Source organism: Brachyistius frenatus, unplaced genomic scaffold (genome assembly GCF_029030835.1).
Source record: "Brachyistius frenatus isolate BFR_SWC_R1_liver_20210118 unplaced genomic scaffold, ASM2903083v1 Contig_39, whole genome shotgun sequence".
Classification (NCBI taxonomy): Eukaryota; Metazoa; Chordata; class Actinopteri; family Embiotocidae; genus Brachyistius; species Brachyistius frenatus.
In genome coordinates, this window is record NW_027210638.1 from 72,803 (window position 1) to 144,891 (window position 72,089).

The window sequence follows — 72,089 nt, forward strand, 5'->3', positions numbered from 1 at the left end:
CAATCCTCCATGTTATTTTAAGGTAACAAAAACAGATACGCAGCGCCGCGCAACCTTTCATAACCTCATTTGGGCGTTCTCACCTTCACCGAGTTGCAGATGAGGGGCTGTTCAGTGTTGGCCTATTGAAGGACATGGCTCAGCTGTTTTGATGTGGAGAGACCCAGTTTGATAATTAGAAAAGAAGAAAAAAACGACAGACTGGAAAACCCATAACATCACCACTTCAAAAGGGAGAAAAGGAGAAAGAGGACACACCTCTGAGAAAGAACCGAGTGGAGGCAAATAGGAAGAAGAGGAGGAGGATGGAAAAGTGACAGTAAAAAGTCATAATTTGTGACTGATTAGCAACCGTTTCCAATTAGAACAGCAGAGGACAGGAAAACCAGAGGGAGGGAGGGACGGGGTCGGTGGGGTTCATTTCCATCCGGCAAGCCTCAAACACACACGCACACACACAAACAAGTCCTCGCATGGAGCAGAGTTTTCCAGCAGAAGCCCAATTTGTGTTTGGGCTCACTTACACTATTATATTGGTCCAGTATGATCTCAGCTCAGACTGAGGCTAAATGTCTGTGTCTGCCTGTTTGTAGGTGGGATTTTGTGCGTGTATGTATGTATGCGTGCATGTTTGTGTGTAATTCTGTGTACTTGCCCCTACGTGCACGTGCGTGCACGCAAAGTGTGCATGTGCAATATCCACGTTCGCATGTGCGCCAGTGGCCGTACATATACGCGAGCTTGTGTGTGTGTGTTTGTGTGTGAGTGCGTGGGGTTGCCAGTATGTCTGACAGGAGAGCAGAGGTCATGCTAAGGTTGGGATGAAGTCAGAATGTAATTATGCTTCAATGAACCAAAGGGGAAGTAATAAAGACCAGCTGCATGTTGTGTGACTCTTAAAGTTCCACTTAAAGCAAGCTGCACATTCTCACTACTCTCCCGCGCTGCAGTGAGAAGGGGAATACGTGGTATGTATGGGATACAAGGAGAGTTTAGAAAAACACACACACGCGTGCGCGCGCACGCACGCACACACACGCACGCACGCACACACACACACACACACACACACACACGTTATTAAAAAGCACAGCGTCAGCAGCAAATAAAGACATAATAAAAATGGGCAAAATATTTCCTCTCGCATTCTAATGGGGCGGAGTTGCCAAGGTGACCTGGCGTGCAGCCAGGGATGAAGATGGTCACTGAGTGCATCTATGGGAGGAAAGAAAGGGAGGGCAACACACCAGGTGGTTTCACTCGGGTGATCCAGTCTCGACTGCCTGTGTCAAAAAAAAGAAGGAAGGCAAAGAAAAAACATCAACTGGCCCGTCAAAAACAAGAGGGAAAAAAGGGAGAACTTTATCTTCCCCTGAATGAGCCTCCCTCTTTTCTCTCTCCCTCTTGTGATTTTCCCCTCTCTTTTCTCTCCTTCTCTGTTTCACTAAAATCTCCTAAATCTTTCTCATTCCTGTCTGCTTTTTTATTTCTCTCCCTCTCATCATCCTCTCCCCATCTGTCTCACTCAGACATGTTTTGTAAGGCCTGCCATCCATAGATACCGTATCCACCAACAGTAGCCCGCCAGTGCCTAGCGGCAAGCCCCAGGGGAAGGTGGAGAGCTGAGGGAAGGCCTGCCGGGTACGGGGTGATACAGCTGATACAGTCGGAGGGGAGGTCATAAGCGCTCCTACCCGATAACCACAGCGGCTCTATCTGGAGACGCATGGAAGGAGAAACGCGCTGGTCAACGTCCAGCACAAATACAAGTTAAACTGAAACAATTAGAATGGCAGGAATAACAATAATAAAATAGGTTTATATTGCAGTTTTCTTTTTATTCAAATATGTATGTTTTACAGCATAATAACATAATTTATTAAAACTACAGGTAAATGGTGTCTATATAGTTAGACTTTAAGAAGGCGTAAGGTAGCTTCTATTGCCTGAAAGCATACTGTATATTTGTATATATTGTGAAATGACTGTATTTACAGTTTTTTCTGGTTTTAAGTTTAATTGTTTTTTGTCTCTAAAAATAAGATTGAGGCTGCAGGATATGAGAGTTTTGATGAAATCATAAAACAGAAATTGCTGCACGGGTTGTTCCTGTTCATATATAAAGTATTGTGTATGAAATGACATGACATGACAACAGTTTTATGAAGCCACAATGTGTGCTAATTTCTTTTTCTCCTTTCTTTATTCACGTCATAGTAAACATTAAAAAAAAAAAAAAAAAAAAAATACTATAAAGCAGGGCTTTATCAGGAAAAGTATATAAGTCACTGGGTTCTGATGTGGAACTGGAACTGGATGCTGCTGTCAGAAGGGAGCTACGTTAACAGATACTCAGCAGTCACCAGTCATCCCCAAAACATGTGGTTCCTGTAAAAACAACCCACCAATTTCCCCCTCCCCCCCCTCATGAACCCCTGCTACTATGCACTCACACTGTCCAATCGACGGGGAAAGAGGGATGTATTTTTTCCTGAGGGTGTCCCCCTTGGGTATGCTGCATGCATGAGCGTGGGTGTGTGTTTGTGTGCGGCGCGCATGTGTAAGACAGGGGGCCGCTCATTATTTTGGTGTCAAGGTCAACACCACATCGCTGCAACTGGCACTGATTTAGGTGAGACTTAGTCAGTGAGTGGTGCGCTTTCTCAGACAAGGGATTGCGCCAGCCTTGTCAAATTTAGAAGTTAATTGGAAAAGTCTAAACATTTACATTATGGTTTTGATTTTTACAGGCATTTTCCTTTTGTTCTAGATCCTTTATGGATAGACAGGGTTGACTGGAAATGGGGGAGGAGCATGCAGGGAAGGTCCTTTTAGGGACTCCCAGCCAACAGACCCACCAGTGTGATCATTCAATAAACATGTTCATCTTTGTATTTTAGCTAATGTTCTAATAAAACAGGGGTATAACTTTGGCCTTCTCTCTCAAAGTACTGCAAACAGCAAAACCCCAATGGTGTGCCTCCCATGTATTGCCATTAAATTCAAGTTACAGGCTAAGCATCCAGTTTTCCGAAAGAAAAAATAAAACCTGACACTCTTTGAAAAACCCAGGGGGTAATTTAACAACATTTATTGCTGTTCAGAAAGGTATTGCCAGACTCCTTGAAAAATCCTCTAATCATCTGGATACAATTTTGTTTTAATCTGATGCTTGAAAAAAAAAAAAAAAAAATATATATATATATATATATATATATATATATATATATATATATATATATATATATATATATATATCTGTAAACAGCTTCCCAAACTGTGACTGTTTTCTATCTAGCCGCTAGATTCTAGCCGGTCATCTTCTTGATTGCTTTGTGTGGCATACTTTTTTTTTTTTTAAAGCATTATTTTATGTGACAATATCTGTGCTACAAATTAACATAAATACAGTCAAATGTAACTGTCCTAAGTTCACTTTCACTCAAAAATATGTTTAACTTTTTGTTCCTTCAGTTGAATGTTTCAGCATCGCTCTGCAGAATGACAATTTGACACTTTAGGGCTGTTTTCATATTTATTTCCTGAAAGTTCAAAGTTTCCCTGTGCCCATTAAAAATCTGATTCTAAAAGGCTGGTCTACAAGCAGGACTTGTGACATCACAAACAGTTTGGATGCCGACCTTGGTCCAATATTCAACTTTGACAAATGTGATGTGAAAACTTGAAGCCCAGTGGTTGTAAACTGATAAAGAATTTTACAGTGAAGTATGAGTCATCTTATACCAGTTAAATTGATTCAATTACAGAATATAATGTATTTGCACATTAAGAGATTATGGAATTTCCCTTGAGGAACAAGAACACTTAAATGCTATTTTAATAAGTTAATTGAGCTTTTTTTGTGGAAAAAAAATATCAGACTCACATTTTTGCTCCAAGAAAAGTGTTTTCATAAGTTTTAATATATGTCTGGAGGGATAGATTTTTGCCTAAACTCAATAATCCAACAGAGAAACATTTCAATGCTTTGTTTGATTTTGTGAAGTTTGTGTTTTTCAAGCTTTCCATTGCGCCTCAGTTAATGGTTTTCACATTAGTATATCACGCTTTGCTCTGCCTCTTGTCAGTCAAAAAACAATTAACCCTGAGAAGCATATTGGCAAATCCTTTTTATCACATGTATGTTTTCTCAATACTTTAACTGTCAATTTTTCCTTAATTTTAATCTGATGATTTCATGGACAAACTTTAAAATGACTAGAGGAAATGTAACACGTAGGCAGAACTGTGACTCTGTAGTCCTGAAAACCTTTTGAAGGTCGGTCCAAGTGTTGGAGACTCAGGAAGGAGAATCTGTCAAGGCCGGGGGAATGTGACCAGGTCGTTGTAAGGAAGTGGACACCCGGGTGCTTAATATTAGCGTCATGAACTCAGCAATTTTTACGTCCTTGATTTTCCATTCAACCTCTGACACTGCTCCGAGGAAGATGCACAGTGGCATGACATAAAGTCACAAAAATTAATTTTATACTTGATTTCACAGGTTTCCCTCAGTACGTGACAATCCAGAGCCTTGAATCAGTAAACACATCCTTTTGGAAACCTTAGAACCTCTCCTCACAATAGATCTGTGTTAGAAAAAAAGACAATCTTGGAAAGCCAAACAAGCTGCTGAGAAAACTTCTGAAAAACATATTCAGGCTAAAAACAAAAGCACTGGACAAAAACACATCCTGCCCAATACCTAAACCTCACTGACCCAGCCGCTTACAAAAGTATGTCCCGAATAACAGGCAGGTTTGTGTCAGTGCTGGCATCCTGAAGAGCATGCCCAGGGAGGGAGCGGGAGGGAGCGGGGGGGGGAGCGGACGCAGCTGGGTTCAAGGTGGGCCTCTAACCCCTGAGCCACCCTATACCAAAGAGATGTCTGCAGAGCGGAAATCCTCTTTAATAGTCTGCATGCGAGAAGAACTCTTTTAGACTGATAATGGTAAAAAAAAAAGCTAAAAAGAAAAAAAGCTCAGGTTTCCAATGAAACCACTATATTCGTGTAGCTGACATGCTCCAGCAAAGGCAAAAACACACAGAAGCAAGGAAGCTCATCCTGTTTGCCTTTCTGACCACGGTGCAGCCGTGCAGCGTAACATCATCGAGGAACGTCTTGAATCAGTGAACCGTGAACCAAACACAAACCAGATAGTCTCCAGACTCATATGTTGTGAAGACTTTGAAGGAATTTAATAAAAGGTATTAGGTGTATTTTTAGGGATATGTGAATCAAATTGATTTGACATGATTTTGTTAAGCTTTGTTGTTTTTGTTCTGCTGCGTGTCTACTGTATTGGTCTGTAAATTCATTGAGAGAAACAAAAAACAGAGTCAAACTGTCTGCATGTGTTCACAGGCTCTGCCGATAAAGTTGATTCTGATGGAAGACAAAGTTGTTGCCATGACAGTAGACAATGCTTTAGATATGGATGTTGCTGCGAAGAAGGTGAATGCTTAACACACATTAGGACAGATACAGGAGATCATTCCTGCCCACTGCCATAAGACTTTACTATAACTCACCTCTGGCAAAATCCATCACAGTACAATAACACTGTTGACTGTGTTTCTTGGTTTCTTGCTTGTATATTATATGTATATTATATATATAGATATATACTGTACCGTATGTATATATATATATATATATATATATATATATATATATATATATATATATATATATATATATATATATATTGTACTGTATATATACTGTATGTACTGTGCATTTTATATTTTATATTTATATTTTTTATTTTATTGCTTTTCTATTATATTATTCTATTCTATTATTATTTTATTCTATTGTTTCTATTATTGCTCCTGTATGTATGCTGTTGTGGCGAAAAAATTTCCCCTCGGGGATTAATAAAGTATATACCTACCTACCTACCTACCATCTTCAACCTGACAGCACAGAAGATCTACACAATCACCACAGAGTCAACGTGGACACCCAGGATTAGTGTCACCAATTCAGTAATTGACCAAGGGTGAAATATGGTCACAATCTCTCCTTCAATTCCTGAGTTTGGTGTCATATAATGGACACAAAAGTGTTTTTGCAGAACATTGTGATCACAGTGTATCTGACCTTTAACCTTTTGGATATAAAATGACATACCTTCATCCATTTATCCTATAAGACATTTGTGTGCAATGTTGTCATAATTAGTGTATGACTTGTATGGTTATGGCCACAAACGTGTTTTGTGAAGTCACAGACCTTTGACCTTTGACAACCACACTCTAATCAGCACATCCTTCAGTACAAGTGGAGGTTTGTTGCAGATGTAATGAAACTCCCTCCAGGCATCCATTGACTCAATGAGTTTCTCTTTGATAAGGTCCGAGGTCTGACAAGTGATGAGCTGTAACCAAAAAGCAGGCAGGTGGTTTATATTTACCCTCTGAGGTGAGACACACCGACACAAAGGAGAGATACAGAGAGAGGAGAGAGAGTGCAGTGACGAAAGCCCCGCCCCTCACCTGGTGGAGTACCGTCATGATAGATTTAGAGCCTACACTGTGTTTCTACTATGATTATACACTACAAATGTGATAACAGATCGTTTCCCTGTATATTTTAGCCGGGACGCCAAAATAAAGCGACGCCACGCAACAACATGTAACGCACACACCAGGCACCCAGTGTGTTCCAGGCCTTCTATATCGAGGTTACATGAATGAGACGGACATTAAGTTACAGTGTCCTCTGACCTCCAAAATCACATAAGTCCAACTGAATGTTTGTGGCAAAATTGTCGAAATTCCATTCAGACGTTCCTGAGATATTGCATTCATGAGAATGGGATGGACAGCTGGCACAGAGGGAGAACAAATTGCAAAGACACGTCAAGAGAGGAATGAAGGAAAATCAAACTGCCAAATAAATACAGTCATTAAATATACTAAAACACACCGCTGACACAGGATGCACAGAGCAAATCTCAAGCATTCATACTAAGTGAAAATCCTCCTGAACTTTTACCCAGATGCTGGGATGCAGTATAAAGTTTCCACACAACTGATACACTATCCATTTGCTTTATATCACTCAAACACATTCACTGTTATATTAAACTAGAACAAAACATACACAAAAGATTATAAAACATGCCACCATAAAAAAAAAAAAAAATCAGGACTTGGCAACTTGTTTATTAAATGAAGCATGTACCAAATCTTTTCATCAACCTCTTAATTTAATGCAACCATGCAAATGAAATGTGCTTCACATTGTTTAACTTGTTAGTATTTTACTTTATGAATGGAAGCCAATGCAGTCGAGTTAAGATGAGAAAACAGTAACGAAGGCTTAAAAACCAAACACTAAAACCCCTGACAGTCCCCCAACTCCACTATAAAACTTGTGTGTATGTGTTTGTGTGTATGCATATGTGCGTGTCCCACCCCACATTCTGCCAAACACAGATCCATGTAAGGTCATTAGCCCACCTCCAACGTCTCTGCTTTGTGTCTTAATGGCAACTCCCCAAACACTCTGCTCCTCTCTGCCAGGGCTTCCCACAACTCACACAAACATACTCTGTCTCATGTAGACACACACAAACATACACACACACACACACACACACACACACACACACACACACACACACACACACACACACACACACACACACACACACACACACACACACACACACACACAAACAGAATACAACCTGGCTGCCATAGAGTGGGCGGCCTGGACGAGCCCAGACATCAGTCTATAAATAGTGGTTGGTCTGATTGTGCGGTGCCCAGGGTGAGCAGAAGTTATTTCAAAAGACTTTATCTAGTTGTTGTCATCATTTTCTCCACTGTGGCCAATTGTTTATTATTCATTTGTTTAAATTCATCTTGTTATTCAATTCAGCAATCCCTTCGTAGCCGGTTTGTTTAACATCACTAACGAATCACATTGATATGTGTCATTTTTTAACCCTTTTAAACTCATTCATTTGTTGTTTAAGGCCTCAAGAAGTGTCAACAAACCCCCAACCAGATTTGGATGTAGGTCTGATCGCGGTTGACCTTCTTATGTGTGGGTTCCTTGTTTCCATCTAAGAATCTGATGCAAAGTACGCAAGAACCACTATAACTGTTACTACAAATTTTAGGCCTATAATTTAACTGAATGTCAATTAATTGGTTCACTCAAAAAGGAAAGAAAGTGCAAAAGATAGGAAGCGGTTTTTCAAGAAAATTGTAATTACTTTTATTTGATTTTATCATATACTAGTCACAGCAGATTAAAGTCACGGCCTAAGATTAACCTGTGTCCTCTATGAATGAGTCCAATGCAGCAGAAAAACTGTTCAGAGGATTTGTGTTGTCGTTATCTTTGCTTTCAAGCTTGTTTTACAAATAAGGCCCTACAAACCCGAGGCTTAGGATCAAGTTTAGGACAGTGTCAGAAAGAAATATGGCTTGTTGAGGCTTTCAGAAGTGCAATAAATAGCAAATCTATTGGCACTACAGGTGAGCACTGGACAAGACAAACCCTTTTGCCTTTAATGCATTCTGCCTTTTTGGTCTTCAGATCTATTTTTCGTGAATGAACATGGTCAGGGAATACATGAGATGTGTGACACTGAACTTACTGATGCAGGGCAACCAGCTTGTTCCTCTCACCAGTCACCAAAACAGCCATGAATACTCAGGAGTCCTTGAAAAACAAAAAAGAAGAAGTAGAAACAGGACAAGTGTTTAGACAGTTTTTGTGTGTGGCTTAAGGTTTCTGTGTGTGTCCTTGCAGTAATAGTGTTCTGTCTCATTCACTATTGTACCGCTCTTCTTGTAATGTAGTAGGAGCTGGCCACATCACTGTCAATGAGACTATCCTGTCTAAATAAGAGAGGCAGACAGAGATGATATCACTTTCGAAGGGGACTGTGGGAAGGTTGTGTGTTTAGACAACGTGAGCCTTGCCCGCTCCTGAAACTCCTTAATGTTCACACCTCTGTCCCACCATGGAGCTATTTTGTCCACTTCACAGACACAACTGACACCAGATATGCACGTACTAAATCATCATTGTATGTACAGACTGTTTTTGTTTAAGATGATTAAGGTCTGAACCAGACAAGTTCCCTCAGTGAGCGATTTATCCTTGATATAGAAAATCAAGCGGTTAATCCAAAAGTCTTAACAACATACCTATGCAATGAAACCAAATGGCCAAGTTGTTTTTGAGTGTTGTTGTTTTAGAGCGCAGTTCTGCACTCATCACCTGCAGTGAATTTATTAGATCCCTCCAAGGATGAGGTCAGCGTGTTTAAGGCAAGGGATATGCTGGGTATTTTAGTAACTGAAATACACACACACACACACACACACACACACACACACACACACACACACACACACACACACACACACACACACACACACACACACACACACACACACACACACACACACACACACACACACACACTTCTATCTTTGTGAAGACTCTTGTTGACATTATGCATTGCTTCAACACTTACCCTAAAATGCCTTACCCCAAAGCCTTACCCTAAATCCAAGTATTAACCTCCAACAGTCCTGTGAAGATCTGCAAAATGTCCGCACTTTACACATAAATAAAAAAATTCAAATTGGTCCTCACAAAGATATAGACGCACAAGCACACACACATACACACACAGGATGACTCATGCCAGCCAAATGTGTTTGCTGCCTGCTCAGCTCTCATCTGGAAGCTTCAGACATGAGATAACGTGGATCCAATGATGACTGTCTGTCTGACCAAAGGAAAACGACCCCCTGGGCCGTGAGTCCTGTTACCTACTCCACTGCGCACACACACACACACACACACACACACACACACACACACACACGCACGCACACACGCACACACACACACACACACACACACACACACACACACACACACACACGCACACGCACACACACACACACACAACTGACACAAAAACAGATGTACGCAAACAACCCCCAGCCAGCTCCATGGCACAGTCCATCTAATCCCAAACAATTACATGAGGCGGCGTGCGGGTGATCCGTTGCATATGGTGGACAGGAAATTTACACACGCCATCCATTCATTTACTTAGCTGTTTATCTATGATTAATCAGAGTACTACATCCTGTCACCCGCCTGCAAAACAAGTCATATATCTGCAGGCTAATGGTCCAAGCTCAGTATCGTGTAATATTTAATGTCGGCTCCAATGGATTTACTGTACATATGTATAGATGGAGTGTTTTTAAAATGGGAAAGGAGTATGAGGAGCACTGAAATCTCGGACTACCTAGAGGAGCATGTTAGACCAAGAGAAAAACACAAAGTGTACGGCACTTTTCAAGAGGCTATATGTATAGTTAATGCAGCAAATGACTTGCATGTTGAGATGTTTTGGGATGCTTTGCTGTTCAATGACTTGCCACAGTACAAATTCACTGGTGGGATCTTAAAAGTAGATTCAATGTCACCTCTGAAAGATCTTCCGAGCCATCACATGCACACACACGTATAGATACAATGAGTACTTTTGGTAGCATTGCAAGTTATAGCTTTCGTATATAATGTAAGCCTGCACACAAGCACATGTGTTCCTAAATCAAACACACTTACTGTATAAACCCTACGTACGTATGCAAGTATCCCATTACCGATATGTTCATGTTATTTTACCCCTTTGCCATTTTCCTCCCCGGCCAAACGCAACACAGTTTGGAAACTCCACATGGATCAGTTCCCATCATTGCCATAGTTGCCATTTTCATAGCGTTAGATTTTTCCAGAGTGGAGAACTTCTATTTGTTTTTATTGCTACTGTCACACACTCAGCTCCACTGCAACCTGATTCATACAGCCGAACCTGACAGAGCTCCTTTGTATCATAAACTGGCACACAAACTGTTCATTGCACATGCTTCACACACACACACACACATACATATACACACACACACACACACACACACACACACACACACACACACACACACACACACACACACACACACACACACACACACACACACACACACACACACACACACACACACACACACACACACACACACACGTAAATACAGTTTTACCTGCACTTATGGAAATGTACATTGTATTAATGACAACAAACACATCTACTTAAAAGCACACATACACAACTAAGGAGCACACACTCCTGACAGTAAATAGGTAAGCTAGTTCCTTTACATCAGAGTTTCCTCCAGCCCGCCTTGTTGGGAAATAATAAGTAGCATTTAACAGGCACAAAAGGAAACAGAGAGAAAGAGGGAGCGAGTCAGAGGGAGAGAGAGAGAGAGAGAGAGCAGCCACTGTGTCCACTCACACAAAGAGTGTGTTTGAGTGCCAGCGTTGCAGATGGAGCAAGTGAGTGCGCAATAACAACGCTGATGACTGATATTTCTTTAACACTGGAGCCTATTCCTCCACATGGAAAAGAGTCAGAGAGGAGGAGGAGGGGTGCAAAAAAACACTGCATTCACCTGATGCCAGACCATAACATTATGACCCAATCCCTGTTATATTTACTGGTGGGGAACACTCGGTGGTTCAGGAAGCAGCTATAACATTGTTTTTCCCTCCTGTTAAAAAGCCTGTGTTCTAGTAAAACTTTGGGGGGTTCAAACCCACAGCTCCCCTCATTCTGCTTCCAGGAGGAAAGCTGAGTCACCTAAGCCCCCCATTTGCCCTTTAACGCTCTCCATCTATCTTTTCATCTTTCATTTTTCCTTCTTTCTTTCCATCTCTTTTCTCTGTTTTTGGAGGTAACCACAGAGTAGGGAAAAGGCAAGTCCCAAAAAAATGAATGCAAATGTACTAACTGTAATGGATCCATAATGTAACCCAGAGGAGAATCTGCTTTCACACACTGCGCTGCCATTAAGTCGGCCAGAGATGTATATAGTCAGAATATATGTTGAAACACAAGCCAGGGTCTATTGTAATTTTGGCTATTTTTGTGCCCTTATGTAAGACGGTTTGAGGACTCGAAGCCTGACAGAGAGTGAGGTCCAAAAAAAATATCTAATAGAGTCCCTTCTTTTCTGAGTCATTTAGTGGGTCATGGAATGCCTTCTCAAGATGTCATCAACACAACAGAGGGAATTTGGCACACACACACAAACAAATATTATGTTACAGGAACAACAACTGAGAACAGAAGGGGAAAGACGAAGAGAAAAAAAAAAAACAGGCCACGATCATAACAAGATGGATCTGTTGTTGTTTGGGCGAGGACATCGCAGAGCAAACTTTTTAATTACAAATAGATTAGACCACTGTGATGTTGTTGTGTGGTCTCTGTGTAAACTCCCCACTATTTTGTTTTGAGACTTGTGTGGATTCCTTCCTCTTTTGTTTGTCTTCAGGAGACCCAGGAATCTCTGTGTGTACAGGACAGACAGAAGGGGTGAGGTGGACTCGCACGACGGCCCGAGTGCGCACGTATCCTAAACTGGTGCACTTTGGAGTGGTGAGACTTGCCAGGATGTTTCACCAACTGCACGCTTGCAGGCGCCAACAGCAGTTCCAGTCACTTCAGAACCACAGATGAAGTGTTGGACTGGAACAACGGTGCACAGCGTTAACAGGGCATCCACCCTCCCCCGGCCCGCCTCTGACTTGGTTCCAGCTACCAGGGTTGTGCGCTGATGTTGTTATTGTTGTTTTTCGTGCTGAGAACAGGAGTCCTGGCCAAAACATACTCCTGTTACAATAACAAGACCTGGAGGGCCCCAGCTCGGCTCTACACCGAGCTTTATTGGTACAGGGGAGCACCAACAACAATGTCTGTGGACAATCAACAACCAATTTGCTAAGGGGTGGGATGGGACATCAGCCAGAGACTGTTCTTTTTCTTTGTCTTTCCTCGGGAGTCTCTGTCACAGTGAGACAACCATCTCTGCTCAATTCCTCTAGTGTGTAATCGACTACCACAAGTGGCCATCTGGAGATGTTTGAGACTATCTCACATGTACAGAAGAACACTGTGGCCTAGCTCAGTTCTCAAAGTCTGTATGTGTGTATGTAACACATAAAACAGACAAAAGAGACAACACACACACACACACACACACACACACACACACACACACACACACACACACACACACACACACACACACACACACACACACACACACACACACACACGCTGTATGCATACATGTTGTACATCAACACGCCCTAGAGGTCTAATAAAGTGCAAAATTCACAGTTGGATGCATATCATGATTTTTGGATCGTAAATTTTGAATCATAAACACCAATAATTCATGGGCTATAGTTCTTGCTGGAAATATAAGGGTGAATATTTTCCTATGCATAACAACTGATCTGAAGAGAAGTACAGCTGCAACTTAAAGTATGTGCACATAAAGGAGCATAGAAACAAACCTGTTATGAATACGTATTAAAGGACAAGTGTGCAAGATTTAGGGGCATACGTTGTCAGAAATGGAATATAATGATTGGGACAGGTCGGCAATCCGTCACGGGACCCATTTTCGACTCTCCCATATGATAATAGAACCTCCAAATGGACAAAGATCCGGATATCCAAACTAAAATATAGCGACTGCTTCTTTTGGCTGATGGCACATGTAGTACTTACCTAAAACGTGAACTGAGTCGCATCAAAATAATTCATGTTGGCCACCCTTGCACCAAACACTTTGACAGACACGCACGCACCTCCACACAGAAGCCCTGCAATCAAGAGGCTCCTGAAGACAGTCGCAGTCTGTCAAGCAGGTAGGTCCTTCGATGGCCATTGATGGTCATATACAGTGACATACTATTCACGTAAATACATAGCCGTGAGGAAAGCTCCAACTGATAACTGATAACATGTTTGACAAAGGGGTTACTGAGGCAGAGGGTGGGCACTCGGATGGCAGTGGAACCCCTCAGACCTCGCTGCGTCCCCACATACTGGGGAAAGCCCATTCCATCAAAACTATTTACATAATTCCACGGAGAAAGTTGGCCCCTAGCAGGTCGCTTTTCCATGCGCACCACACAGTAGAAACGCTGTTACGATAATTGTCTTCTTACACGAGCGGAGTGCATAAACGGTACAGTATTTACAGTAAGAAAATAAAGACAGGAGGGATGGCGAGAGGGAGAGAGGAAAAAGGGAGAGAGAGGGAAGAGAGGGAAGAGAGAAAGAAAAAACTGCTGATCAGGAAAGAGAGCGGGGTTCCACGGATATTCCCCCAACACAAACACATCCAGCGTTGATTTTTGTCATTTTCTTGGCTCTGTGAAGTACAGTAGTTGGCAGAACAGTAAGCTCTCTGATGGTTTGTATGACTGGCTGTTATGGCCTTAGAGGCGGCTTCCTGCTGCCACAGTGGATGCCCCTTCCCTCCCTCTGTGGTGACCCCTGCGTCTCTTCTACCTACTCGCTCCCCTGTGCTTTCCCTCATTTTCACTTGTCTTCTCTTTCTCGCTCCTCCAAGCCGGTTGAAAAATAATCAACCTGGGTTCATTCGTGCTGCTTGCTACACCTACTGCCCAGCTGGCATCCATTGTTTGCAATTAGTTCCAAGGCATGTGTTTGACAGCATGCGTACTTGTATACGTGCAAAGTTGCTTGTACATTTCTGCAGGCGTGCACATGTTTGTCAGGGTGCAACTGTGTCCACACATCTGAAAATATACAAATTCATTTTTTGCATTGTACGATCAGCAGAAAATCAGGCAGCCTGGGAAAACTGTGGAAGGACATAGGCCTGAGCAGGTCCAATTATTAAGAACAATCCATCAATATGCAGGCTAAGTCCTGGAGCAGGCTCAGCAGAAAAACATGGCATAAAAAAAAGGGAAAGCAGAAAAAATGTGGTCCGTACGAGGAGGGAGAGAAAAATCTGTCTTTACAATCCCCCTGTTTCGGCTTGCCAACTTTCTGCTGGCTGTTGGTAGTGCGGAAATGAGAGCGTGCTAGATTCTCCCCTCCCGAGAATAACACAAACCCCTCAAAGCTCAAATCAAACACACAATCCACGTCACAGGAAACCATTTTGAAGCGTAAAACCTCCCAATGGGAGCTCCATTTGAATGCTGCGGGTATTCGCTGCCTTGCTCGCCCCCTGCGCCTCCCACTCTCTCCCCTCCCGCTCTCTCAAGGCTTCAACCACAACCTAACCCGAACCACACCACCTCTCAGACGACAAGACTCCCTTTCTCTCACTCCCTGTCCATTTCCCCCTTTATTCCTTCCTTTTTTTCTTCTTTTGTTGTTCTCCTTTGCCTCTCTCTCACTGCATTATCAATTGTTATGTCATCATCAACAATTACCATAAATAGACAGATATGGATCATATTTAGGTGTGTTTGCTGTGCACATGTACACATGGGGACATAGTTTAATCAGGTTAGGGTCTTGAGTCGTTTCTATTGAAGTACTCAAGTGACCTCTCCTGCCACCATCCACCATCCACCCACCACACCTCCCCTTCCCATCTCGAACCTCAACCACAACCTCTCATACCCCCAGCCCGCTCTCCTCGCCTCTCTAAATCACCGCTTCCCCGCTCCCCTCACCCTTTTTCCTCCTTTTTTGCCTGGCAATAGAAACTCTGAGGTCAGGAGGGCATATGGGAGGCAATCACAGTAGTTTGTTTTGGCTCCCTCGCCCCCACACCAAGTCCTCGGCTGTGTAGGAGCAATGCCGCCACCTTGCCTGCTTGCTGCCTGGGAAACAAACACATCCTCAATCACCCAGAGGCCCTGTATCCGCCAAGGCCACACCAGTTGAGCCCTGTCTGACAAGCTCAGGCCACAAAAGCTGATGAACTCAGGCCGTACAAGTCAAGCTCTGTCTACTGAACCCAGGCCACATTAGCGGCAGCCAGACAGTCAAATCCAGGTCGCACTAGTTGAGTACCCTTTGTTGAAACAGTGCCAGCGAGGACATACTCTTCAAACTCAGTGTCTACTCAGCCCAGGCAACTCTAATCAACCCCTGATGCATCAAACCTAGGCCAGGGGAGTCAAACCCTGTCGAGTGAATCCAGGCTGCAAACGTCTACCCCGTGCTGATTGAAATGAAGCCAGAAAAGGCTGATCTTTCTTTGGCTGGGTGAACAGTTCTGTCATTATGTTGGCTAACTGTTGGCTAACAGTGGCATTCTCTGACGTAAGTGCTGCGCAGCTAAGGGCTGGAAGTGAAACGAGATGTAAGACAGAGGAGAAGACGTTTTAAATACGAGTCAGCAGCCAACAGCCATTCAGACCAGAGATGACTTAGATGAATTGCCTTACGCCATCCATCCCTTCTAATCCCCAAAACCAAGACCAATAGCTCCTAAATAATGACTCTATTTTTTCTCTCTGTCACTCTGTCTCTCACCAGTTCACCTTCTCAGATATTTTCCTAACCGCTCGCTGCTTTAGCGCACTGTCACCCTCCCTTGTACATGAACAATGTGAGTGACCAGAATCAACAAAATGAACATATTCAAGTCTGAGAATGTGTTTGTCCCACTCTGTCAGTGGCATAATGTCAATGGGAGCCAAGGCGGGGCCTCGAATCTGTGTTATAGTGTAAACCACAACATTCTCAGACCCTAAAGAATCTCCGTTTCGAGATACATCTTATTAGCATGGACTGTGTTAACCCCACACACTTATACACCCACCACACCCACCACATTACGCTTTGTCTGTTTCAGGATGTTGAACAATTAACCTCAAGGCTCCGCTCCTTGGGTGATATAAAGAGATTAGTGACCCCAGTGTGATTGTGCGTGATATGACGAGACTTCTGTTAAAGTCCATAAAATCTCGTTGCTCCGAGGAAATGAGTTCACCCAATCTCCGAGGCTCATTGTTCCCATGGTCTCTGGTTCGTGTTTCAAGTCGGAGGGACCTGCGGGCAGGCACAGAGGGGTGATAGACTCGCTGATCTCCACTCAGCCCACTGTGCAGCCAGGCGGCAGCTGGAGCACTGAGCGCATACATGAAGCGCTGAGACCAGTCAGGACTTCCAGGAAGTTCAGCATCAGGGATCAAGTCTGTGTTATTGACTTGGCAAAGACTCCAGCCGGTATGATTCCACCACTCGGGGTTCACTGACAAGTGCACATATGTGTATGTGTGCAGACGAAGGCTCAGGCCTCTGTAGTCCAGATGGGTGGTCAGGCCCTAGATTACTTCTGTTGAACTGAACCCATTTGAACCATTCTCTTTCTCTCATTCTTTCTCTCCGTCTGAAAGACACATACACTGCATGCATCAAATTGACTGCGCTCTCTTATTTTGTCCTTCTTAAGCATGTATCACTGTTATTAGGTTGTTTCAAATCCAACTATAGGTGTTGAACAAGTAACATGGACATGGACCACCCAGTCTGAAGAGAAGATGAGCTTAAATGGAGTAACAGGAGACAGAATACTGAGAATAAACCTCAGAAATACTATACCACAGAAAACAATGTCTGATCGCTCCTTACTGTCTCGGTCAAAACAAACAAATCTGCAACAGTCTGTTTTGTGAAAAAAGGTCCTCTTCTATTGTCAGGATTTCAAATTTATCCTAAATAATGTCGTGATAGAGAAGCAGGGTAGGATCTCTGGAGGCATTCAGCTTTTATCAAGCACCAGCAGTGCTGAGGAAACCACTATATGCCAGTACAGTGCTGGTTTTACTGATTGATCCTTTGCGTTCCTCTGAAAGCTGCTGGACGAACACAGAAGCAATAAGATGCTTCACAGAAACCAGACCAGGTCAAGATGTGGACATTTTCAAACAGTGGTGGGTGAACTATTCAGAACTCTAACTATATGATCAGAAACAACCTAAATAAAAAGTGTTATTAGCCAAATATATCCATTGTGCAAAATGTTATTTGATTGTACTGTGTAAAGAATTACTAATATCTTATGTTTAACAAGCATTTTAATGTTACACTGGATGTAATTGTATCTACTTTATATCCTGTTGGAATATCAAATTTCAAATGTTTTGGATATTTATTTTTTTGTATCCGCAAAGCAGCTTAGTAGTTGTGAAATAAATATCCAAGCGTAAAGAGTACAATATTTCCATCTAAAATGGGGAGGGGTAAATAGTAAAAACTGTCAAAACTCAACCAGTGGTAAAGTAGAGGTCTTGAGGTCTTTTTAAATCATTTTTAACTAATTTATTTATGTTTTATTCTACTATTATATGTAAACTACACTTAATATTATACTTTTTACATCACAAGATTTATCTGACAGCTGTAATTATATCGGATAATTTATTGACTTATAAAATAGGATGCATCGTCAGTGGTTTGGCAACTAAGTGGCATATTAAGTAGTTAAAATTGGGTCTCTTTTGAGATGTCAAAGTCTCAATAGTGATAACCAAAATCCTAAAATTTAGCGCCTTTATACTTTAAGGATTTCCTTGTAGTACTTGAGGTACATTTTGATGAGAACATCTATGCAATTTTACAGAAGTAACATTTTGAATGCAGGACTTCTATTTTTGACTTAGTATTTTTAGTGTGGTATTCCTGCTTTTAGTAAAGAATCTGAATGCTGCCAACACAGTACTCAAGTAAAGTATTTAAATACAGTCGATCGGTCATAAATGAGATGACATTGACGTTGTCACTGGCTACAAAACTTGTCAACGAAGATCATTTTAAAGAACAAAACTGGACAAAAAAAAAGAAGAAAAAAATGCACCGTTATCAAAGTAATTCTCTTTCTTTTAAAGCCGGAGTGTAGTTCTATGTCAACATGATTAACTGCAGTGCAAACATTGGATTTGATTTGCATCAGTTCTACCTTCTTAATATTAGAAAACCCTTGTTTAATGGTAATGTATGGTGATTTCTTGTAATCTAAGCAACAACAAACGGCCGCTCCGCATGTTTTCTCAGTGCACTCCTTCAGTTGTTGCTCCTGGCTCGAAGCCAACAAGTGTATAGATGCGAGTACAGTATACAGTATATACACCAAGGGGCCATATCGGGGTACATTTTCTGCATGTGTGAGTCGTTCTCACGGAGCCATGAACACAGGCATCGAGTGTGTGCGTGCCTTGGAAAAAGAGGGGATGTTAAAGTTTTTTACGTCAGGGTGCCTATGGTACATGGACACACACTGAAACAGACACATGCATGCACATATATGCACACACTTATGGGGTGACAGAGTGCGCTGGCTGAGCTCAGATGAACCAATGGCAACCTGGGGTAGGAGGAATGTGTATGGCGCTAGTCCAAGAGAGGCCGTCAGAATCCTCAGCAGGCAACCCCGGTTGTCTTAGTGAACACAAGTGTGAGTGTGTGGGAGTCTGTGCGTCTGCACAAGAGGCTGGTAGGGGCAGTAATTGTATAACTACGAGTCTGTGTAATTTTACAGACAGTTGGCTGATGAATTGCGTAAATGTATGTGACAAAGCTTTCAATTTAAACCTTTTGTTATTTGTCAAGGCAAATTAGTCTATATGAAGCTCACTCTCTCGTTCCTCCTTGCATACAGTCATGCACAGCCTTCCCCTCACTGCACAGCCTCAATGGCCACACAATGATGAGATAAATTTACCTTATCAGCAACATTACTGTGAGATGCCTGATCTAAATTCTTTAACAGCTACAGGATGCAGTGCAGCATCTGCAGGTGGAACATTCCTGTTGCAAATCTGCAGTTACTACAGCCAGCAGGGAGGAGATCTGCCCCTTAGGGATGCTGTAGAGAGGCAGGGACGACACTCACTACACCGCCACTGATCTCAAAAATACAGCATGATGTCATGCAGATTCCAAATGTGGACTGCAGTAGCAGAAACAGGGTCATGTGTGCACTTGACTAATGCATAACCGAACAAGACAAAAAAAAAAAAAAAAGGAGGAGAGAGAGGAGTAAGGAGAGGAAGAAGGAGAGTGAAGAGCTGTTTAAAATATTCAACCCCCCTTCCATTAACTAACCATGTAGGGATGGGAACACGACCTGCACTGTACATCTCAGGAGAGAGAGAGAGAGAGAGAGAGAGAGAGAAGAGGGGGAGAGATGGTGCACTGTGGCATCAGACCTCTTTCATCCAGTAGCCCTTAAATCCAGCTCAGCATTTTCTTAGTGATGTCATCTTTTTCACTCTCACTTCACTGTCTTCACTTTATCCCTCACCTCCATCTGCTGCTCGCTCGCTGGCTCTCTCTCTTTCTCTCTCCCTCTCTCCTTCCTGCACGCACATGTTCGCCCTCCCTCCCTCTGCAATTACGTGTTGTGCATTACAATATACGACGCATCTTGTTCTGCACACATAGAGCCATGCAGAGCTGGACCTGCTACAGTCACCCTGAGTTCAGCTGGGAAGTGTGAGGCTTGTTCCACCACATACCTTCTTGACACTCCAACCACACTGCCTCATCTCAGAGACAAGAAGAACACTGTATAAACAAAGAGGGAAATGGCTGCCAGCTGCATGGACATGGCTGTACAGGGGAGGGAGATGCATTGTGCTTGCAGCTTTTTATTGGGTTTGAAGAGAAGAGAGAGGCAGTGGGAGAACATGGAAGAGGGGAGGGTGAGGTGGGCGGCGGTGCGGGGGGGGGGGGGGGATAGCTCAGGCACTGAAAAGGCCTTTGAAGCTATTCAGCACTAATTTTTTTTTTTTTTTTACAGCAGAGAGGTTGCTGCAGTATATTTACAGTGCAGACAGACTTGGTCACACTGGATTAAAAAAAAAAGTATTTCAATGAGGGAAACATTTTTCCCTCCGAGTGCGGAGTGTGCACTTAGCTTTGTGACTTACTTTAGGTCCTCTGCAGGAGAATGAACTCTGGCGAAGTCTGATCTGCTCTCACAGGGGCTCCAAACACCCGCTTACATGACCTGTACCTCTTTCTTTAACAAATGCATTGCATCATTGACATTAATCACCTACTTCTTATTAATTAAATACAGTAATTCATCAGACTATAAATTCCTTCAAAAAGCTTTTTCTAGTGGGTTAGGGTTTGATGATTTTAAGATACAGACCATGCCATCGTGATGAATCCATAGAAAATAGAGTCCCTCCCATCCCAGGATCAACTGAGTCTGGTTCAGCACTTACTGTGTATCTAACCTGGAGGACAATCACGTGAATTGAAGAATCGAGGTAGACAATCAATTCAAATTAATTGTTAGATGTTGGAACATTGTTATCTGACTAAGATAATTATTGGGCAGTCATATATGGTGTACCACAAAATACTTAGATCCTGTTTCACAGAAGAGCTCGAAGTCAAAGTGCTGCAACATGAGGACTCGCCTGATAATCCTCAAGTTTGTCAGGATGATGCGCCATTATCTGTCTACCACGTGTGGGAGTGTCAGGGAGGAAAAATTATTCAAAGCTATATAAAAGGCATATATCCTGTTTCAGAAGGTTCTAAAGTTTTAACATGAACATTGCATTTTTAGCCCGTGTTCTTTTCTGGAAGGAAAATTTGTTCTACTCGCATCCAAACACAATTCAAATTTGGCAGATCTTCCACAGCTGTTACCTCCTCAAAATGAAAGTCTATCCCCTCTTTAACATTTTACTGATTTCAGAATTTCGAGTTATAATGTGATCAACATTATCATCATGAATAAATACATTAACTACCCTGAAACTTGTAATTATTCTGAAACCAGTTTGTTTGTCTCACTCCATTGACTTCAGCTCTCCATGTCTTCATCTACTGTTTCAATCATTCTGCACTCAATTATTTTTCTGCTATTTATTAGTTAATTAATTAGTTGTTTACTTGTACTTTTTAAAGGGCTGCAATGACTCAGAGACATTTAGCTGTGTGAGCAGGAGATGAGCTCATTAACAAACTCAATGTGCTTCATGCACAATAAAATTAATCCAATATACTACATATCCACCAATGACAGCAGGCTTTATGCAGAAATCTAATATCCAGAGAAATGATGAGAAATGTTTGCGTTAGGGATGTTCAAATATGTTTATCCGACTTTACGAGGAACAGGGTATCCCCGTGACAAAGAACAAGATGACAACAGGAACAGATTATCGCTTGGCAAACAACAGAGTTTGATTTCCCAACTTTCATGTGGGGTCTGTTCAGACCAGTAGAGAAAAAGCGAGATTGGTCTCCCTGTCAGCTGGTTAAGCAGCTGTTTCTCTAGAGGTCCAGACTGGGCAACAGAAGGAGCAGAGAAAGAGGAAAGTCAAAAGTGAGAACTAGGCTGGGAGAAAAGAAACGGAGAGGCTGTGTAACTGGATGGATTGCTTTATAGCAACGCAGGGGGCGAGTTGTTCCAGGCAGCAGACAATGGACCCACAGGATCAATATTGACATTCTCCTTAGTGATAGATGAGTTGGCTGGGTGAGGTCAGGGACTGGACCTTTGTATTAGCCAGCCAGCATTAGTGGTCACGGCTGGGGGACACTTACAGTAACCTTGGCCTTTCTTCATAATGGAGGGTCTGAGCGAGGCCCAGGAGAGGTCCCTCCCCTTTATGGGCTTTATTACCGTAAGAGAGCTCAGTCCTCCACTGGCCCGATTCAAGCACAGATCATTACTTTGTCAAAACAGCTACCAGACCACGTTGGCACTCACACAGGCCAACTTGTGTGGCGAGCAGCATCTGAAAGTGCCAGCTTTTCAGCGCAGCAGTCGTGGGAGATGAGGCAAAGCGAACGCAAGAATAAGAAAACAGAGTACTTTTGGACAAGTGAGCGTTTATTAGTTGTTATTATAACAGCACTTTCAATTAGACAGATTCACTGGCAAGTCCTGCGTGTTAGGCAAAGACGCAGCCACAAACACTGGGTACAAGCTTTTCTCAGAGCTGCTGCAAGAGGTGCTACCACAAAATACTGTAATGTAACACTCCTGCAAATTCCATGTACTTGCTTAGCTGAAACAACATCTCAATTGTTGTTTACCCAAAGTGGTCAATTAATCCAAGGCAAACTCATAAAAGAGGAAAGGATGTGGGCTGTCCAGGTAGTCAGATCCAACTGGCTGAGAGTCAGGGCTACTAGGGATACCACACTCTACCACTCCCTAGTGTGGCAGAAGAAAAATATAGTAGGAGAGGGACATGGAGATGAGGGACAACTGAGGAGACAGACAAGAAGAAAACTCCTGAGGAAGGAGGAGACACAAAGAGAGAGAGAGGTGCTGAAGAGGAGGGGTAAGAGGAGAAGGAGGTGGAAGAGAAGAGTGGGAGGAGGACGGAGACGAGGTCATCCGAGGTGATGGAGATTCTGGTTTCATCAAACATGGAGCCGGGCCACACTCCTCCTTCTTCTCTGATTCTGTTCTGGCACAGGTTACTGGACTGAAGCCACGCAAACACACACACACACACGCGCACACACACACACACACACACACACACACACACACACGCACACGCACACACACACACACACACGCACACACGCACACACACACACACACACACACGCACACACGCACACGCACGCACACATCTGCAGTCTCACACACAAATGCTCATTCTTCTTTACAACACACTTGTGAGTGTTTCTTACAGAAATAGAAGTGACATCACAACAGTCGCATTGTAAATCAATGCAAGTTGCTCCCAATGAAACACCCACACACACATACGCGTACAGTTCCCGGTCAGCGGGCCGTCTCAGAGTCCAAACCACTCGGTGACCCCTCCTCTCCTGGGGTCGAGTCTCTGCCTCTGCTTCTCATCCTCCATGAACTTCTCCTGCATCTCCTCCATCGAGCCCTCCGCTGGCACCCGCTCCTTTTCTGGGAAGATGTCGGGGAAGGTGAACGTCTGTCCTTGTGCCTAATTGGAGAGGCAAGGAGAGGAAAAAGGAGAAACAATGAGATGTTTAGTTTCAATTTGACATCATTTTAAAGACCAACTGTATGAACACCAAACTGCATTCTTTGATCTTTTTTTTTTTTAACCTTACAAAAATAAAGCGAAGAGAGACACTGATTTGGAATTCAGGACACTGTTTCTCACTCTATATTCCTCTTCCAGGTCCACAAACGTGCTCTTTCTCTCTGGCATTCAATTTCTCCAACTCTCTCCCACATTTTATCTCTCATCTCTCCATTTCTCTGGTCTTGATTTATTCAGAGGGAGAGGATGGTATCCATTATTTATTCCATACCAACCCGTCTCTAGCCATGGCTAATGCATCAGTGGCCCAACTGTAGTCTGTGTCAGGACGCTGTGGAGTACAGTACACACACACACACACACACACACACACACACACACACACACACACACACACACACACACGCGCACACATACACACACTTACTTGCTTGCTTGCTTACTTACTTACACACACACACACACACACACACACACACACACACACACACACACACACACACACACACACACACACAATAACAGGTCAGCGGGTTTAGACATGCACATATCTATAGCCTATCCCTCTCAGCCTCTCCCATGGACACCTGGCAACAAGAATTCACTGTTGTCAGTCTCCACTGGAGTCAAAACTTTGCCATCCTTAAATGACTCTACTTCATATTATAACGTATGATGATGAAACTGTGCTTCCATGTGTCATTTTTTTTAAGCTCCGCTGCGTGTTTGGATTATAAGAGAACTGCTAATGCTCATGAATGCTCACAAAGTGATTAAGCTTCACTAACATTGTAGTTTACACAAACAGCTTCCATTTCATAATGACAAACACTCAAATGTCATTATGCAAGTCATAAACATCTAAATTATTTTTGTAAAGAGGCCTATGAAATAAATTGCCTCAATGAACACAATTGTCAATCAACTATTCTGTTTAAATATGTGAAATATTTTGTTTGGGGTCAGTGTGTAGGCGTTAAGGAATGGTCTGGCTCTGATGTGAATGTTACTTTGTCTGTCTCCAACCCCCAAAATACCAAGAGAAACATGCATATAATTACCACATAGCATGGTTTAATTCTCAAAGGGAGAGACAACATGAAGCTCACTCAGCCAAAGATGCAGAATGGAGCTGACTTTGTCAACTGTAAAGCGTGCTCGGAGTGGGACGGCACACAGCTGGAGTCCAGGGACTTATTATTGTGCAGGTTGGCATGTGTTCTGTCATTTGCTGGGCGGGTTACGAGCAGGTAAGAACCTTAAAAACATCAACAATAGAGAACAGAGCAGGACAAGGTAAATGAGCTCAGGATGTTTGGTGGATTTCACCTCGTAAAAACTGGCTGGATACACACTAGTTAGAGCTCTCTCTCTCTTTCTCACACTCGCACACACACTCGCACACACTTGAAATGCTCTCCACTTAAAATACAACCAATAAGCACTAAAGCAAGCCCACTGAGGAAACTCACAAAATGTGCCTTCGGTAAAGCTCATCGATTATGGTTAACCAAGGTTCACAGACAAATAACATTTTTAAAAGCAGCAGGGTGATTTTACACCAGATTTCTGTTTTATGCCCCTATGCAACCAAAATGTGTGGCACTTGCTGCTTCCAGAGGGCATTGTCAATCACAGTCAACAGGAAATGGTCTTATAACGTGCTTATAACAGGCTTCTCATGAGAGAAAGTGAATAGAAAAATTGGGATGAAAAGCAAGCAGGACGAGCTCAAACCATAGTATATGGAACTCTAAACAGCTTTAATTTGAAAGAAGGGCTTTTAACTTGAAAAAGACACAGGAAGTCTCAGGCTTTGGCCAACAGAGGTTTAACAGGATACTGCAGTCCAGCCAAAAAGCTGTTAATCATATTCTAGCATTCCTCAAAATAAATATTATAGTATTAAAAGTTTCAGTTTATTATCTAAAAATAATCATAATAATGTTTCTTTTGTTCAAGCAAATATTGTGTTTCTTTATACGTGAAGAGAAACCAGTATTTCTTAGTTACTATTTTCCGTGAAAGAGACACTGTGTTAGGAGATGCTGGTTTAGTTTATAGCCTATAAATTATTTGATTAATCTATTAATCACAGCTGAGTCTTAATGCATATGAACTACAATCAAGATCAACATGATCAATCTGACAACAATTGCATGACCAGTCATCTAGCGACATTCCACCATCCAAAACACAACTGTTATAGAAACTACTATTTTGGTATGATACTTTACACAGGCTTAAATTCATGTTACTCTCCAACACCCAGCTATTTGAGTCTAAGCTCTCTGATACCAGCTTTGAGGAGCAGCTAGAGCAAAACATGCACAACCTTCAATCAAAAGAAAAGCCACCCTGTTCTTGCGTTTCTGTCTTGCGGCAACGCCTGTATTTCAAACTACAGGAGGTTTTCTAGCGAGTGCGGTAATGCAGAAAGCGAGACAACAGTGCAGACCCCAGTAAGGAGGAGAAGGCTTATTCAGGCGCAGGCAGAGAGCTGCCAAACACCAGAGAAGCACCTGGAAACCGACGGCACAGCCAAGGCCCTCTGTGTCTCTCTCTGCACTTATACACACTGCCATCGAGGAATGCAAAAATCCAGAACACAAACACTCGGGCCAGGGGAAGTTTGCAGCAGGAGTAAGAGGAGGAGTCGGGAGACAGAGGCAGCAGGGAGAAGGATGGGGGCTGAGGTTGTGAGGAAGTGCCTGGGAGAGGAGGAAGAGGAAAGATGAGGTGATGACGGAAGGGGGCTACCCGAGTGCTATAAACACCAGACCTGGCAACGAGGTGAACAATGGAGCAGTGAACCAAACAAGATTTTACCTAAATTGAACCAAACGTTGTCGCATGACAATTCCCAGTTACACAGCGCAGCCCTGGACACTTTATCTATACACAGAGGGAAGATTAATACCGGACTCAGAGAGCGCGATTCACAAAAACAACAAAGCCCTGAGACTAAAATCAACAAAGCGCTGAGACTTGTTAAACAAGTCTTATTGTTGGCAACAGGCCGCACCCTGAGTGTGTGTGTGTGTGAGTGTGAGTGTGTGTGTGTGTGTGTGTGTGTGTGTGTGTGTGTGTGTGTGTGTGTGTGTGTGTGTGTGTGTGTCAAATGTCTGCTGGACACATTTCCGCAGCGAGAAAAAGTGCTGGAGACCATTCATATTTTTGTTTGAAATGTATACATCGCACCACAGCAGAGGAAAAGCCCATGTCCCCTCCATCTCCATTTGCTCCGTGCTAAAACGATCCTTCCTGTGTGTCTGTCTGCCTCTCTCTGTGTATTTGTGCATATTGAGTGCATATTGAGTGATTTCTGGAGAAGACTTGGCCAAAACGGACAAAAGTGGAGAAAGACAGCACCTCTGAGGGTTTTCCTTTCTGTTACCTACTACGCTTCCAAAACGACAAATTAGAGGAAGTGCATATTTTCCCTCCCTCTGCCATCATCGTCACCACGCTCCCAAGTTGAATCGAGCTGCCATCCAGGAATATTGAGACGAGGCACCACACTGCTAGAAATGTAAACATACGCCTCTTACGCACATGAACATCCATTACACCCACAGTTTCCCTCTCAATGGGAACAGAAGGATAACGACTTTGAGGCGGGGAGGAGGAGGGGGCATTTAGCCCTGTGTCACGTTTTGGGACCACTGTCTGACTTTTAACCAGCTAATTGAGGACAGCTGTCAAATTAGGGAGGGAAAACAACTGGTGTCTCAGTATTGTTTTCTTGGCAGTTAAAATTCGGCACACAGTGAACTGCTTGCATGTAGTTAGTGTAACCCTCCCGGGCACTTCAGTAAGAGCCCCCCCCCCCAAAAAAAAAAATCAAACATGGGTTTGTGTATGCATGTCTGTGAATGCACATGTGGATACAACAGAGTTGTACACATGACCCAAGTAATCCTGTTTGCAGCCCCCGAGGGAAGGAAGGAAAGAGGAGAGCGAAAGGGGAGAAGAGCAGGTGAGAGATGGAAAGAAACACACAAAGGATAACTGTTTTCAATCAGATTGACCTTTCCCTCTGATCTGTGACAAACTGAGCACACATTCGAGACTCAAAAACAGCTATAAGAAGAAGTCCTGCCGTGTGCGTTTGTATGTGTAATAATTTTCCCTTAAGAAAAGGAAAACAGAAAAATGTTGAATGAGTGGACACAACTAAACTTCGGAAAACATGTGAAATCAATACAGGAAAAATGTGAAGGGGTGACTCTTTTATTATTCACAAGCTCAGACTCAAGTATGAAATAAGAAAGCCGTAGTTGTTCTGGCTCGATGCGTTAAAATGTCTTTGATGAAAACAGGAAGGTGGCCCTGCACTGTGCTTTTCCAACATGGAGCTGAATAGAACATTATGGCACAGTCACCCAGGGAGGACACAAAGGCTGATTCAACCTGCGCCTCTGAAAGTGAAAACATACAGAAGGTGAACGGACTGGACTGGAACGGGACTAGACATCACAATGTGACACGAGATACACATCAGTATCTGTAAGTCTCTGACCGGGCTGCACGGTGAGCACAGAAGAAGAACTGTGCTACAAATATGAAGAATAAACAAACAAAACAAAGATGATTACTCAGCCCCATTGTAGTAGGTTTGACTTCATTTTCCAATATCCCTAATCCACAGAATAGCCTTCATAGTATCAGATTTTATGTCCTCTGAAATGAAAGAAGCTTGGAGCAACATTTTATGACTTTGAAGCCTGTTCAACAGCTGTAAAACTACTCTTCTGGTCAAATGGTGACTGTCATTCAGATAATCTGAATAAACTTCAAAATCAAATCCATCAGAAAATCCATTGTAACCACTCTTTTACGACCCGAGATCAGCCTTTCGTTTGTGCTTTCTCAAAACCTTGAGCACCAAGAGTTATTACGGACTAATATAAGATGTGACTGAAGGGTGGGGGGTGGGGGAGTGTGCGTGTGTGTGGGGGGGGCAAGTACACTGACTTCTTGGCTGACCACACTTGACCGAATTAAAGACCAGATGAGCTCTCAATGTGGTCAGAGAGCCTGAAAAGCCTTTAAATGGTCTGAAAAAGTGAAGCTGAACATTTCACACCGACCCCAACAGACTTTCAAGCAGACTACATATGTTTACATTTATTAGATGAGGGACGATGCAGAACGCAACAGAAGATATAGCCAGTCAAGTAGTAGCTACGAGTCGGTGGATGTCATCAGTGCTCGAAGTGGGCCCGTTCCCCTTCTCACTTGCCTGCCTGATTCTCAAAAACAAAAAGGCTGAAGTCACCATTCGTTGGCTAAATACTGAGACTTCCTGTATCCGTTACAAATTAAAAGCCCTCTAGTGTTTCATACAGGGTTAGGCCAGTTTACGCAGTTTTGACCTCGTCTTGAAGAAATTGCAGAAATTGAGGATAAAACACCAAGCCGATACCGACATGTAAATAAGTGGAGCGCTGGCACTAATTTTTGTTCCACTTCAAGCACTGGATGTCATTAAAGTTGAGACAAATGTCGGCCGCATATAAAGACGGAGAGGTGTTGACGACACGGCGAGAAATCTCATGAGGCTGTGGCTCGTGCGGCTGCGGTGGCAATGTGGTGGTGTGGTGGGGTGGTGGTGGGGTAAACCGTAGCAAAGCACGGAGACATCCTGAGCACTGGTGCTGCGTCTGCGTGTGCGGTAGTGAGGCACACACAGTGAGGTGTTCACACTGCGGCAGAATCCATTTTGACCACATGGTAGGAGAGCCTGGCAGCCTACAGGGGGAGAGACCGCAGTAGTGAGGTTACCAGGATTAGAGGTGAGGGCAGCCCCCTGCTGAGCGTGTGGGATATAGATCTGTGAGTCTGCGTGTGCGCACAAACCCAATTTATCTGTGTTGACTGAGCATGCATCATGCTCCTTTTCAGCAACTCGTGCAGTTAAACACATTGACACCTGAAGCTCCGAGAGGCAGATTAAAAAAGACGTCATGGTCTCACATTCTCCACTTGACCAGTTAATGGAGGTCGGGTGTCTTGTTCATGGAAAACTCAGGCTTCGGGGAGATGTTTTGTGATTTTAGAAGTTGTGATTACACCTTTGTGACTTTGGTCTCAACCAGAGATAAAAATGTTGTTCCATTTTTCTTTTCGGATCAGTTAAGTTCCCACTGCCATGTTACAAGTACACTGGGGCTTGTAAACAAAAGTCAGATGGACTCACAAGTGGCTTGTTTATTGGACCGAGTTTTGGCAACTTGTCATCCTGCTAGATCACACATTTTGGCAGCCGAGGAGTAACAGGGGGTTAAAAACACATTTGCTTCCAGATCCTTTAACTTGACCTCAGTATTGAGAACTTAGCTGCACTTTTTGGTATAATTGAGCTTTTCTGCTATTCATACCGGCTCGGAAGGAAATAGCTGACTACAGTGATCAGTTCAGGTTGCCGTTTTCTCTGAGTTCATTTTGCTATGCACAGCTTTCCAAGTACGAGTAGCTTCTGGCTATCCAATGTCAACATCCATCCCTATTTACCCAGAAAATCATATGAAAAAATAACCAAGCAATAGACACCATGGTCATGAGAATGTTTTTCAAGTTAGTACAGATTACATTTCCTGTTTAAACAAACTGTACCTCAGTTTGTTTGGACCTTCCAGATTTGCTTTAAATTATACTGTTGTTACCTGTGCCAAACCAACAGAACAGAAAGGTGGAGGCCTTTTTTCACACTTGCGGAAGAGGTATTCCCTAAACCGAGGGGAACCGTGTATCAGAATTGAATAACGTGGTCTTGTGTCCACTTCAAAGGGGTCTAGGTTTTGCCTCCTGGGAGTTCTGGTATGGTGCAAAGTTAGAACCAAAACAAAAAAAAAAACCGACCTGAAGTTTTTCATGATTATAAGATTGGTACATTTCACACAAGACCGGGCAATAATTCAATATTATTGTTATTATTATATTATGATCTTGATTTCAAGCAAGACACAATAGAGCACTGAAGCCTAACAGTAAGAAAGTTCAAACCTCTGCTGGTAACCTGGCTTGCGATTTGTTTTAATGATGAGAGGAGAGGTAGAAGAGCCTCTTCGACTGTAAATGAGTTGTTTTTGTTGATGAAGCAATTTTGTTTGGAAAGGTTTTCTTTGTGCCATAAAAACTTCATCAGAGCATCTACTGACCTTTCTTGTGGAGATATTGTGGGAATTTAGCAAAATCGCAAGTTGAATTTGCACCAATTATTGTGATCGCAAGATGCATGTCCATACATTTGACACTTATAGTTTATTTGCTTATAATTGCACTACCTGGAAGTGCATTTTGATCTGCAATTACAGAGAAGAAATAGTCAAAGAAAATTAAGAGAGGCAGGAAAGGCGATGGACGAGGGTAGGAGAGGAAAAGTGATGTAGCCTGATAATTGTAAATAGCTTCTGCTGCCAGACCCCTGGGTGGGCCACACATGCACTCTTACTTTATCTCATTGACGCACGCACTCACGCACGCACGCACGCACGCACGCACGACTTGCCCCATTGTGCCTCTGTCCAAACCTCCTGGTAAAAAAAAAACATTCCAGGAACAGAAGAGTGAGAGACAGAGACGGGAGACGGAGTGAGGTGGAGGGAGGGTGGAGGGGGGGAGACAGTCAGTACCAATACACAGACAAAACTGGACTGTTGTTGTCGTTTCAGGAAAGCCGGTGAGATGAGAGTGATTCAGCAAAGCCTATTTATGATGGATTTTGTATTTGTTCTGACAGCTAAAACAAAGTTAAAATGTTAAGAGAGTAAGTCAAACTGTTGATATGAAATGAGAGCCTGAGAGGCATTTAGCAAAATAACTGCTAAGCATGAGAGAAAGAGCAAAGTGAAATCATCTCTCTCTGGAAAAGAAAGATAAGTGGCAGTGAGAGTAGGCCACTAACCAAAGAGCATCCTGCTGTGGGTTCATTCAGGGTCATGACCCCGGCCCTCCCTCCAATTACAATGACATCTCCTCCACAGCCCGGCAACGGTCGAATAACTTGGTCAGCTTTGGCTAGCAGCACTGTATGCTTGTGTGTGCCTCCATGTCATTCATATTAATGGCTGTTTACAATCGTGACCTATGGTCCACACAACGATTACATGACAGTGTTTTGGACTTTTGCAGACAATGTTTAGTGTGCATATATGTATATGTGCACACTGGTTAATTATTGAGTGATAGAGCTTCTTAATTCAGCACTGATGTACAAAATGTTTACACTTATTTTACAACCATTAGATGAAAATAAGCTGGAATGGATACAATAATGATGCTGCGTGAACTCATGTCCACTTTTAACCGAGGTGATGTATTGTTGCAGCACTACATGTTCCCCACACTAAGGGATCATTTCTAAATCTTTTTAATATTTTATACAGCACTGCACCAATAATTACCCAGCAATGGCTTAATACCAGATTTGGTATTTGCAGCAAGTGAAGATTGGTTGGTGCATCAGTGCATGCTTTATTGGAATAAAAATAAATTCATGAGACTTTCTATATTTTCGAGGTAACAGTTAACACTTCTATTATTGCAGTAATACTGTGGAAAAACGCATTTAACTTGAAATGCATCCAGCTGTATGGATTCAAATCTAATTGTGAGGTACAAAGGGATCCCTAGGTCGAGTGCGTGTAAGTGCTTTGTGGGACAAAGAATGGGAGGCAGACAGGTGGATGGATGGATGAACACCGCCTCTGGTGTTCATCTGAATACACTTAAAAGATGTCTGCCATACTAGTGCAGGGCGTCCAGTGGTACATAGGCCACTATGCTGGGTACATCTGCCCAGATACAAATGGAGACTGTGTGTGAGAAAGTGTGTGTGTGTGTGTGTGTGTGTGTGTGTGTGTGTGTGTGTGTGTGTGTGTGTGTGTGTGTGTGTGTGCGTGCGTGCGTGCGTGCGCATGGTAGTTTTCATGTCTGGGCATGTCTGCTCCGAGCCTGCTCCTGGAGACATTGGACCCTGGTAACAGAGCTGTCAGGAAAAGATCATCACCACTTAAATACATACCCAGTCACCCACAAAGACACTCACATCCATCTGTGTTTGAACAGGACACTCGAAGGATAACAACAACAATAATATAACAACAACAGCAGCCAAGAATAACGCAACAAAATCTGTCCATATTAGCAACAATGACTAACAAACGGTAAATCACGTCGCTTTCTGTGTTTGATACACACCCAACCTCCACACCTTAAAACCAAATAACACCTAAACCTCTCCTGTCTCTGCCGTCGACCCCCAATGATAGACGCGCATAAACACATACGTAAACAGCTGTTCACTATCATTATCCCCTCCATGTATGTCATTCACCCCCACAACCCCCCACAATGTACCCCATTTCTCTCTTGCCAACACACGTAAACAACCCTTGCATAACCCCCCCCCCCCCAATTTCAAGCATCCCCGCCACCAACCCCCCCACCCCCTCCCCCTCTCCTCTCAGCCCCAGACCCAACTATCTAGGCTACCAAACCCTCGCACAAAAAAAACATGCACACACACTCACCCCTACATGCACATGAACATAAACATCCAGGCAATGCCCCTGCCCCCTCCCCGACACCGAGGAATGTGGGGACCAGCTGGTGGAGAAAATAAAAAAACGAAGAAGCATACCAAAACAGGAAATGCATCAGCAGGGGCCTATCAGAGGGCTTTATCAGCCCCGCTGAGAACTGGGTGGCGCCGAGTGCTGATTGGCTGATCAAAGTTGCAGCTGTGTCATCAGAGGTCAAGAGGTCAGGGGTAATCAAGAAAAGGTTACGAGCATGCGCGCTTGCGTTTGTATGTTCTTCGTATTCGTGTGTGTTTGTGTTTGTATGTGTGTGTGTTCCCATGGTTATCTAAATAAGGGGAAACAGGAGGAAATGAGGGTGAGGGGAGAAGATGCTGCAGTTGGAGATAAAGTAAGAATCAATCAAAAAACAACAGAAGGAGAGACAGAGAGGACGGACAGGAGAGACTCTTTTATACATGCGCTGCGTATTTGTTGTTGAAATACACGGAATTTTCATACTGCTCTGCTTTTAAGACATTTGCCCCGATCTGAACTGAACTGGATGCAAAGAGTCAAGCTTGTGAAAGAAACAGCCGAGAGCCTCCACTGAAGCCATTCAAAAAAAGGTTTGCGTGTCAGAATGTAAACCGCATGGTTATGACCCTGCTCAATTCTCTATAATTCATGTTCTCTCTCCAACGAGCTCTTATGAAACATACATGTACACACAAAGATTTTACTTCGGAGTGAATTTTCCAAATCAGGAGACACATAGGGAGATTTTGGGGGGGGGGGGGGGCAATCAAGCTTTCAGGGGAGCTTGATTTCCAGGAAAATACTCTCCTTTTATTAGGCTCACCAACAGCATACATGCACGTGTGTGTGCATGCATATACACACACACACACACACACACACACACACACACACACACACACACACACACACACACACACGCACACTAATTAGTGTATCAGCCCATTCCTTCCTTGCAAAATTTATATGCCTAAACTGCTGACAGATACACTGAAGTGAAAGTGGGGCTGCATGACTCTGGATAAAAGGGAAATCATGATTTTCTCACTACGAGCGGTTATTGCATTTCTTTTTCTCTAAATTCTTAGAAAATAACATTTAGTTCCTCTATAATCTTGACTGTGCCTGAGAGCTTACTGGACACAAGGCTGTCATGAAACATGACTGCAGTTCTATAGAAGAGATTTTAATTGATCTTGTTGCCTTAATCACATTGGATTTTGTGGTGATATTTGAGGTGATTATATAGATTTCTGTTTTGGCCTGTACAAGCATGACAAGAGTCACAATGGCTGTGGGTTCGACTAACTGTGAGCTTATAATTTAACAAACGGTTAACATAGTTAGTTAGTTTACAGAATTCCCACAAGGCATTACTGAAATATGTATAGAGATTCAAGAAGAGTTATAGCCCTGAACTAAGGCCAAATGTCTGTGGCCGAACTTCCTTTTCAAATTTAATGAACTGAATCTTATCCTGCTTGATATATGCACCCTTCAGTATACTCAAAGGATTAAAAAAAACACACAAAAAAACCCCAATGTAATATTCAACTGAAAAGGACCTAAATACATTTTATAATTATCTTTTGGAGAAGGTGAGGGTCAGCCGTCAAACACTGTTCAGATAATGAACCTGACATATTTGAAGCCAATACAAGCAACTAAACTAAACATATAATGTTAGTCAGCTAATCAGACAGTTACACAATCAAAATGTGCTGAAGAGTTGAACTTTTAAGTTCCTAATGTTTGCATTTAAAGGTTTGATTTACTTACCTTTCTGGTTGTCATGCAACATTTCAGTAACAATTATAAAAAAAATTTTACCCAGGCAGCACAGTTTTTACCCAGCTGGAATGATTTTGGGTGGGTGACACTCGGTGCATTTCAAAACATGACAAAGAAAAATTCAAATTATCTTCCAGGATGATACAATGGTTTTTCAGAACACTACAGTACTCTGAACATTGTGCTGTTTTTCTTTTATGCATTTTCCAGTACTGTTTCTTTACCAGAACTACAATTTAAAGGTTTTCTGGGTTTTCCAGGAATGCACGTAGAGCTGCATTTAGGTACAAGATGATTGGAGAAAATCACATCTGTTTGCTTTGTTAGACATGATTGTTGATCTTGGAGCCTTGATTTCTACAACACATTAATCAAAGAAAATATAAAGGATATTAAGTTGTAAAATTGAAGGACTTACAATGTTTTTCTTACATTGTTTTTTCCTAAAACTTCTGGCAGGAGGCCTGATACAGTATAAATTAACGAAAGACAAAACACCCGTCGTGTGTGGTTTATTAAAATAAATAAATCATGATTTGAATAGGATAACCCCTGCATTTTGTACATTTTAATTTCAGGAATCTAATAACACCCAGATGCATTTAACATAACGGAAAGTTCTCAGGACAGTACCATTGCCCACTGATTCTCACTGATGTGCAAACTTTAAATTGCATTGAGATGTACAGTATTTGAAGCTTAGTTTGCTACAGTAATCCAGGCTACTGAAAAGCAGGCAATCATATAGGAGAAACATAATTTCCAGTAAGAATTACAAGGGGTATGAATTGAAATTGTCATGATAAATCATTCTGCCATGAGTGAGAGAGAAAAATGGGAGTGACACAGAGGGGAAAAGGGCACTGGGGGGAGAGTGGCAGAAGTTAAAAATGTTAATTGGTGTGATAAGCAAGGGTGAGGCAGCACAGGGAAGGGAAGGAAGCAAATCGGCAGACAGGCAAGGCTATGTGAGGAAAGCCTGTGTTTGCGTGACAAGGTGAAAAGGAGGAAGAGGGAGGGAAGGAGAGCAGAAGCCATCATGATCCAAATAGTTGAAAATAATAAAATTCCACACAGATAAGCAAGATTTCCCCGTCGGCCTGACTCAGCACCTACAGCTCCACAGAGCCGGGCTTCGCTCAGAGCGGAGAACAGGATCAGAGGGGGGTGGGAGGGGGGCCTCCATCCTGTACCCCTCTCCATTACCACCCTTTAGCCCAGCCAGATACACACAGCCGCACATATACACACAACCCTAGAGTGTCTATTGTTAAGCAGCAAGGAGTCAATAACAGAGAGGAGATGAAAGGAGACCAGCGGGAGAAGCTATATAGCAAAATGTTGCCATCTAGTGTCAGTCAAACAGAGGAGAGAAGCCAGACTTGGCCACAGCTTCCCTCTCATAATCACTCTGAATACAGCTGCTTTTTTCCTTTCCACCCTCTCTTCCCCCTTTTCAGCTGTGTCACAACTCCTCCATGTTTGCCACTCAGTCTCCAACTCTGTTTGTTTGTCTCTCTCTTTCTCGCTCCCTGTTCTCTTTCACTTCAAGCGATGCCTTCCCTGTGGATTGAGCGGGGGTGGACAAAGCGACAGAAAGAAACATGGGAAATGAGCAATTTGAATGAAGCTACCACTTATTCTACAAGTGTTGGTCCAACCCTATATCTTGTTTTGTTCTGTGGTCGTCGGGTCGGGACAGTCCTGGGGCACGGAGTGAACGTGACTGGTTCATCTGGTCTTCTGCACTGCTGTCAGTGACCAGGGCCCCGGAGAGAAACCTTCACACCTTATTCACTACTTTTATTAAAACTATGAAAACAAAAACAATTACTGGCCAAAAAAGCTGATTGTGTGTGTGACAGAGCTCGGCTTTTAATATGTACAAATGTCGATGAAAAATGGACGATAAGAACAAAGTCATTGTTTTTAGGGATTTATTTTGTGACTAGAACTTTTTAAAATGAATAAGAATACTTGGATGTGACCTCCAAACAAAATGTTCATTTTATTGAATTAAAAGTATTTAGGATCTGTGTTTAGTAGGTCTAAGATGTCCTCAGATATGGAGAACTACATTTTGACTAAAATCAAAATAGTGACATCATCGGTTAATGTGTAAACCAAACTAGCAGCTCATTTTTCGTGATGATGAAATTTCGGCATCGTGATAACACCTTGGACCATCTGTGCGCCTGCTTTCCCCTCTGCTGCAAATTTTTCACTCATCATCTACTCTCACTGCTTTCGGCCTCATGGCGACTCTCCTCTGACTTTATGAAATGAGCTTTTGTCTGCAGATAAACTCGTGTGCTTGTGTGAGATTTGCACAATCACGCCCCACAAAAATATGTATGTTCTGAAAGCATAAATGAAACTAGACAACTCCAAATAAATAAATAAAAAATAAAAAAACGACACATGTTTTTAAGATTTTGTAAGCAATATTAAAATACAGCATGTTTTCAGACAAACAATCATACCAGCTGTAGACAAGCTGCTGATTTATATTTTTACTTTTGGGTTTGACATTTACAGCACAGTGTGGCACTGAACTGAAATGCTGAGACTGGTCAGATATCCCATTCATATATTCCCCGCGTCACCCTCCAGGAGCTTTGAAACTTGCACTCGGAGCACTCAGTCCACTGAAGTGCTGCAGCTGGCACCAGCCAGCAAAGCTCGCTTGCAAACGAGCTGCCACTCCAAAGAGAGAAAATAACTCCTCCTCCACCAAAACTCACCACAACCTTTTCATTTACATGCCAGGCAGAGAGTACTTTATCGTAAATGTTTGACTGACAATAATGTTGCTGAACAATGACTGAAAACATTCAAAAATGACTATAATTTGAGAAGTGGAGTGCTTTCTCTTTCATGAAAAGCACCGGATTGTGTTTACAAAGGTTTCAAATAGAAGCAAGGTTTAACTGGAAATGGTGGCACAGCGCACTTCAGCGGTGAGATGGGCCAAGAGAATTTAACGAGGGTAAACCACAGGGTCTGACATGCATTATGGCATTTTGAACATGCTTGGCTGCAAAAAAAAAACTTCTTGTCTACTAGGCATATCCTGATTTTAAATTCAAGTCAACTAAATGAGGATTTTCCACAAAAATCCTGCAGGTTTTGCTGATGATAAAGGTACTGTGACTTTCTCAGTAAATAGCAGAATACTTTTAAAAGCCTGAGAGAAATGCTGTTGCACAAAGATTTTGTGAACCAGAAAAAAAGTCTAATTACACCAACTGTATATGAAGTAATGTCTACAACAGAGGTCAAAAAGTGCAATCCAGAATCAGATTTTCCAACGTGAGGCCCTTTACAGCATCAAATAGGTGGAAGAATATGAGTCGACTGCGAAAACCTGAAACAAGTGTTACCCTGAGCACAGCGGCTAGTTAGCCCTGACCGAGGCCTAGCGGTGCATAAAAGCAGTCTGAGTTTAAACACACCAGTCTCACTGAGAGGCAGTCAGGCCTGAAAGCAATCTGATAGACTCAAGATTTTTCATTTTGCACTGCTGTTTTTGTCACCCCACCACCAACACACAGCCTCTTCCCCCTCCCCCTGATTGCTTTGCCCCGTCTCTGGACCTCCCTGCTCTGGCATGACTCCATCATGGCCTTAGTCACCTCCCCTGCTCACCCCTCTCAGCCCCTCACGCACAAATACACACTTTCCCACACACAGTGCACATTTCACACATGCAGACACTATCTCTTCCCCCAATACTGGGGTCCCCCCCTCCCCTAAGCCTGAGGAAAATGGCCGTCACGGAACCCCGCTAACGGGAGGCCTCCCCTTGACCACAAACCGAGAGTAAGGAATGAGAGAGAAAGAGAGCACAAATGTATTACTGCTGCAATATTAGCTGATGGAGGGAGGAGGGGGAGAGAGGAGGGAGAGGGAAGGATGAGGGTAGTAGAACGGGGGGACCGCGGTGTGAGCATCTACCCACAGAACACTCTCCCACATGTGGAGTCAATTAGGAACAATCTTGTTTTCTACCGACCGCTGCAAAAGAAAGGAGGGTTTTCTGGGCTCTGTGTGTGAGTGTGTGAGTGTGTGAGTGTGTGTGTGAGTGTGTGTGTACATAACAGAGAGTGAGGTAGGAAAGAGAGTTGAGAGAGCATGTTTTTCCAAAAACCTGCCAGAGAAATAGGCCGGATATTCGGTTTTATATCAAGCATTTTAAGCACAAAGAGCCTGCATCTCAGCACTTCTGCCTGCTGCTCGCCGTTAAATGAGCAAAGACTTGAGAAACCTGCGACATGAGCGCAACTAGAGAGCAAAATGACACTCAAGGAAAAACAGCAGTCTTCTGGGGCTTAGCATGCATGAATGATGCACGTGTGTGTGTGTGTGTGTGTGTGTGTGTGTGTGTGTGTGTGTGTGTGTGTGTGTGTGTGTGTGTGTGTGTGTGTGTGTGTGTGTGTGTGTGTGTGTGTGTGTGTGTGTGTGTGTGTGTGTGTGTGTGTGTGTGTGTGTGTGTGTGATTGTTCTGCATCCTCACACCTATCATTGTTGTGCACGTCTGGTGAGACAGAAGCATCACTGCTGACTCCGCTGGGAATTCCAGACACATACAAAACAAGCCACTTCCTTGGTGTCGGACAAGAGGAAGTCTCCCCTTTAAAAGATTCATGGCTGCTTCAATTATGTATCCTCTTTCAAATTGTCGTGTTTAGACAGTTTTCATTATTCATCCATTTCGAGATTGATGGCTCCCAGTCGAGTGGGCGGTGCGGCGTAAACAAGTGTCTGCACCGCTGTTGATTAATCTGGGCAGGATCAAAACGGCAGGCACAAAACAAAGGTCCCTTGCTTTTCACGGCTGCATCAAAGGCACATTAAAACCGACTTTTTTTTTTTGGAATATATTTTGGGGGGGACGTTTGTGTGATCTCAAAGACTGGCAGACCTTTAGCAATATTGTGAGCCTTCCTGACCCAAAGCAACCTCAAACACAGTTGTGAAGGCAACACCAGCCAGGAGTGTCCCATCAAACACCGTACACACATCAAGTGCACATGATTGTTCACAACACGCAAGCACAGACAGAGCCATAACATCTGATGTCCACATTTCAATATTTGCTGTAATAAGTCTGGCATGTAACCAAAGAGAACCTTTTACCCTCAGGCCCTGCAAGAACCCAGACTGCTACTTTCTCAAGAGGGCAGCCAGAGTGTGTGAACCACACAGGAGAGATGGAAGGTAGAGCGATGTGGTTTGTGTATGTCTTCATATGTGTGTGCTTCATTCTCAAGAACAGGAAAGAATAGCAGGTAAATGCTTGTTAAAATTTTCCCGTGTTATGAGGAAGAGTGAGTTTGAGAAGTCACCTTCAAAGGCCAACTGATGGTGAGACGGGTTGTCTCACCTTCCTCACCTGGCAAGTCCCCCACCCCTTAAATAATAACTCAAGGCCCCCAAAATGCCCTGCAATAAAAAAATTAAAAAAAACTAGCAATGGGCTGGATGTTAGAAAGACAAATAGTGAGTGTGTAATTGTGGTAAGGCCTCACACTCCCACTGAGTAGTGGACAGGAGTTAATGTGTTAATGTTACTCTGTGTGTGTGTGTGTGTGTGTGTGTGTGTGTGTGTGTGTGTGTGTGTGTGTGTGTGTGTGTGTGTGTGTGTGTGTGTGTGTGTGTGTGTGTGTGTGTGTGCGTGCGTGCGTGCGTGTGTTTATGTCTTCTCACCAGCTGAACATAGGCTACTTTGTAGTCAGGTTGCTTCACCTTCTGGTTCAGGTGATTCCTCTTCTTGTTGGAGCCTGAGAAAAACACACAGCAGCAGTTATTACTCCTTCTGGCAGAGGAAAACATGAGAAAATTGTAATTGCAGCAGACAGGGGGACAGAGAGACGATGACGGTGGCTTGTCCTTCAATATCTCTGGTTGTAATGAGTCTTGGTCGCTGTTGCAAATGATAAGAAGGACATCTTCAGTGGTTTTGCATCAATTAATTGAAGTAGCTCAGTTTGACAGAAACACAGATTTTCCCATTTGATTCATTTTTTTATCTGCACAGATCCAACTATCAACAGTTATAGCAGTCATTATATCACAGTTAGAGCTGCAACAATCAGTCAACTAATCAATTAGTTGATGAGACAGAAAATGAAAAGGCATCATTGTTATAAACAATAAATTATAAACACAGAGGTGTTGCAGAAATTCTAATGTGAAAATGTACAGGTTGACTTTGTTTTGTGTACACTTAAATAGGTAAAAAGTGTAATTCGTGTATATAACCTTTGTGTGTGTGTGTGTGTGTGTGTATATTCATACATAGGTGTTTATTTTTCATTTAAATTATTTTATTCTATTTGTATTGTATTTGCATTTATTTTACTCATCTTTTCTACCTGTATCCTTAAACTGCTGTGACATCTTAATTTCTCCACTGTGGGATTAATAAAGTCTTATCTTATCTTAACATTAAATAGAGTAAACTGAATACTTTGAAGTTTTAGCCACTTGCCTGGCATCACCTCGGGCTTTAGAAAACAGTAAGTGGCTATTTTTCATCGTTTTCCGATGTTGTGAAGACCCCCAAAAAATAATAGATTAATCCAGGAAATAATGACTACTGTGATTACATATTGAGTTTTAAAATTTCTAAGGTGCACCGTGGTTGACAGTCAGTAAAATGTCTAGAGTACCACCAGTGACATCCATTCACCTGCGCTTTCATTCTTTTCCAAACAATAGATATTTTAAACACATTTTGTCCATTTCCCTGTAGAACAGAGAATACTTTGTGTGCACGCGTGGAAAAGCAGGACCTGATCTTGTTGACCATGGAACGCAGGTTAACCTCTTCCCCAGCTGGAGATTATGATGACATCATCCTCTCGCCTGTCAGACCTCTCTAAGTCTGGAAGACAGGGGACTCAGGGAGCAGCTGAGTGAGTGAGTGAGTGAGTGAGTGAGTGAGTGAGTGAGTGAGTGTGTGTGTGTGTGTGTGTGTGTGTGTGTGTGTGTGTGTGTGTGTGTGTGTGTGTGTGTGTGTGTGTGTGCGCGCGCAGATCAGGGGCTTCGCTTCAAATAAATCTAAAGGAAATTTTTACTAAACTCATGCAGGTATCAAAACCTTTACGTTGCAACAAAAATTACTATCAGTAAAGGATAATGACCAGAGCATCAAACAGTTCATCGCTGCCTGAGGACTCAAATCTCAATGAGACCCTGGTGGTCAAGTCAGCAGCCCCTCTGAGTAACTACCATTGCCATGGGAACGGTTTATGTCTTGAAAAACAAGGGAAACATTCCACTGTAATGAGTCATTTGTGTGTGTGTGTGTGTGTGTGTGTGTGTGTGTGTGTGTGTGTGTGTGTGTGTGTGTGTGTGTGTGTGTGTGTGTGTGTGTGTGTGTGTGCGTGCATGTGTGTGCGTGTGTGTCTGTGCATGTCTATGTGTGTGTTGTATGTGGAGCTAGTAATCACAAGCCAGGGAGCCCACTGCTTAGGGAAAGCCCTGAGCAGGGTTGTAAAACACTCCCCCTCCACGCCACCCTGGCTAAGTGGAGGCCCCTGTGTGGGTGGGAGACAGAGGTAACAAAGTGTACGTACGTGTGTGTGTGTGTGTGTGTGTGTGTGTGTGTGTGTGTGTGTGTGTGTGTGTGTGTGTGTGTGTGTGTGTGTGTGTGTGTGTGTGTGTGTGTGTGTGTGTGTGATTAGGTTGCTGAGGAAATCCACTGGGAAATGCTACAACCTTCGAAAGAGCAAGATAAGACCCTGACCTGTCCCTTCAAAACACAAAAAGAACATGAGACGCACCCAATTGCACACCTTGAAAAGACACCCAGTGTATTTCTGTTACTTCGTTTCGCCCTTTCCTCACACGTACAGACACACAGACAGAGCTTTCATACAACACTCGCAAACGCAAGCACAATTTCTCCCACTTTGAGATTGCGGTTTGGCAGCCAGCTATCACGTTACAAATCCCAGACCAGAGGGGTAACCATGGCAACTCCTTCCAAAATACCCCTGCCGCACATGGAGAGAAGAAAGGGTTGTTTGCGCCCCTCACTCTCCTCGCCCCTGTTCCCGTCTTTACACTGCCAATGGAGTGGAACCCCTGACGCAGACAGGGATACCTTCTCTGACGCACCTCGGGATAACCAGTGGCCATAGGCCACCCGTTCTCCTCTATCCCGCTCTATGCCCCCCGCCCCCAATGATCACCTCTTTCCTTCCATCCACTGCACCAAGGGGCTTTCCTTTTCCGCTCGCCTCTAATGATACAACTCTAATAAACAGTGTTAATTGGTTCTCCACACTGTAGCCTAGGCTAAACTAGGCGCCTCTCTCCTCCTCCTCCTCCTCCTCCTCCTCCACCACTCTCCAGGTCTCCTTTCCAGTCTCTCCTCCAGATGTAGAGGGGGCTCCTCTTGGCCCTTCAGGCGTGGCAACAAAAAAAAAAAAAAAAATGGGGCTCAGCATCACGCCGACTTCAAGCCACCCATTCTGTTGTGCCATGAATTTGCAAATTCCTAGAATTGTAAGGAGCCCCCAAATCAGTCCATGCAAACTTAAGCTGTCCATAAAAGCCAAGAAGATTATTAAATCAATGATATAACACTGGTGTTGGCTCCATAACCATCCAGGACGAGGGGGCAGGAGCAGGGATTTGGGATTGGGATGAGTATGGAGGGTATGAAGCACTTAGGGCCCTGAAGCAGCAAGTTTGTAAGTGAATAGCATGTGTTTGTGAGGAGGGAGCGTGGGGTGTCCTGGGACAGCTGGAGGCTGGAGTGCTGCAGCAGCAGATTGTAAGATAAGCAGCTGTGTGTGTTACGGGGGAAGGAGAGCCAGGCACGCTAACCACTACCGCAACTAGCCGCTGGAAAACACTCCCGCTGCTGCATGTCAATGAAGGACCATCTACATCGGAACTCAAAATTGCTAATCGCCACTAACCACCGCCGAGTCTCTAAAACAGAATCGATTCGAATTTATGCTTCCTAAAACAATCCTTCTGTGAACACCAGAACTAAAATTTAATTCACAAAAATGTTGACTGACTAAGAAGCGCATTAGGATGGATATAAACTTCCTGGTTATGTAACTTTAACATGAAAGTTTTACACATTAACAACAGCAAAACTATCCTCTGTTAACCGCATTTTAGTATACTGACTAATAGGATTCACTTAAAAATAAAAAAAGTCAATAACTTACCCTTGGATACAATTAGCACATGCAGCATATTAAACATACGGCTGTATAGTAAACAGGTGGATTTTGCTTAAAGAGTTTGATAAGTTTCAATCTACGCTTTGATTAGATTTTCTGCCGTGAAACCACGTCCGCTTTTCCCAGATATCCTTCAAGCCCATTTGATACTTGAAGGCAGATTTTAGGTGCAAACAGAACTCTTAATTAACCCGTATAATTTCAACACTGAGCTGAAATGGGGTTCATGTGTTTTGTATGTAACGATATCAAATAGATTTATATCAAATTAGCACTTGTATATGTAAATGTTTTGGATAGTAATGAATCTATTGCATTAGGTTCAAATTAACTATTCATAATCTGACACTGTGTGAGTGAGTGAGTGAGTGAGTGAGTGAGTGAGTGAGTGAGTGAGTGTGAGTGAGTGAGTGAGTGAGTGAGTGAGTGAGTGAGTGAGTGAGTGAGTGAGTGAGTGAGCACCATTTGCTCAATTTACCCACAAGAGCTGCAGTAGTACTTTAAGATTTTAATTTGGATGAAATATTTGTGGCTTGGTATTGCAAAATCAAGTGTTTTCATCGCCACCTCTCAACAGATTGGACAGATCCATGTCTTTACATAGATGACAATCATGGTGATTGTTACGCTGTTCCACCACTTGCTTTCCTTGTTATCACGTCAGTGACTCACTCGCTGCACTTAATGTGATGTGACCAATAAAACACATTCGATACAGGAAACTAAAAAAAGAGCCTCTGCTAACCTCAATAGAGGTAATGTTACTGCCAGGTATAACACTTACTCATAGAAATCAAGATAGCTTTACAACTTTTGCTGTGTGTGTCTTAATACATTGGACTCAAAATGATTTGATTAATAATCTTTGACAGAACTATCAACAGATACCTGGAAATTTGCATTTTGGATCACTCACAAATGAATCTTATCTAAAAATGTTATGCAAGGCAGAGCTTTTGGACTTCATCCAGATCTGACCTGTGAACAATCAGACCCGATTCAAAAAGAGCCAAGTATAATTAGACCCGACCCAGAACGCAGTCAACCCAAACAAAGAGAGAACACCGACCCTGGCAGCGGCGGGATGCTATTTTATGAGGTGGTGTCAACCATTCCAAGTTCTGTAAATGTTTATGGCTCTCTGAAGGTGCTTGGACAAATCAGCGAAGACACTCACCAAACTGTATCCTGGTGCGGACCGCTCCCACAGGGACGTTATAGATCTTCTCCATGTAGTTCTTTACGTCACACTTGGTCATTCTGTCCAGACACAGCCCGAACAGGCAGAGAGGAGAAACATAGAGAGGAGAAGAGGGGTTATGCAAGGCTTCCAGCATCAGGGTTCGTATGCAGTAAGGAGTGATTTTCAATGTGTGTGTGTGGGCCATAATGGAGTGAGGGTAGTAGTCTGAGGCTGCAGTCCAGCACTTGTAGGGTTACACTCTGGGATCACTGTCCGTCATATAACACCCACATTCACTTAATTCGCACCTACATAGAAATAATGGAGCCCATTTCCACACTGCATTCCCATAAACTGTGCTGTGATATTATCTGCTGTAAGAGACAGGACACTCCCGTATGAGCCCATATTCAGCTTTTATTCTATAGGCCATAAAGTGGGGAGAGGAGAAATGCGAGTGTCCGTGTTCATCCAATTAGCTGTCTGCAAGTATTGATTGCGTCCGGTGAAACCCTACACAGGAAGTGGGCCTGGCACCAACTGATCCGGCGGGCCAGCCCAGCTGAAGGTAGCCCACTGGGCAGCATTTGGAACCGATTTCTCTGACCAGAGGAAGAAAGGCTTTTAACTGCTAATCAATCTGACCAATTGGATTAGCCTGGTAGAAAGCACTTCCCAAATGCGTCCAACAAAGTGCTTAATAGCGACGCCGTGGTCTGAAATGAGTGCCTGGGATATGGTGTGTCTTATCACCTCATATGTTTCTTTGATGGATTAGGATAATGTAATATTCACTGTTTTCCAGAGGAAACAGCACAATACCTTGAGTTGTTGTAATAATATTAGGTAAGGCAAACATTTGCATGAGAAAATCACATCTGTGAACACAGAGTCCTTGTACCTACGAGTGATGTAATATATGTTTCCATGCTGTACAAACAATTGCCTTTCCCGCTAATAACCGGCTGACATTGGCAAAGCTGACACTGATGTAGAGCTAGAACACTTATTTTTGACTGGCTAAGTTCTGTGTATTAAGAGGTACCCTTACATTTACGATACTAGAGTAAATATTTCCACATTTGACTCCCGCATTTAACAAAGCAGGATGGTTTGATGTGATGAGTCTTGAGTATGATAGGGTTTTCTACCATCTTCAGACGTTGTGAGAAGAGAGAGCCTAGCTTTGACCGAGCTCTCCCTATTAGACTGCACAGTGATCCAGGACTACTGGGGGAGAGGTTTCTGTATCCCTGTGAAGAAAAGTCTTCCGTTTTAGACTTATTTCTCTTCCTTTACCAAGAGGAAAGAGATGTGTTTCCTAATATGTGGCACGCAGATGCGCCTTTCTGCTCCATTTGCACCCACCTCCCACCATGACGCCCATCTTACAGTGTCTGCCAGAGGACAATGAAGCGGAGCGGAGTGACCAGGGGTACTTGACATCAAGAGACGAAGAAAGAGTGATTGCGCTGAGAGACAGGTTTTCCTAGAAAGCAGGGGCAGGGAACTGGAAGAGATGAAAGTAGCTTGGGGACTACGAGGTCTCCTCTGGATCATTAACAGAGGGAACACTGATCCTGATTAATGAGGAGAATGTTCTCGAAATCCCTACTGCTCTTACCACCTCAATTATCCAGCCACCACAAACAAAGAGATAGTATATATGAAGCATGGCCGAGCACAGCACAGTCCTGTCCGTTTTGAACATACAAAACATTTGTAGATGCAAAATATGAACGAGTAGTTATAGCTGAAAAAGCTAATAAATGACAGAGAAAACAAATTAGAGAACAAAGACCATCACACATAAAAAAAAAAAATTAAAGTACCTGGTTTGATAGTCTTAAAAAGACATCTGCACCACATCCCTCATGGAAAAATCCAACTACATTAGTATGAAAATGTTTAATTTGAAAAGTTTACGTAATTGCTAGATGCAAGATATCTCATAAACCATCCTCAGTGTATTTGAAAGGGAGCCTAACGGTGTGCCATACTATATTATTCAGGATAATATCAGTATTATTTCTAATATGATTTTATAAAATCATAACATCATAATAACAATATTCTGACTTGTTGACATAATGGCGTCAGCGCACCAGGAAAATAATCACAATATTTTTTACTAGATACTAGATATTGCGACAATATTGTCGGGGTTGTTGCTTTAACAAATAACTTTCACAACAAGATTTTTGATTTTAAAAAAATCAACAGTATTGAGGATATAATGACTAAGTGGATTAAAGTAAAAAAATTAACAGTCTGCTAAGTTCAGACAATAACATCACTTTACTGCAGCCTTAAAAAACAGTAAAAGACATTACTTATGCAATGTCAATTACAATATCCAAAATCTAAGAAATGATATCGACCCTGCGTTCCGAATCACATACTATTTCTTTTTACTTTTTAGTACGGACTACATCCTCCCTTAAAAAGTATCTACTGTTGCATGTAGTAAGAATACAACTAGGACATACTACTTCATCATAAAAATACGTCTTGAACTTTGACCCACTTTGTCATATCCATCGCGATCGGTAGCGCAACGTTTGAGGTAAAAAGACAAAGGATGCAAGTTGGAACGACTGGGCTTCCTTTTAATGCCTTTTCCTCTTCTTCTTCCTCTTCTCCTCCTCCTTCCTTTTGAGGGCAGAGCATTGGCGCCACCAACTGTCTCAGCAATCAATGTGACGTATATTCCGCTACGTACAGCAGAACAGCTCGAGTAGCATGCTGGCCTGCATGCTGCAAAATACGACCGGATGCAATAGGGCATCCTGGTACTGTTGGCATCCTACATCTAACATATTAAGTATATATTGTTTTTGGGCATACTAAATAGTATGGTAGTATGGATATTGGAACGCAGGGCTAGTCTAATATCACAATATCAATAATATTGATATATTGCACAGGCACACACTAAACCAGTGGTTCTCAAACTTTTTCTGTCATGCCCCCCTTTGGAAGAAAAAAAAAGTTCATGCCATCCTCACCCCAACAAAATGGGCCAAATTTAACTTGTGTTGAAATAACGTCAAGACTATAAACATTCCTTTGTCCTTGCTCTCAGTAATTTATGTTGTGCTAATGTGAAAAAAGAAACTTTCATTTCAACAAACCACTTTTTGTGATATTCGTCACTAGACTGTTTCATCAATCCATTTTTCAAAAATAGAGAAAAATTAAATTAAATTTAAAAAAAACAAGGTTTTCCAAATATATTGCTGAGATAGGCCAGTTTTATTAAAAAATTGTTCATCACTAAACTTGGAACTTAATACATGTGCTCCTAAAACACCCAAATCTCTTCTCTGAGCTCAAAAACTGCCGACAACACTGCCTTGCTGCGACCAAGCCCAACTGAATGTTCAGCTCCCATCGGAGAACAGGCACGAACTCAGGGGTCTTGTTTTTATGAAATTGACCACGTTGACAACATCAGTCCTTGTTTAGTTCAGGGCTAAGCTGCTTTGATGTTAGCGATTCTCTGTGAATAACACGAGACCCTCTTGATTAGTGCCTGCAGTCACTTTCTTTTCCCTGCCATGGTCTGTGCACCAGGTAACTGACTGTCAAGACAAATATTTCTCCATTTGGAACACCTATTGAATGAGCACCGTTGCAAAAAGTGAGAGGGTAGTTTGTTTATTGTTCCGCCGTGAAAAACATTGCAGTCGTCAAAACATTAGTTTCACATTACATATTTTCCACCCGGTCACGCGCCCTGTCATGTCTCCGTTCCCCTTAAGAGGGGGGCGCGCCCCGACAATTTGAGAATCAATGCTCTGAACAAACAGATATTTAGCCATAGGTTCATAGAGAACGATATTTATTGACTAGATGAACAAGATGTCTGACAACAGATGGTGCGCCTGATCTCAACGACGAGTCAGTGTGGGTTTACATGAATTAACACAGGATGTGAGTTACAATCCACAGAAAAACTATGGGAAGCGCTGAAAGATGTTTGGCAAAAACATACCTGCCAAGAACCTTGAAAAGTGTACCTCATGCTGTTTGAAAGGAAAAGGATAGTCACCAAATATAATTTTTTATTGAGAATAAAAACTATTTGTGGCATTATTTTTGAAAGCATTTACACTTAACAGCATTTTTTTCATAAGTGCTTTAAACTTTGACACAGAACTGCATTCATAGAGCACACACACGCGCACACACACACGTACACTTTGTTACCTCTGCTCCAGAAGCAGCATCACCCAAACACACACACACACACACACACACACACACACACACACACACACACACACACACACACACACACACACACACACACACAGTGATCTACAGTTACAGGGGTTACATTAAATAGCTGTTTTCTCTCTGACCTGAGTCAATACATGACTACCATCTCAGCTACAAACTAGATTCCAGTCTGAGAGAAAGCCTTGGGCTGAAAGCTGAGGAGAAAATGTCAAGTTAAGCGTGTACATAAACAAGGCTAAACTTAGACAAAGGGCGTGGTGTCTCCAGCAGTGATGCAGGCAGCATCTGATCATCATCCCAGTATAAACACCCATCTGACTCCACAAGCTAACCTTTCACACTTCTGCCTCTCAGGAAGAATGAAAACCTGTCTCCAGCAACTGCTAAGGCTAAAGGCATCGTTCCTCAGCAACTGGTATATATTTATACGCAAACACACATGCTACAAAGATTCCTCGGCCAAGATGATGAAAGAACTCCAAACACAAAACCTAGAAGGGCATCAGATGACGCAGACGATGGATTAGGTTCAATTATGGTCTGTTGTTGCCAAGCAGGTTTAAATGAGGCACACTGGTTTCATTGTCAGAAAACAATCTTAGAAAGTTATATTGTTCTGCATTGTTCAAAGGGAAGTGCAGAAGAGAGATATAAGACCTAAATCCAGAGGTGTTTAAAGAAAGGGATGCAGGCATGGGTGAAATAAAAAAGGGTAAACTTGATGCCTTTATCGTGCGCCACTGTGACATAGTTGTTTGTGTGTGACAATATAGCAGATTCATCAATCTGCAGATTAAACTGCACACCTCTATCAGCTGCTTTCAAATGTAATCCCACCCCTGCAATGAATCTACATGCTCCTGGATAGTTCCTATTCTTAAATGTGGGTTAACTCACACTGAACCAAAAAGATTATGAGTATCAGTTCAAGTAGTTTAAGGTGGTCCATTTACACCTGTGAAGAGAAGTAGGTGAAAGGGCGCCATTGGAAAAGTTAAAGGCAGGACAGGCAGCTTTAACAGTGTTTGACAATAATGGGTTTTCAAAGCTCAGAGATTATTTATCTATTAATGTGCTGGTGCCAAAATAACATCTCCCAGGTAAAGGGGCCGTCCCTCTGTTATAAATATAAAAAACAACAAATATTGACTGGAACAGATTTTGCATATCTGGATTTTTGCATGAATATTTGGGGATACTGAAATCCTTCTTTATAAATGTTGTTAAAACAAAAGACTTTGACGCCCCAGTCTTGTAATATGCAACCACGAAAATGCGTCACTCAGTTTGATGAACAGTTGATGACTTCATGAATGTCATCTTCCCTTTCTCCGTACTTACTGACTATCCTAAATGCCCAAAAATATTCTTGTTCATTTTTTTTCTTGCTTTTATTCTCTGAAGAGAAAGACAAGAAACGAAGGGCAAGAGAAGGAGGCATGACATACAACAGCGATCGTACGCTGGTCACGAAACCAGAAATGTTGCAGTTGTATGGCATGTCAGCTAGTTTAAAACAGCACAAATGCCCTGCTTAAGGTTTTACTCAAAAACTGACTCCCGGGTCAAAAGATATCTTTATTTTGTTTTAAAGAAAAGTCTTAAATTTGTATGAATAAACACGAGGGCTACAAGCATTCCCTCCAGGAAACCATAATCTTGCAATCACAATAATTAATGGGAATTCAACCAATCACTGCAATATTTCCAGGATTTTGCCATTTTGCAAAATGCCTGCAATTTCTCCACATGAAAAGCAGTCAATAAATAATTCTGCTGAAGGCATTACGGCACAAAGTAAGCTTTTATAAACAAAACTTGCTTTATCAATAAAAAAAAATAACTCCACATTTAAAGCTAGCAAGACTCCTCAACCTCTCCTCCCATCATCGAAACAAACCACATACCAGTTGACCGGAACAGCAAAACATGAAGTGATGAAGTTCATGTAAAATGTGGTCTCATCAAGAGAATTAGGGTATTGAAGTTTGGATTGGGAGAGGAGATAGACATTGACCTGTACTTTTATACATTCATTTATAAACCCTTACAGTTGTATTTTGCAAATACATTTTTTTGTTCACACATTATGAGTTGAATTGGTTTTAAAAAAGCATTTAAAGGTTTTATTTTCACAGAAATTGTCGGTTCTGTAAAGCTACATCAATTATGACTGAAATTTGTCATGACTTTGAACCATGTTTTTTCAAGTTTGGAAAATTTGTAAAAGATGAGAATTAAAATATTTCCGGCTACTGTGACTTCATAGGAAGTACATAAGAATACACGGTGTGAATTTTACTTCATTAGGTAGTAGTTGAAAAATAAATAAAATCACAACTTTTTCATCGACCAGCATTTTTTGCAGTTTCATAAACTTTTACACCAAACAATTGCATAAAACTTCACAAATTGCATAACAATTTTAAAAACAAATACCTGTAAAATTAAGCATTTTTTATCACAACAACCACAACTCTGACAATTCTGGGGGGACTGCACAGGTTTTGCTCAGTGTATACGTCTGCACCCACAGGTATAACCCAAAACTGACCTAATTTCACAGAGTGAGGGGACAAAATTATGGAGATGTTTTTAACTGCAAAACAACTGGTTTAACAGTGGGAAAGTGGGCAACTGAATAAATGTTGTGCGAAACAAGATGTTGATCTGGTAGCTTAGATTTCATCAAATCATCGTGGTGATTCATGCTTCAAGAATGATGTGTGCACTTCACGGTATAAACTAAATTCCATGCCAGTCATTGTAAATTTGTAAGCGCTGTAACAACATTTGATCCGAGGAATGGGGGGGTTACTCTTGTCATCTCTTACTTGATTGAAGATGAACTTTGCTTTTGTATAAGGATGATTCATTGACCATCATGCTTCTTGTGGTAACCATGAATCCTTCTTAGAAAGGTTGCTTGTTTTAGTAACTTAACTTGGCAAACCACTGGAAGGCTTTTAATGTGGCTCCTTGTTTGATAGAAAATGGGCTGCATCTACTTTGGATCTTTTTATAGTGCCTTTTTGGTTGGCAGATTAACTATAAGAATTACCAGGAAATGGAAAAGAAGAGGATGCAGCAGCTCAGAGGTGATGGAGAGTTGGAGGCAACTTACTGCAGTTTAGAGGAATCTCGTGAAATTCAAACTATCTGGTTTCTTTTTGCTGTAAATTATCTTGTGTTGCTTATGTTCTTTATTTTGCCTGCCGAAAAAAGTTGACATATTCATTTGTTGATAGAATTCACTGTCTGAATGGTTCTTGCATCAGCTAATACTGCAAAATAATGTACTGGTACAAGTGGAAAATATCATTATGCTATAAATACCAAATACAGGAAAAAAGCACGACCAGTGGTCACAAAAACGCTTGTAACTCAGGTGCTAATGTTGATCAAGTACCGTTACTTCGAATACCTACTCACAAGGGTTAAAACTTCACCCTGGTCTGTGCACGTCTTTGAACTTTGTGATTGACACTTGCAAGGTGACTAAATATGGCAACCAAATTTCCAGTTTTGGCCACCAGAACCTGATGCCTCCTTGCCAGCCTGGCAAGTGAATTGTCCCTTTGACCTGTAATGTGTGTTCCAATGAGCCTAGCAGACTTCACGTGTAAGCTTTAAAAGCAGACCATCGGGCATGCATCGAAGGTGCACCAAACAGTCCATACACACACATACACGCGCACACACACACATAACATCAAAGTACATTGTGTCAGAGTGGCTTAGTGGTGAGAATGAAAGAGGAGAGTTGTTTTCTGAGCAGATGAAAGGCAAAAGAAAGCCGCTCCTCATTGTCGGACTGCCCATTGTCAGGTTTGGGTTGAGATACGCACACTCTCTACTTTAAATCTCCCATCTACACAGACAATACATGCACAGAAGTTGCTCAACACTAAAGTATCAAGATCATAATAGCAGACTTTGTTTAGAAGGAAAGCCATTGAGGAACCTGAGACTTAGGGAGAGAAGAGACAGTTGAGAAGTTGAGAGTATAAGAGCAGCGTGTGAAGGATTAGATTTATTGTTCAGGTTTTGGTCTGACAATAGAACAGAAATAGATCAAAGACCAGGTCATCAGGCGTCACTACACTCCTCAAAAAGAGACGGGTCAGTAAAGTTAGTTACACTCATCTACTGGCTGGCTGAATGACTTCATATGACATTAACTGAGGTTAATTAGCGTGGAAAAATTACCCAGTTTCCAACATGTGTTTATCAAGTGGAATAGGTGGACAGAGACAGTGAGTGTCTGCCATGGTGATCATAACGTTGTTTGATCTAACAGGTACTGAACTGTTGTCAGAGTGGAAAGATATTGTGAGCTGCTGTGTAACCAGGTCAGTTTGTTCAAGTCTGATTACAGTGAGAAACCGCAGCATGGTCTGGTTTCATAGTTATTAGTCCGCATAGCATGAAATGTGACTGAGTCGTAGACTGAATACAACATTCAATAGTGGTTTCTTTTCTTTGTGTGTGTGTGTGGTGTGTGTGTGTGTGTGTGTGTGTGTGTGTGTGTGTGTGTGTGTGTGTGTGTGTGTGTGTGTGTGTGTGTGTGTGTGTGTGTGTGTGTGTGTGTACTGGCCCCTAGCCATGCCAGGTGAGGTATAAGAGGTGTTTGTGGGTGTAAACTTAGAAATTTGATGATGTTCTAGAGCAGAGAGGAAATACTTGCATAGCACAAAAGGTTCGAGAACAATCAAAAAGACAAACAAATACTTCCCTCTAGCAGGCACAGAGAGAATTACGAGAGAACACAGCCCAGGTGTCTCAAACAACAAGTGCCAAAGAGGGATTGGTTTTGGACACGTAGCAAAGCATTTAAGAAAAGCACAATAAACAGAAGAGTCCAGGGTGGGACAGAGGGAGAGGACAGAGCTAGCTAGTGAGTGATACCGCAAAAAATAAACTAGAAAAAAAAAAATCGAGAACATGAGAAACAACTATGGCTATCTAGCTCCCAGGTGTCACCGAGATAAAGGCCACCTTGTGTTATTGCCCTGAGAACGCCAACATTATCACTTCTCAGTAACAGCTGCTTGGCTCTACAATTTACCCACGCTTACACCACCTACCCTGGAGAATCACAACTACAACAGCTTTCACTGCCATAACGACTCTGACTTATCAATAAGCTGGGAGGGGGCGTCATATTTGCTTTGTGTCATTGTCTCTCTTTGTAAGCCCATTTACTACATTGTTTGTATGAAAAGTAAAAGAAAATAACTGTTTAAAGCGCATACTGAGGTCCCAGCAGCGTATCAATCAGCCATGCACCTCTCGCAGGCATCAAAGACTGCAAGAATAAAAACCCTTACACACCCTTATAAACACACACGCACCCTGCATTTACCCACTTTTGTGCATATATACACAAAGAAACACACCATTCTCACAAACTGACTCACCCACACTGAAGAGCATGCACGCACTCATACATATATACACACACACACACACACACACACACACACACACACACACACACACACACACACACACACACACACACACACACACAATTACATAAGCACCCTAGGAGTTTGGCAGAGAAGAGGCAAGAATCAGAGTGGGAGGCCAGGCACCTGGATGAACAGATTATGGACTAAACCCCACCAGAGACACATAGATGATCTGCCTCAAACTTCAATTTTTCTCCCCAGTGTGGGCTCTTGGCCTCTCATCGCCTGAGGAGCACTGCTAACCTCAGTGACCTTGGCTCGCAGAGGTAGTCAAAATCAGCTCATCGCTACTACATGCTGACTAGTAAGGACCTCCTGTTGCATTTTATGACACAATATGCATCATCAAAACCCACCAAACTAAGGCCAAAATATGTTTGGTGAGGAAAACCAAGCAACGTTGTCGTGCAAAATTAGGATGTAGTTAAGCGATGTAATATATAGCATTAATCTATTAGACACGAGCTTTGGAGAATGATCAACTACATTTTTTATTTTATTTTCTGTGTAGACGTTAATACTGTCTGCTCTGCTGTTTGACCTCTTGCTGTCTATGACCTGGGCTGAACCTCCACTGCAGAGCATAACAAAAGCACTTTTGACCTTACCTCCCACATCACTCCCGAGGACAGCCTTTTGCAAGTCATCTTTGCAACTGAGCTCATTAAAAACAACCATAAGGTGGTACAAACTGTCTTGACTACTGCGTACTGACATTCTTGAGGCTGTCACACCACCTGGTGGTCATGGTGCCCAACTCCAGGTTCATTTTTCTTGGTCGAGTAACATCGGTACAGTGCCAGTAAAAACAAATGATCACAGCCTTAAACATGAAACATATGTTCATAGTATCATAGGTTCAACTCAGACTACTACAGTCTAACAAAAGTGACAACCTACAATGAATTTACAGCCCATGCAGGGTAAAAGCTTATTATATATTTTTGTTCTGAAAAAGTATTGGGGATTAATATGTTCAGACTTCCAGAGAAAAAAGGAAAAACAATTTGAAAAAAAAAACTATAAATAAATCTGTACCAGGGCATGAAATTAGCTACCATCAAATGCGACATATCTGATTTGACATTTGGGTAATTATTATTAACAATCAATTGAAGAAATCAGGAATTTGCCAAATTTGGTCTGAAAAATGATATGTTGAAAAATAAAGACAGATGTGAATAGAGGCTGATAGGGGTGAGAATTCCCATGACACAGTAAGAAAACATTTATATCAAGCAGTATTACGTATTAACAGGGCAATCAAATGATGAAATTACTTACTGGCTCTCTTACACATCGACATCAACACCATTGGTGTCGTGCATTATATAACAAAGACGCAAGGCACTAATTGTGCATCTTGGTGAGTTACATAAGAAGAAAATAGAGGCATTAGAATAGCAAAACACAAGTTGAGGCAAACAATTTCCAGTCCCATTAATCTGCAAACACGTTATTATTTTTCCTCCCTTGTGTCACAAACACATTTACGATTGTAGAAAAAGTTACAGGTTGGAGACCAACAGGATCTGCAAACAATCTGCTTTTCATTTACGTTTTTCTAATCAAAGAAAAATAAACAGCTATCAACCTCTGTGCAAGGAGGTGCTCGGCAATAAAAAGGAGGCAAAAGTAAGATTCAGAGTCCATGTCTATCTTTCAGGGAAAAAGAGAAAAATGCTTAAAATTTCAATTCAGACGGTTTAGCAGAGAGAGTACTGATGCTTTTTGCTCTGACCGTAGTACAGTCCACTTACCTGAAGATGTTGTGATAATTTAAGGCAATAGATGTATAGTCCTACAGTACATACTGCTTACATCACATAACGGTGGACTTCCCAAACTTATTACATATAAAATAAGGATGTAATCACTGAAACATGCTCGGTGCCAATCAGCCACTACACCTCAGTCAAGTTCTTAGTGCTTGGTAAAGAGCATAGGAAAAGCGTACCCGTAAAGCGTAAATTAGGAGCACTCACCTGTAAGCTATTAAAACATCACATTAATTGCAAATATTGCCAGCAATGGATTTATTGGTTTTTCTGGTACTATTAGTCTTTAAAAAAAAAAAAAAAAAAACTTGAAACAGGAATCAGCTCTGAATTGCCATCCCAAATAGGAATACTTTTAACAGCAATATAACACAACCTGACATCTAAAATTAGGGGATTACATAACAGTAGAAGAAAAATCTAAATTTTGTGTTTCCTTTGCTGCCAAATACAAACAAAGACTTACTCCATTGGAACACGAAACTGGACCGTGTCAGGAGGCTGCTCTTTTCCTGGCCTCACCAGAGTCAGGAACCAGTTGGGTCTGAAGATCCTCAGCTGCGGGTTGCCCAGCTGGTAAAGAGGGTGCCTGAGGGGAGACAAACGAGGCTGACTGCTCTGGCGCACACGGTTTCATTCCCAGACACCCTGGAGTATTTCACTAACAACAGCTACGACATTAAGAGCTGCACAGGTAATCCAAGCACGACTGAGTGGCTGCAACTTTACTTGCATTTACTAGAAACAGCTGCTGCTTTAGGACGTGCACAGAGGAGTATAAACCTGAGCTTTCTCCCCAAAAGTATCTGGAAGAAGAATTGGCACCATTACAATGACCTGCTTTTACTTTTTTTTTTTTTTTTTTACCTCCAAATGATTTGGTTTTTAGATTATGTGCTTCCACGATTTGCCTGACCATCTTACATTTCATATGTCACAGCAGCACCTCCCACGATTTGACAAAAAAAAAAAAAAGGCATAAATACCGACAGATATACAATCTCTAACGCATGCAAATGTTATCGATGAAGACATTTGATCAACTTATGGAAAAACACGTTTTTACGACTCTGGCTGCACGTTAACGGCAGTTTGTTTTTAGCATAGCTACGGTCTTTTGTACCGCGGAGTTGTTTTACAGAATAAACAGCCACTGCTTAAAACGCACTGAAAATGAATCAACTAAAGGAAAACCGCATTTTGCTAAGAGCAACTATCAGATAACACAGGGCCACTTGGGAAGCCCCGAGGCGAACTAACATGAGCTGGGTTTGCCAGGTTACCAAGCTGCAAGCAAAAGTGACTCACGTCGATTTTAATAAACAGCGACCACGTTTGTCACGCAGGAAATAATAAAACACTTGATACTTACAACACTCGTGTTACTGGCATTGCTGGGACGGTTTTGCTGGCAGACAGAAGCTGCTAGCTTGGTGTTTTGTAGTTGTTGTGTGGGGTTTTTTTTTTTTCAAGGTTGTCAAATGCTACACGTGCGTTGACGTACTTCCGGGATGATACAACGCGCAGGCGCATTGGACTTTTTCCCTGCCCTTGAAGTAAAAGTTCAGAAGTGTGCAGCATGGACATGTTGACGTTAGTCCAATGCTTGGGAGTGTATTCTGGGGGGCAAGTGCAGCTTGTTTTCCCCGTTTCTAAGTTACCTTAACCTGACCTTTATCTCTTCGTACTCCCGGACACAGTAAACAAATATCCCACAATATTTATGGTGCGTTCAAGAGCAACTGGGAAGTGGGGAAAGTTCCGACCTCCGAGTGGGAGAAATCACCTGAACGCCTGCAGAGCTGGGATTTCCCCCACTCGGAAAGTCGGGAGGTTTTTGTGACATCCGAGAAGTAGGTCTCCAAGCCTATCATGTTCATCTTCAAATTGTGTTTAAAAGAAAGCTCAACGGGATTTTGATAAGATACTTATTCACTCAATAATCAATAGATTATTGTGGTCGACCCTTAATTACAATGACATATTTCAAAACAAAGAAATGAAAAAAAAAAAAAACAACAGTAAGACATACTAACATAGAAAACACTAAGCCACAGTTTAGCCCATCATTTTCAGATTTAGATGAGCTGAAAGATGGGTTGCAATAATTACAAAATTATGTGTAACGGTCATGGCTAGTTTGAAAAGGTAGCCTAATTAAAATGGATGAAATACAGTTCTATAAAACAATTACAAGTACAGGCTGCGAGGTTGATATAAACAAGTCTTGATATAACTTTGAAATCAGTGTAGGTCCAGTGGTTCTCCGGGATGTTTCCCACACCGAATTGCTCCATATTTTATCAAAACTGGTCAAAGTAAGCTACTTCTAGTTGAGCTCACTCAATTTAAGTAGCCAAATTTTGAGATTTGAGATCCACACACGTGCATAAAACATTTTTCTGCACAAACATAATATATCTAACTACATGGGGGGAAAAAAATATACATTTATACATGCACACATACATTTTGAATAGTGCTAATTTTATAAATGCCTTTAAGATGAATAATTGACTGAAACTGCTTAGTTGTGAATCTGAAAATTAGCTTTAATTTTCACATCAACATATGTTACCGAGTTGGACAAGAATCTTTAATCTCCTCAGATTACAAAACTCAAAGCTAAGTGTCTTTGCATTTTGGGAATGTCATTGCTGTGAGTATTTTTTGAGGGCACATGTGGTGAGGCATCAGCAGAGGGAGATCTCGTCCCATCTCTGCTTCAGACCCTGTGCCCCGGCGTCTCACCTCACAGCACACTACAATGTGCCTGCAGCAAGGGTAAGAATGATTGAAGGCCCCCTTGAGTGGAACATGAGTCCTTGGCTCAGATGGTTCGAGACCTGGCAGGAAATGAACCACACTGTCAACCCACACTGTGCCTGGGAGGGAAGTTTCCATCAGTTAAGATGGAGTGGGTGCATGTGTGTGTGCATGGTGCTGGAGGGCAGTTAGGCTTTTTATTTATATGTTGTTGTCATGTTTAACTGGTGACACAGGCCTTTTGTCACACAGAATGTCCTTTAAACCCTTCAGTTGTCCAAATGAGTTTTTCTCCTCAAGAAAAATAAATGTTCACTATCCCTGAGTTCACTGGTTGTTTACTTGTTTGTTGCGTTGGAGCGGGTTCATCTGACATCTGATATGTGAGTGTACTGGAGAGTCGTAAAGGTGGTGAGAAGGTTACTTTCAAAACATATACTGTAATGTACACTGGCCACTGCGTATTACACAGCAGAACATTAGTGTTCAATAAAATTTATTATCAACTTAAATCGAATTTGAATATCCATTCATACAATAACAGATTCATACACTCAGAGTGTTTAATAGAGTATGGGCTATAATTCGCAAATCTTTCAGTAACATTGGGTTATCATTATTACACGGCAGAGTGCTTTCTCCTTAGTAATTAATGCTGTGTTAAATCAATGGGTCAGACAGGAATAAAAAGTCCCTCTTTCATAATTGTTGTCCCTGCAGCAGCATGTGAATGTGCTTACTTGTGTGGCAATAAATATGTGGTAAGTCATCAATATAAATTATGTTAAATGAAAAGGCTCAAAGCAGCTCCATATTTTGGGGCTTTTTGTGCCATTACTACATATCTGACAGCAGAGATGTGATCATTTTTGTGCCTAATCTTGAGAGATTGTCCTGTTGAGATTTCCTGTGGGTAATATCTACTTTTAATAGCTTTAATATTCTAGCTGATATTGAGCTCATGCGGTAAATATTCTTGAGTAAATTAATTGTGTAATAATTGACTAATCAATACTTGTAGTCCTAGTTAATTTAAACACAATTTAGGTTGGTAACATAGTTCAGTTTTTGCCCCCAGGCCAATTTACTGTTTAATCTGTCTCTGACTATGTAAATACATATATGTGCTTATGTTAATTTTTCTGAAATAATGTCTTTTTAATTCATCTGTATATTAACAAATTCATATATTAGTAAACTTGAACACTGGTGCGTATGATTAAAGGAAGAAAACTGTGTTATTATTTCAGTGCAGAGTGGATTATCTATCACTTCTGTATCTCGCAGAGGGGCATTTCCCTGTGTGTCTACATTTGTAAAATTTACAACCCCTATCTCTCTCTTGGCCTGGGACCTAGAGGGTGCTCTGAGTGCAGTAGCAGAAGCTATGCCCATTACCTCAGTCAGGGTGCCAATGTTTAGCAAAGCTCCAGCCAGTGCAGACCAGGCTAGGTCTAGAGGGAGCATAGGGGGCCTGCAACATGAACTGTTGCAACCTTCAGCCAAAGGTCTGGTCTCACACTGTTATCCAACTCTGCCATTTATAGATGTGATTCAAGCCTGTTTGTTAATGTACATAGTTGGGCTCTTTTATGGAAAATAAAAGTTAATAATATTATCTAATTTCACTGTTAGCTGTAGGAATGCAAATTGGATTAATGAGGTTTTATTGCATTTGAAATGAACGAGCGAAAACCTTGTGATCGCTCTTCTGCTCAAATTTGCTCATAGTGGAAATAGATGTTGCTGTTCTTTTTGTTTATAGTTTGGTCATATTCTGGTTAATGGGGTGGCCACTTTACTGCGTTGGCCTTTATGGCTACACTACACACACTCATGCACATGCAAACATGCACTCATACACATAACCTCTCACGTGGAACAGTGACACCTATACTAAGTTGGATAAGTTAGGTTAATTTTGAGATCCAGCAACAATTAATTACAAATGATTTTAATTCAGACACTGCAGACAGGTTACTGTATTTACAATTAAATATTAGAGTTGCACTATTTTTCTGTGTGTGTATGTGAGAGAGAGTGTGTGAGAGATAGAGAGAGAGAGCGAGAAAGAGAAACAGAGATAGAGCAAGAGCAAAGTGGAGGAGGTTCAGGTCTGGGGCAGTGGAAAGTGTCTGTGAGACTACAAAAAGGGAGAAAGTGAGGGTGCAGGAGGGAGTGCTCAAACAGCAGAGGTGGATTGACGGAAACAGTTCAGTCTACAGTGGGATTGTCCCGCCAAGAGCGGGCACTGGGGCCGCATGGAAACTTTCCCCCTCTGACTCTCAGGCAGTCAGAGGAGAAGTTGTCGGTATTGAATATCCTGCAGAAGAAAAAAAAGGAAACGGTAAATTGAAGATCCAGACATGAAGATGGAAAAGTTTGTCAGCTGAAGTGAATAGTTTTGCATGCAACGGGATCCGCTGTTTAAGCGTTTGCCTCTGAAGCCACTTGAGCCTTCCTTGAAGAAAGGACCATCTGATTCCTTGAATCTTTTCCCGAAATAGTTGCTTGTAATAATGATGAGTAGAGTTTTTATAATATACAGTATGTGCAAATCCACACAGTGTATTACAAGCAATAGCAGCACCACACCTTTTTGCATAGATCTAAAGAGAAGTGGGTGAATGAATGAGGGAATTTTGAGTCCAGATTTGATTCAACAGTGGCCTGTTAACTTCTGCTGTTACAGGCGAGGCCCATACAGTTAGACTAAAGTATGGTATGTATCTTATGTACCGCAGTCAGGGATGAGGCGGAACTGTATCAGGGGTGGAACTGCAATTATCATTTTTGGCACCAGTTGTTTGTAAAACCATTCTCATCCCCAGCTGACAATCTGTAGCAGATGTTCCAGAGATACAAAACTTTGGGCCTCAGTGGCTTGTTATCTGTCAGGGGTCACTGAACAAGTCACTCAGTCAACACTCATAGTTTAGCCAAGTCTGTCAGTTGGTTGGGCCATCACTTTATCTGTGAAGATCTGCAATCATGCAGGTCACGGCCAATCAAAGTGTTGTCCAGAGGCAACTGGACCTGCTTGAGTTTCTTGAAAACATTTCACATCCCAGACCCGGCCAGGGACGGATTCCTCCAGCCAGTTAGAACTGAAGAAGCCTTTTGTATGAGGTGAAATACCTTCAAGAAATTCAAGCAAGTCGTGTAGCCTTTGGATAACACACAGATTGTCTACCGATATAATATACACTTAAATAACTCAACAGCTTTTGAAGCGATTGACTTGAATGGCTTTGGTGATCCCTTGACTTTTCCTGGAGAGTCATCAGCATTTCAAAGTTTTCACTCATGAAATATCAAAATATCTACCAGATAGACAAGAAGATACATCCTACTGTTGGTCACCTGACTTCAGAGAGCTATTTTGGTCAATACTTCAGCATGTCTAGTAGGTGTGCTTTGGACCAAGACAAAATGTAAAAGTGCAAAACCAATGACATTCCCATCTGGGAAAGCAGACCTTTTATTTAGTGGGCAAATGACCAAATATTATAAGAGTGCAAACACAGACAGCAAAACCTGCAGATATTCTGGCTCTATTACATGCGCATGTTCATATACTGACTAGCTTTTAGCTCACACATCCCCTGTACAAGTTGCCAGCATGGCTGCACTCTCTTTGGTTCGATAATTATGATTAGGAAGAGGATTCATCAGCACTTCATAGATACAATGCAAGCAGTTAAACTTGCAATGATTTGTAGAAATTATGGTCATGCTGCGACATTAAAAATCTTGAATGATTTTTATGATAATAAACACTGTTAGAGGCAATCTGGGGTTTTTCAGTGTTGTTTTTCAGGCGTATTTGGCCCTTGATCTATGAAGCAGTGACTGAGAAACTTGCCGTCAAATTGATTCTAAGATTTCAATAATTGCAACGCTGAACTTTCTGCAGTCTGAATGAAGCAGTAAATCCATTTGATGCACAAAACATAAACCATTACCCGGGCTACCCCCCACATAGTGAAACCCTTGCCCCATCAACACTAAATGAGTGGTCAGAGGTAGTGGCCAGTTCAGGTCAGACTCCTCTGTTTTTTCATGTCCCATGTTCACACACTCGGAGGGAGCGGGTGCATGCCACGCAGCAGTCCTCTAACTATTAATAGCACAGGCAATTTGGATGGGGTGTAAATTTAGAGCCTCCCCCCTGGATGTTCCGTTGAAGTCATCAGCCTGACCTCTGACCCAGGAGCCGGGCTGCCGCAGTTGAACTTGAATTTCAGGGGTTCAAATTCAAGCTTGAACACATGAAGACATGCAAAGACATAATCGTCGACATGTGCACAAGTGCACCTTCTGAAATACAGCATTTAAAACAGTTTAAGATGATGTTTAAGATGCTTAAACATGTCAAAAAAAAGATGTTGAGCATTCCACACAATTATGCACTGGAAAAGAGCCTGGACTATCACAAGACCACAGATAACTGACAGTGATGCTTCTTTCAATTTCTTTGTCGGTCATACACAACTGGTGCAGATAGAAGCATTGTTTTTCTTCCTGCAGAGATTTTTAGATCGATTGCAATGGGATGATTAGGTTGAGCACTCACACAGGTTCCCACAGCCTTATCCAGTGTCTTTACCAGTGCCAGAGTTGGCATGTTGACATGCATAAACAGGGACAGGGGAAACTGATCTTCAGGGTATGTCAGCCAACACTCCTGGGATATCTTGTGCACCACGGAAGACCTTAACGAACAAACATAACAACATTGTTCAAGCCATGATTCCTCTTGTCTTATTTTTGGGTCCAATAAAGTTGTTGTTGGATACCAATAGAGCCATGACCATGTTACACTAAGAGCCGTGTTGACATCAATGGGCAGTGACACTGAATTCAAATGAATCAACATGAACACTGTACAGTTTAGGTTTCAGAAAGTTATGACAAAGAATGCGTCTATGAAAGCTAAGAGTTGAACATATATTTTTATTGTATACATCCTTGTGCATGTACATTGACTCAGCAAATAGTTTGAGTGAACCAGTTTTGTAGTCTATGTTGACATTATAACTCCAGACATATTGGATGTTGACAGTCCAAATACCAACAAATGCCACCTTTGACCAATCACCTACTACCCTTGAGGCCCTCATAGACAGCATTCCTGCCTTCAGATGTCTTCTGCAAACCACATGGGCCCACACGGCACACAATGTTTTGATATGTCACAACTTACCCTGAATCCAACACAGATATTGCTGTATGATGTTTTTAGTTTTTTTTTAGTTTTTGTTTTTTAATTCTTAAATGCACAAGTAATTCACGATTGATAGAAATCCAAACAGAAAAATAGGTTATCTATTGGATATAACATTTTGGACACTGCATGTAGCTTAGCCCTTTGGTTGCACCATCAGTCCTCAGTAGAAGCACTTCTGCATTTGACTCTTTGGTGTACCTTGACGTTTTCTTATGTGCAGACACTCACGCTCTCTGCCTTCTCCATATCACGTTCTCTAGACCAGGGGTGTCAAACATACGGCCCGTGGGCCGGATCCAGCCCGCCAGGGGGTCCAGCTCGGCCCGCCGGATGACTTTGCTGAGTGTGAAAATTACAGAAAGACATAAAAAGCATTTCTATGAGAACATGGAGCTTTATGAGTACAAACGTTTTGTCATTTTTTTTTTAATCGATCCAGTAATTGCTTCAAAGTAAATGCGATGGAAGAAGCGCTCATTTGACGTCAAATGTGTCACAAAGCGAGGGAATCTGCAGAGGAGAGCCCAGGCAGATAAACAGTGGGCTGATGTCTTGAGTTTTTGCTCTTTATGTTTCTAGTTTATTGTAGAAAGACCTTAAAATAGGGTTTATCATCCAAAAACCTTCACCAATGATTTAAACGTAGAGAAATATTGTCGTTATGTATGCGTTATTATGCTGTGGTTTTACTGGTCTGGCCCACTTGAGATCAAAGTGGGCAGTATGTGGCCCCTTAACTAAAATGAGTTTAACACCCCTGATCTAGACGTAATGGACCTGAATAAACTACATTACCCAGGGGGCATAGCATGACGCTCACCTTTTTCGGTTCAGGCAGTGCTTCTCTCTGTCGGCAGCTCGTCCAACAGTGATGTCGTCCTGGCTTCAAAGGGCCACAAAGATAACTCGAACGGAGTCCAACGATAACACAGCAGAGCTTCAAAAGTCACATCCTTCCCACTTCTTTGGCACAAAATACAGGCTGGGAGCAGCAAGCCAAAGTTAGTGCTAATGCTAGCAGCGAAGATCCTGTTGATGTCAGCAAAACACGTGCGTCTCCAATTCAGTTAAACCACAGAACATACTGTTTCTGTGAGTATGTAAGCATCTCATTTCACATGAACAACAGTGTTGTTTGTTCTCCCCCAAAATGTATAGTGATGGTTGAATTGACGGCACCATCAAATATTCAATCAGATAATAGGCTACACCTTATTGATGACTCCACTGAACCCTATGAACAACAGGTTGACCAAATTCTGCGATTTCCTGTAACCCTTGCAGTTTAAAAGTCCTTCCACTTCCAACGAGGTCCAGCTTTATTCAAAGTTTTGACCTAGTCTTGTTGCTCTAGTATTTGAAATGGTTGGTATGATAAATCTAGGCTATGTTGTGAACATTAGCAATACCCCCTCTTTTATTCAGTGTTGAAATTTATAATGTATGCTATTTGCTGATACTAGCTGATAGGAGCACTGGCACATCATTTTTGTTTACACTTAAAGAACTGAACAACATGTTGCATGTGAGACATAGTCTGTCTGTCTAATTGCAACATTTTGGGGTGCAGATTATTTTATTCAAATCGAAACACAATTAACCCTTACAGATGTTTGGATATCAGACCTTGAAATTTTGCTTACACTGCAATATGTATTTAATCTGACAGATGAGTCTCCTTTAGCATCTTTTTAAGACATTTATTCTAGTGTTGTGAGTTTTACATCTGTCAGAGTGGTTTTTGTTTTTTAGAAACCAGTGTTCCTATTGGTGTCGGCTAAAAATGACAGGTAGATCACAAAACAAGTGACACTAATAGAAAGGTAGGGGAAATGCTCATCTGAATTTAAATACGCATTTAATTGCGTTTAGTGTAATTCTTTTAAAATTGGTTTTGTGTTCATTAGTCAATTTATTGGTCGATTATACCCCCATATGTAAATGAGGCTTCACACTAAAGACATTTAGGATTCTGGATTTTTTTTTAAATTTTAGATTCTGGAGAGAGCTTGAAATAAGATGGAAAGGTAGAATACATTCTAAATACAAAGTAAAAGTAATGTACATAAAGTAATTTTAAGTGTGATAGTTGTGATGAGCTTAGAGCTCTGGCCCTGGAGTGTCAGCATTGATGTTTGATGGATGACAGGTGGCTCATCATCTCACTTTGTAAACTGAGCAAAACTGTCAAAAAAAAACCCTGATCAAATATATTTTAACCTCCACACTACAAAGTCCCTAAATTCAAATAACAAATGTAATAATAATTTTTGTCAATATTTATCTTTGATCAATTTGATTAATAAGCCTATTAGAGTTGATTAAACTAAACGGAAACACACATTGCATGAAGACATCTGTAATATTACACTTCTTTGGGTGGTTGACTTGTGGTTTCAGTATCAGTTCCAGAAATCACCCTTTGCTGCCTGTTAAAATGTTAAACGCCGCAGGATCAGATTTGGATGAGACATGGCATGTGCCCCGAGCTTGCCATGTCCAATTGACACGACTCGCCGTCTACCAAACCACCGGATGACAAGCCTGCACAGCCTTTACGCACGGAGAGCGCAGGGAGAGATTGCGAACACGCATGGGGGTCCCTCCCTTCCCAGGCTGCCCGTGGCCTCCTCACCCCGGCGGGCAACTCCAAGACTCTGCCAAACCCTCTTGATCCCCCATTTCCCTCTCTCTACCTTTCGTCTGAAGAAACAACCCGGCGTTACGTCAGAAAGTGCAGGGCAAGCAAGACAGCGTCTTAGGAGCTATTCGTAGGCATTGCTGCCAAACCCGGCTTGGGGCTGCTCATGAGCTCACTGCAGCCAATGCAATTTACAAATCCAACTCTTTTAAAACAGCAGCAGTATGTGGTAAGTTATCTGTTCATTCATACTGTGTTATTTCCTCGCTGGATTTTTTTTTCTCTCACAGCTTTCTTCACATGACAGGTCTCTGTTGCTGGCACACAAAAAAACAGCAGTGTAAACGGTGTAAAGATAAAGAGTAGACTGGTTACACTGCAGCCTCACTGAAAACACCATGACATGATGAAGCAGCAGAGCTTTTTGACGCACAGAGATTTCTGCAGCATTTTTTGTGTTTGATTCTTTGCTGATCTCAAAAAACAACATGCCCCACGCTCGAAATAGGAACCCTAGCCCCATCCCAGAGGTAACATGGGACACGGGATTGAAGGAGATGAACGAGACCTGGAAAGGAGCTATAGCCTGTCTCGGGGTGGCCGTCTTCTTTGTAATGACCATCGGGATCATATACTGGCAAGTGGTGGACCAGCCCAACAAAAACTGGATCCTCAGGGGGACTTTTAGCGGACTGATCTGGGAGAGAAGAACCCACTCGCTGGTCATTCAGACCCTGACGGAGGACAAGACCTACGTGGAAATTGACGTCGGGAACGTGGGGAACCCCGACATCGAGGTTCCCTTCGTGAGGAACCTGTGCTGGCTTAATAAAACTGAATTCTGCTATACGTGGGACTCCGTGGCCGAGGTGAAGATCTCGCTGGAGGTGAATGAGGATACGGAGACGGAGTGCTACAGTATGACTTGGGCGCCGGTGCACTGTCATGTGGAGCTGAAGGTAGGTTTTCTCTGCAGCCTGCACTCAAGGGCCAGTCCGTTCATTTTACGCAAAATGTGATGCGCAAAAAGTAGTAGTAGATTAGAACTAGGATGTCTCAGTTTGCAGTTTACTCAGCGTTAACTGGCAAATGACTGTGCACAATGTAAAATTTAACGAGCAGCCTCCTAAAATCTGTCAAAACAATATCATAGTCTATAAATCTTATTCCAGATGATTTGTGCATTATACATTTATTTTCCATCGGCGATGAAACTCAATTTACTCGATTTTTCACCCTCCACCTGCTTATACAAAATTATTAAGGCACCAGAGAATCCTTAAGAACAAGTGAAAGGAGATACAGTATTAACAAATTGTGTACTTATCCTTTTCTTTTGTGAATGCTGTGTATGAATTAATTATTTACCCTGTGTGATTCTGAAAACTTTATTTTGGGGATCTTTAGATGGATTTGAAATCCAATTTTTATAACTACGACATCCTATTAAATTGTATGAAACAACACAGAATCGTGACGCTTGAGTTGACGTGGTATTGTTTGTTTGCGTGATTCTCTCATCCCTTTGCCCTTCCTACAGCCCTCTTATTAACTGCACTGGGTGGAAGACATTTCGTGTTAAAGCGCCTTCGTCACAGTTGTTATGCATTTTTACACGCACAGTACTTACTGTACCCCCCCCCCCCCCCAGCTTAATTATCAAAGGCATTTAACTATTGCGACGTTTGGGGAGGTTAATCTGTCCCCACTGGAACATTCCTCGCCATTACTCCCTGTCATGTGGCGCGACTGCTCACAGAAAATCTTTTCCAAACCAAAGTCGTCTCTATTTTCCTCTAATTTCCCAAATCCTGCCCATGCAGTACCTCTCAGGTGACCATTTGGCACCTGTTTTTGAAACTCCTTCAGAGCACAGATTTTGATGACGTGAAATAAATGAGCTTCCAATTCTGCACATTTGTGTCCCAAAGCTAAATATGGGAGGGAAGCTTTCTCTTAGAAAACCCTCTGTCACTCAATCCCTCCTGCGTGCCATACTTTCTTCGACAGTCTTATGTACCAGCCATCACACATCACTTCGTGCCGTGCGATTTATCACCAGTGTAACACACGCTGAATATTCATCTAAAATACATAAAATTGAATAGCATTAGAAAGCCATATTCTCCATATAGGCCACTGATTCATAAATGAAATTGACATTAACCATGAGCTTTTAAGCTTTTAAAAACCTTCTGTAAAGGTTGTGACATTCACTAAATGTTGGTGGCTATTTTAGAGATGTGTTTGAGTGGAAAAACAAAAATAATCTGGAAAACAGAATTTCCTTGTCCCATCAATTGTGCCTTTTTTCTTCCACAAAATTTTGTTTATATATATTTCCTTTTGCATATTTGCTCTTTCCAGTCAAATGCATCAATGTCATATTCAGTTCCTGTTTTACCCTCCACTCTCACTATGTTTTTGTGACTGCATGTGTATGCATGTGTCTGTTTTCTTGCAGGACTGCTTCTCCATGACCAACGTGTCCTGGTATGGCGGTGCCAGCGTGCGAGGTCAGACCTGGCCGATCAACGATCAAAACGCCACGATGCAGCCCTTCATCGTCAGCGATCTGAAGGACAATCCCTCTGGCTTCGGCTCTGCCCTGGAACGCTACTTCCTGGGCTCATCTGGTAAGAGGTCACCGATGGGATTGGTACCAGTTGACATTTGCTGTCAATGGAGAGTATCTCATTTGCAAAAGTGGAGTTGTTGTTCTTCGCACATATTAAAAGATGAGAGATCTTCTCAAATCTTTCAAATGACACAGGGTCAGCTGTTTCTTGCACTTTCAGTTGGTGCAGGGTTAAAACAAGGGCTCCGGAAATCTGACCCCCACAACAGCGGGTATACAATTTGTGGCGTGAATCCCAGGGCGTGAGGGAAGCCCTGTGGATGTTTTTGTGTTTTCTTACCCCCTTAACCTTTCATGTAAGTGTTTGTTTGTGCATTAGCTGAGAAGAAATGGCTCCAGAAGCAGCATCACCCAAAACACACACACACACACACACACACACACACACACACACACACACACACACACACACACACACACACACACACACACACACACACACACACACACACACACACACACACACACACCACTGAGTGGATTGGTGGGCTGGCCCACAAATAGAGTGTAACTCAATACTGTCTGTAGCATCCGAGTTTATTAATTTAGAGATTAGACTACAAAGGGAAGCAAATCACCTTTAGCATCTTAAATTAACTCTTAGGGATACCAGGGTAATTGCCTTTTGTTTCTATTAAAAGGGCAGGTTGGATGAGGGCCCTGCTGACTCTTATAACTCACCAGGTTATTTTGGGGGGTGTTAGATTTTATCCTGAGGTTAAAGGGGGGAGGCAGGGACCACTAGCGGATGTGAATGGTTAATGCGACTGATGAGGAACGTGTGCAGTGTGTGCAGTGTGGTAGAGAGTTTTGCATTAATCTCAGTAACTTTGGACTCACAGGTTGTCTTTATGAGGTGTTTGGTTTCTGAGCTGCTGCTCAAACTAACCAGTCATTGTTATTTTGAAATAAATATGGGATTGTTATTATTCTTATCAGACTAACATTGATTGGAAAATGCATACATGCACATTTCAAGGTGTATTTCTTTGGCGTAAAGTGAATATGTTTGTCAGTAATTGTGTGCATGTGTAGTTCTATGTTGTATTAGTAGCTACAAAATTAAAATGCTCCGTGGAGGGCATGACATCAGCCAGCGAGGTGATACAAACAATCATCTGTTATGACTTCACTGATTGTTAGCAGTATCCTCACACACATTCATTCACAGACTGACAGAAACAAATGCACACATGCACACGCGCATACACATTTTGGGATGTTACGTAACAGTGTCAGGCTTAACAAGAGAGTCACATGACTCAAATCCCTTTTCCACCTTGTGAGAGGACGTCAGTAATTATCAGGACCCTCTCTCTTTAGCTTTGCACTGAGAAAAACACACACACACACACACACACACACACACACACACACACACACACACACACACACACACACACACACACACACACACACACACACACACACACACTCTCACACACACACACACACATTCACACACAGTTGAGATGAGACCCGAATGAGAACAACAGTTTAAATGTTGCCGAGTAACCACTCACAGACACGGAGCCCCAAAGATAGCAAACTGATGCTCAGCAATGACAATGACGCCTGTTGGAGCATTAAAGGTATATTTAACGTGATATCTTGCTTAAAAGTTGAAGGATGTCTTTGGATTTTCTTGGATTTTCACAATGTGCACACTTGGTCTCAGAGAGAATCATTTTCCATAGTTGAAGACATT

The 72,089-nt window shown here is 42.2% G+C and overlaps 2 protein-coding genes across 4 annotated transcripts in view; one reads left to right on the forward strand and one right to left on the reverse strand.

Moving 5' to 3' along the window:
• Nucleotides 1-22,686: 22,686 nt before the first annotated feature.
• On the reverse strand, nucleotides 22,687-58,628 carry mrpl23 (mitochondrial ribosomal protein L23). Its single transcript, XM_069701853.1, has 5 exons — nucleotides 58,479-58,628; nucleotides 57,573-57,695; nucleotides 45,604-45,686; nucleotides 40,924-40,997; nucleotides 22,687-23,797 (listed from the first exon to the last, which is right to left on the reverse strand). The coding sequence occupies exons 1-5, from the start codon at nucleotides 58,496-58,498 to the stop codon at nucleotides 23,633-23,635; spliced, it is 465 nt and encodes a 154-aa protein (XP_069557954.1). The 5' UTR covers nucleotides 58,499-58,628; the 3' UTR covers nucleotides 22,687-23,632.
• Nucleotides 58,629-67,641: 9,013 nt separating this feature from the next.
• The window catches only part of LOC138622807 (SITS-binding protein), a 23,506-nt gene continuing 19,058 nt past the window's right edge, over nucleotides 67,642-72,089 (forward strand). For 2 of the 3 annotated variants that reach the window (XM_069701870.1, XM_069701872.1), the window contains exons 1-2: nucleotides 67,642-68,702; nucleotides 70,208-70,379. In XM_069701870.1, the coding sequence (XP_069557971.1) occupies nucleotides 68,232-68,702; nucleotides 70,208-70,379 (643 nt within the window). In that variant the 5' untranslated portion in view covers nucleotides 67,642-68,231. The remainder of the gene's footprint in view (nucleotides 68,703-70,207; nucleotides 70,380-72,089) is intronic. The other variant, XM_069701871.1, reaches the window with a different exon arrangement.

Coding starts and splice junctions, on each gene's coding strand:
- mrpl23 (XM_069701853.1), bottom strand. CDS start 58,498: ATGCCAGTAACACGAGTGTT. Junction 57,696..58,478: donor ATGCCAGTAACACGAGTGTT/GTAAGTATCAAG, acceptor GTCTCCCCTCAG/GCACCCTCTTTACCAGCTGG. Junction 40,998..45,603: donor CCGCACCAGGATACAGTTTG/GTGAGTGTCTTC, acceptor TGTTTTTCTCAG/GCTCCAACAAGAAGAGGAAT.